This window comes from Prionailurus bengalensis, chromosome E2, assembly GCF_016509475.1.
Source record: "Prionailurus bengalensis isolate Pbe53 chromosome E2, Fcat_Pben_1.1_paternal_pri, whole genome shotgun sequence".
In the NCBI taxonomy this organism is placed as follows: domain Eukaryota; kingdom Metazoa; phylum Chordata; class Mammalia; order Carnivora; family Felidae; genus Prionailurus; species Prionailurus bengalensis.
This window is the reverse complement of record NC_057352.1, coordinates 34,802,500-34,871,096: the sequence shown is the minus strand read 5'-3', so window position 1 is coordinate 34,871,096 and position 68,597 is coordinate 34,802,500. Positions and strand designations below refer to the sequence as shown.

At 50.2% G+C, this 68,597-nt stretch overlaps 4 protein-coding genes across 9 annotated transcripts; 2 read left to right on the top strand and 2 right to left on the bottom strand.

Moving 5' to 3' along the window:
- Positions 1 to 8,613: 8,613 nt before the first annotated feature.
- DOK4 (docking protein 4) lies at positions 8,614 to 23,253 on the top strand. 6 transcript variants are annotated; one of them, XM_043599285.1, is made up of 10 exons: positions 10,366 to 10,512; positions 15,091 to 15,191; positions 15,746 to 15,995; positions 19,491 to 19,598; positions 19,766 to 19,880; positions 20,184 to 20,303; positions 20,394 to 20,583; positions 21,304 to 21,442; positions 21,598 to 21,721; positions 21,839 to 23,253. In XM_043599285.1, the coding sequence occupies exons 3-10, from the start codon at positions 15,930 to 15,932 to the stop codon at positions 21,955 to 21,957; spliced, it is 981 nt and encodes a 326-aa protein (XP_043455220.1). In that variant the 5' UTR covers positions 10,366 to 10,512; positions 15,091 to 15,191; positions 15,746 to 15,929; the 3' UTR covers positions 21,958 to 23,253. The 6 variants fall into 6 exon arrangements, with proteins under 6 accessions (XP_043455219.1, XP_043455221.1, XP_043455220.1 ...); XM_043599286.1 differs by lacking the exon at positions 15,091 to 15,191 and having other exon boundaries at positions 10,331 to 10,512; XM_043599282.1 differs by having other exon boundaries at positions 10,426 to 10,512; positions 21,598 to 23,253.
- POLR2C (RNA polymerase II subunit C) lies at positions 23,202 to 32,114 on the bottom strand. The gene is made up of 9 exons (XM_043599289.1): positions 31,927 to 32,114; positions 31,695 to 31,744; positions 29,321 to 29,389; positions 29,122 to 29,174; positions 25,833 to 25,961; positions 25,359 to 25,410; positions 24,972 to 25,140; positions 24,752 to 24,826; positions 23,202 to 24,226 (listed from the first exon to the last, which is right to left on the bottom strand). Exons 1-9 carry the CDS (start codon positions 32,010 to 32,012, stop codon positions 24,082 to 24,084), a joined length of 828 nt encoding a protein of 275 aa, XP_043455224.1. The 5' UTR covers positions 32,013 to 32,114; the 3' UTR covers positions 23,202 to 24,081.
- A 1,711-nt stretch (positions 32,115 to 33,825) lies between these two features.
- Positions 33,826 to 48,233, bottom strand: COQ9 (coenzyme Q9). Its single transcript, XM_043599280.1, has 9 exons — positions 48,059 to 48,233; positions 44,831 to 44,999; positions 43,319 to 43,454; positions 38,766 to 38,908; positions 38,398 to 38,482; positions 36,809 to 36,913; positions 35,152 to 35,307; positions 34,840 to 34,893; positions 33,826 to 34,514 (listed from the first exon to the last, which is right to left on the bottom strand). Exons 1-9 carry the CDS (start codon positions 48,231 to 48,233, stop codon positions 34,479 to 34,481), a joined length of 1,059 nt encoding a protein of 352 aa, XP_043455215.1. The 3' UTR covers positions 33,826 to 34,478.
- On the top strand, positions 48,190 to 65,161 carry CIAPIN1 (cytokine induced apoptosis inhibitor 1). The gene is made up of 9 exons (XM_043599281.1): positions 48,190 to 48,300; positions 53,917 to 54,092; positions 54,548 to 54,700; positions 56,156 to 56,232; positions 57,924 to 58,092; positions 59,545 to 59,618; positions 60,504 to 60,619; positions 63,846 to 63,927; positions 64,450 to 65,161. The coding sequence occupies exons 2-9, from the start codon at positions 53,936 to 53,938 to the stop codon at positions 64,558 to 64,560; spliced, it is 939 nt and encodes a 312-aa protein (XP_043455216.1). The 5' UTR covers positions 48,190 to 48,300; positions 53,917 to 53,935; the 3' UTR covers positions 64,561 to 65,161.
- Positions 65,162 to 68,597: the final 3,436 nt, after the last annotated feature.

The window sequence follows — 68,597 nt, the reverse complement described above, 5'->3', positions numbered from 1 at the left end:
TGTGAGGTTCAAAGGCTAGTACGGTGTTTTCCCCAGTGTCGACGCACATCACCACAGCGAACAGGATGATGTGGGTCACACTCCGCTAAACAGCCCGAACCAACATGGGTCGTGCAATGAGAAAGCCATTCTCTGCTCATTTTTCTTTTCATCCTTTGCCGACTTGCCAAGGAAAGTCTCCGACAAGCGGTAGGTAGTGTGGGTTCAGTACCAACTTGCTCAGCTCCTTTTTAACAGGAGCCTGTCAGGCAGGCAATGCGAGCCAGCGCACATTTAATGCGTTTGTTTTATTTTTGAGGTATTTTGTCGAAACTGATTGTTCTCAAAGCAAAAGAAAAATGTGAGTGGATTTCAAATATTGAGCAAATAACAGTGCAGGAGATGCTTGAATTGGGCCCCAAATCACGTGGTTGGAGTGGCTGGGGCTGGGGAAATAGCTGCCGTAGTGTGGATGGAAATACTCTGTAAGCTGTCAAGTGATGTGCAAACACGGAGCAGGGGCGAGGGACCCGGAAGGGTCAACGCCGGAGAAGGGCTTTGCAGTTCCTGGGAGAAAATCTCAGGGCACTGTTTATGATTTAAAAATAGTAACACGTGATAACATTCTGGGCACCAGGTGCTGGGCAGATACTTCCACAGATAGTATTTTATGTAACCTTCCATTCGGGGGGGGGGGGTGCGGAAATTGAGTTTCCAGATGGTGAAGGGTCTTGCAACAGAGCCGGGATCGTCCCCCAGGTGCTTCCCTGCCTCTGTCCTCAGGATTTCCAAGTGTCTTGGAATGCTCCCTCCTTCCTGCCCGCTCTCCACCAGCGGGCACCTGGGTCTGGCCCCGAAGCCTGGGTTGTCCCCGGCACCCAGATGGGTAATCAGAGTCCAGTGGATAAGTCTCCCAGAGCACTGTGCCCACACCCCGCCCCCAAACAACCCACTCGAAGCGGGGGCGGGGGGAGGGAGTGGCAGAGGGAATAATCACATCCCTTAATTCCAACTAATGGCTTTTGTACTTAAATAATTAAAAAAAATTTTTTTTAATGTTTATTTACTTTTGAGAGACAGAGTGCATGCGAGCAGGAGAGAGGCAGAGAGAGTAGGAGACACAGAATCCGAAGCAGGCTCCAGGCTCTGAGCTGTCAGCACGGAGCCCGATGTGGGGCTCGAATTCACAGACCACGAGATCATGACCTGAGCCAAAGTCAGATGCTTAACCAACTGAGCCACTCAGGTGCCCCTGAATTTTTCAATTAAAAAATTACTGGGGTGCCTGAGTGGCTCAGTCGGTTAAGCATCCAACTCTTGATATTGGCTCAGGTCACGATCTCACACTTTGTGAGTTCTGGCCCCACGATGGGCTCTGTGTCAGCACAGAGCCTGCTTAGAATTTTCTCTTCCTCTGTCTCTGCCCCTACCCCAGTCATGCTCTCTCTCTCTCTCTCAAAATCAATAAACTTAAAAAAACAATTTTTTTTAAAAAAAGAAAGAAAAATTCACATGTGGCCACTGTAGGAAACTTCAAAAACTAACAGGCAAAAATAAATACTCTGGACGAGGACTATAACCTGTTTGGGGAACACCCCACGGGCAGGATCCTGTTCCAAGGGCTTTGTATGTATTTCCTCATAATTTATCACCCCCACTGTACAGACAGCAAAACTGAGGCACAGAGAAGCTAGGGAAGTTACCCAAGTAGTGAAAGCAAAGCTTGAACGAGTTGGTCGGTTCCAGAGCCTACATGCTTAAGCCACGGCCCTTCTCTGCCTGGGGCCCTCCTGTGCAGAGAACAGTCTCTCAAGCAGGCCATGTGGGGTTTGCAACCCCTCCCCCCATCAGTCTCCACTGTAGCGGCTCAAGTTCATTCCCTCCCAGACACACTGGGCCACGAGCAACTGAAAACCCTGATGATGCTCAGGCAAAAAGCAATGCTCGTCTCCCAACCTAGAAAGAGTGTTGGCTGCAGAATAAAAAAAGTCAGAAAACAAAATCAGTCTGCCTGGTGGGGCCAGAGTGGCTGGTGAGCTCAGCAGGCTTTGGGCTAAAGGAGCTAATAAAGCCAACACAGCCGGAGACCAGGATGCTGCCCAACCCTGCCCCGGCCCCAGGCCCAGCATCGGAGCCCACTGAACGGGGCTGGAGCCGCTGGCCGTGAGCTGGAGAGCTGTGCCCACTTGTGTGCCACCCTCACTAAACCTCCCCTGGCCGACACTGGAGGACAGAGCAGGGCATTCACTCATAAATTTGATTTTAAGCGTGAGGGCCATCAGGTTCCGGGAGGGGAAAGGATTTGCCAATGGCCTCACAGCCAGAGGTCTGCAGGCTCCATTTAAAAAAAAAAAAAAAAATCTTTTTTTAACGTTTATTCATTTTTAAGAGACAGTGAGCAGGGGAGGGGCAGAGAGAGACACACACACACACACACAGAATCCGAAGCAGGCTCCAGGCTCTGAGCTGTCAGCACAGAGCCAAATGCAGGGCTTGAACCCACAAACCATGAGATCGTGACCTGAGCCTGAGCCAACGTCGGAAGCCCAACCGACTGAGCCACCCAGCCACCCCTGTAGGCAATATTTAAAAAGGCTTTTCCCCGAGATTCACAGCAGCCCAGCCTCCCCTACCTGCACCTACCCCCAAGGGTTGAACGAACACCTCCTTCGGACAACGTCTGAGTTCAGATTTGGAAACTTGATCTTAAAAAGATTGTTCAGAGTAGTATTTTGCAAATATGTAATTTTAGGTAGCATGTGGATGAAACAGTTGCATATTTTGGGATGTGATATATATATGTGTATGTGTGTACAATCTGTTGTGAAATGTTCTATTGCGATATGGGTATGTGTGTGTTTTTTTTAATTTATTTTTTATTTTTTTTTAATTTTGGAGAGGGAGAGAACAGGGGAGAATGGCAGAGGGGGAGAGAGAGAGAGAGAAAGAAAGGAAGGAAGAAAGAAAGAAAGAATCTCAAGCAGGCTCTGTGCTTAGCATGGAGTCCAGTGTGTGGCTTGATCCCACGACCCCGGGATCATGGCCTACCTGAGCTGAAATCAAGAATCAGATGCTTGGGGCACCTGAGTGGCTCAGTCAGTTAGGCATCTGACTTCAGCTCAGGTCATGATCTCCAGCTTGTGGGTTTGAGCCCCATGTCGGGCTCTGTGCTGACAGCCCAGAGCCTGGAGCCTGCTTCAGATTCTGTGTCTCCCTCTCTCTCTCTGCCCCTCCCTCACTCACACTCTGTCTCTCTCTCTCTCTCTCAAAAAATAAACATTAAGAAAAAAATTTTAGAATCACATGCTCAACCGACTGAGCCACCCGGGTGCCCCTGTATGTGTGTGTTTTTGTAATCATACGATATATATCCTTTTTTTTTTTTTGTCTGCCTTCTTTCATTTTCTCTTAGCATAGTTATTTTGAGATTCGTCCGTATCCTTGCCTCTATCAGTAGTTTGTTCCTTTTATTGCTGTCGTATTTCACCCTATGTATATATCTATAAAGTTAGTAAAAACTGCAAACTAATATAGAGTGACAGGAAGCAAACTGGGGACTGACAGGGGTGAAGGAGGGGCAGAGGAGGGATGAGAGGAAGGGAAGAAACTGTGGAATGACGGACATGTTCACTGTCGTGGCTGTACTGCTGAGTATACCTATGTCAAAACGCATCACACCATGCGTTTTAAATATGTGCACTTTGCTGTGTGTCAGTTACACTTCCATAAAGCTTTAGCGTATGCAAAACACACAATACCTACATATATAGTATTATATATGAACTGGCACTCATCCAACCTGTGATTTGATGAACAGTATTACGTAGTTCAAGGGCAAAGCAGGGATGGTATTTATGGTTTTTTACCTTTAGTGACTTGGCACTTTTGCTTCTGGAAAGATAAAGTAGTTCCACTTTTCTCTATTCCTCCCACTAAGTATAAGGAAAAACCCTGGAACTTATATGTAAAACAAATACAAGAAGACCCTGAAAAGCAGCAAGAAGAAGGCAGACAGGCTAGGGAAGGTGGGATCCAAGCAAGAACACAGTGGTGAGTTCCCTGGATTTTCATTTGGCCTCATACATTGCACACTTGGAGCTGAAGAAGTCAGCAACCCGGAAATGCCAATGGGCACAAACAAACAACCAAAAACTCCAACAAAAGCCTACTCTGTCTAGCCAAAGGACCAAGAAAGGGGCATCCTGCCAAGACAGAAAACTTTGAGACAATAACCATCTACTCCAGCCAAAGACAAAAAACAAAACAAAAATCCTGTGGCCCCACCCTCACCCATACCAGTAAAGGCTCAACTGGGGAGCCTAGTCTTCAACCCTCAGCAGTCTCCCCCAGCCAACAATGGGGCTCCCGGCTGCCATGCCAGTAGATACCACATGGGGAGCCTCGGCTTCCACTTGACCTGGCAATATTGAGGCACCCCTCTCCCTTTTCTCTGGGGCGGTATCAGGAAGTCTAGTGCAAAGTCACGACTTTCACCACCACCCAGTGGCAATGAGGCCACCTCCTAACTGCGGTGTCAGTAGAGGACAGCCCTGCCCAAGAAGAATGAGGACTCCTGCACCCCCACTTGCCAACAGAAGCAGAGCAGACAACCTAAACTTCTATCTTCACCTGGCTGTAACCAGGTGGTGGCCGCCCCCTACCACCTCCCCACCCCTCTGTGGGAGCAGAATCAGACAATGCCAGCTAAGACAGAAAGCTTAAATAAAATCTAGAGTCTCATACTATGAATGTGTCCAGATTTCAAAACGTCACTCATACCAAGAATCAGAAAGGTCACAGATGAATAAGAAAAGACAACCAATGAATTTCAACACCGAAATGACAGAGATGTTAGAATTGTCTGACAAAGCTTTTGAAGCATCCATGATTTAGAAAAAATGGTTGAACGAACAATCACAAATACACTTGAAACAAATGAAAAAACAAAAAATCTCAGCAAACAAACAGAAGGTGTAAAGAAAGCTAAATGGAAATTTTAGCTGAAATAAAATCACTGAAATAAAAAACTGAAATAAAAAGTTTTTTATTTCAATCACTGAAATAAAAAACTCAGTGGGTGGGCTCAACAGCAGAATAAAGGAGACAGCGGAAAGAACCAGTGAACTGGAAGATGGAACAATAGAAATTGCTCAATTTGAACGACAGAGAGAAAATAGACTGGGAAAAAAAAAAAGGCAACAGAGCCTCGGGACTTGTAGGACTGTAACAAAAGATTTAATATTTGCTTCATCAGAGTCCCGAAAGGAGAGGAGAAAGAGGACAGGTCTGAAAAAGTCATTGAAGAAATGATGACTGGAAACATCTCAACTTTGGTAAAGGATGTAAACCTACAGATTCAAGAAGCTGAATGAATGCCAAAGAAGACAATCCAAACACAGCCACTCCAAAATTAAACTTCTGAAAACTAAAGACGAAGGGAAAAAATCTTGAAAGCAGCCAGAGGAAAACAACAGCCTAGGTATAGGAGGGAAACAATTGGAATGACAATAGATTTCTCAACAGAAACCATGGAGGTCAGAAGAAGAGGCAAAATATTTTTCAAGTGCTGAAAGAAGAAACTGGTAACCCAGAATCCCATACCCAGTGGCAATGTTCTTCAGGAATAAGGGAAAACCTAGACATTTTCAGATGAAGGAAAACTAAGAGAATTTATACTTACCCTGAAAAAAAAAATGACTAAAGGGAATTCTCTAAACTGAAAGAAAACAATAAAGGAAGGAGCTTTAGAACATCAAGAGGGATGAGGGGCGCCTGGGTGGTTCAGTCGGTGGAGCGTCTGACTTTGGCTCAGGTCGTGATCTCACAGTTTATGAATTCGAGCCCCACGTTGGGCTCTGCACTGGCAGCTCAGAGCCTGGAGCCTGCTTTGGATTCTGTGTCTCCCTCTCCCTGCCTCTTCCCCAGCTCACACTCTCTCTGTCTCTCAAAAATAAATAAACATTTTTTAAAAATTGAAAAAAAAAAAAAGAACATCAAGAGGGATGAAAGAACACGGTAAGTAAAAACATGGGCAAATACAATCGTCTTTCTCTTCTTGAGTTTGAGTTTTCTAAACTATGTTTGACAGTTAAAGCAAAAATTATTACACTTCCTGATGCAGTTCTAAAATAAAAGGAAGAGAAAAATTGAAAGGCAATTAAATTATAAATGGAGGAGGGTAGAGGGATCTAGAGGGAGGTAAGCAGCAAGCAAAATCATCAAACTCAAACTCAAACTCAAACTGGCAAACTCATCTGTGCCAGTAGACCGTGATAAGTTACAGACATGATGTAATACCTAGAGCATTCACTAAAAAGCTATACAAAAAGACATGCTCAAAAACATAATAGGCAAATCAAAGTGGAATTGAAAAATGTTCAAATAATTCATGAGAAGCAGGAAAAAGAAAACATAGACATGAAAAAAGGAACAGACAAAACAAAAATTGAAATGGCAGATTGAAGCTCTACCATATTAATAATTACACTAAATGCAAATGGTCTAAATACATCAGTTAAAAGGTAGATATTGCCAGACTGGATTAAAAACCACGAACCAAGGGGCACCTGGGTGGCTCAGTCAATTAAGTGTCTGAGTTTGGCACAGGTCATGATCTCACAGTTCAGGGGTTCAAGCCCCTCATCGGGCTCTCTGCTATCTGTCAGCTCAGAGCCCGTTTTGGATCCTCTGTCCCCCTCTTTTTCTGCCCTTCCTCTGCTCATTCCCTCTCTCAAAGTAAATAAATAAACTTAAAAAAATCACAAACCAAATATATGCCATCTTCACAAGATTCACTTCAAATACAATAATATAGACAGTTTGAATATTAAAAAATGAAAGAAGATATATCATGAAAACACTCATCAAAGGAAAGCAGGAGTGCTATATTAATATCAACTAAAGTAGACTTCAGAAGAAAGAAAATTATAGAGACAGAGAGGGACAGTATATACAATTAAAAAGACCCTATAAAGAAGATATAACAAATTCTAAATATGTATGAAGAAAAAACAGGACTACCAAATATATGAAACAAAAACTGATAGGTCTGATGAGAAATGGACAAATCCACAATAATAGTTGAGGACCTCAACAGCCCTCTCTCAACTATTGATAGACAACTAGATAATCAGCAAGGATATAGAAAAACTCAACAACACCATCAGCCAGCAGGATCCAAGTGATATTTATATGACAATCCACTCAAGAAATTGAAAGCTTTTCCCTTAAGACCATGAACAAGACAAAGATGTCAGCTCTCACTACTCTTACCCCATATAGTATTGAAAGTTCTAGCCAATGCAATAAGGCAAGAAAAGGAAGCAAAAGGCATACACATAGGAAAGGAAGAAATAAAACTGTCTCTGTGTGCAGATGCCATGATTATCTCTGTAGAAAATCTCACAATGGTGCTGGAACCATTGAACATCTACAGTCTAAAGGGAAAAAAACACAACATCAACCTACGTCTCATACCTCATACAAAATTTAACTCAAAATGGATCACAGACTTACATGTAACACATAAAAATTTTGAACTTTTAGAATAAAACATAGGAGAAAATCTTCAGGATCAAGGGCTAGGCAAAGAGTTCTTAGACTTAGTACCAAAAACACAATCATCAAAGGAAAAGTCAATAATTTGAACTTCATTGAAATTTTATAATTTCACTTTGTGAAAGATCTTGTTAAGTGGGTGAAAAGACAAGCTACAGACTGGGAGAAAATATTTGTAAAACACATATCCAAAAAAGGACTAGTATCTAGAATATATAAAGAGCTGTCAAAATTCAACAACAAAAAAAGCAGATAATCAAACTAGAACACGCACAAAAGACATGAAGAAACATTTCGCTGAAGGAGATACACAGATGGCAAATTAGCACATGAAAAGATGTTCAACAACATCAACCATTAGGAAAATGCAAATTTAAATTGCAGTGAGATATCACTACACATTTATCAGAATGGCTTTAAAAAAATAAAAAAGAAAAGTAGGGACGACCGTAATGCTGGCAAGGTTGTGCAGAAACTGGATTATTCATACATCACTGGTGGGAATATAAAATAGTATAGCCATTCTGGAAAACAGTTTGGCAGGTTTTTGTTTTTGTTTTTAACTAAATCCAATTATCATATGACCCAGTAGTTGCACGCCTAGGCATTTATCCCAGAGCAATAAAAACTTATGTTCACACAAAAACCTGTACATGAACGTTGATAGCAGCTTTCTTCATAATAGCCCCAAACTGGAAACAGTCCAGACGTCCTTCAATGGATGTATGGATAAGTAAACCGTGGCACATCCATCCATACGATGGAATACTACTTGGCAGTGGAAGGAATGAACTATTGATACATGAAGCAACTTGGATGAATCTCCAAAGAATCATGCTGAGTGGGGGAAAAAAAAAAAAAAAAGCCATTCCCCAAAGATTACATACTTATGATTCTAATCGTAGAACAGTCTGGAAATGACCAAAGTATAGGAATAGAGAACAGATTGGTGGTGGCAGGGACGGTGGGGGGAGGGGGAGCTGGTTAAGGAGGGGTGAGAGTGGGAGGGATGTGGGTGGGGCCATAAAAGGGCAACAGGAGAGAGAGAGAGAGAGACAGAGATCTTGGTGCTGATGGAAATGTTCCGTATCTTGTTTCGATGTCAGTGTCTGCATTGGGATGCTGTGGCACAAATGCCACCATCGAGGGAAACTGGCTACAGGTACGTGGATCTCTCTGTATTGTAGCTAATACCACGTGACTCTTCAAATATCTCAAAATAAAACATTTAATTGAAAAAAATTTAGGCAACAACAATGCAGACGGAGACTGCATTGGGGGATATGAGAGAAAGAAGCTCTTTATGAAACCCCGCTCTAGAGAAGATGCTTGCTTATTGTGAATACTCTTTTGTTGTTGTTGCTGGCCAAAAGTTCTCCAGAGGTTTCTGGTGGCAAACACAGTTTGCCGTGATGGATCAAGTGCCGGAGGGCTTTATGGGCTGTGGTTTGAAGCAAAGCAGGTGGGGTCAAGTTTGGGAGCTGCATGGGGAGGTCAGGAGGTCAAGACCCAGGCCAGCTTGGCCGGCAGGGACCGGTGCAGCTGCTTCCTCCCCTGGCAGTGAGGGGCTGCTTAGCTGAGGCCCAGGGTGGGAGGCTGCTGGGAGTCCTGGGGGCACCACAATGACTATCCAGGGAAACTTTCAGGGGAAGGGAAGCAGCCCCCTAAGAAGCTCTCAGGCAAGCCTGGGTAAGGTTGAGGCCCGGCGTCTTGGAGGCAGAGGCAGGGACTCCATGGGTGAGTGCTGTGATTCTTGGCCCCTCCAGGTGTTAGGCCTATCTCTCTGATGACACCTGGGCTTGGACGTGGAGGTGTTTTCATTTCTCAGGGTTTTGGTTGTTCAGGTGCGTACTTTTGTTTCATTTTGTATATTGGGTCGAAAGCAGGGGATAGTGTGCATCAGAATCACCTGGGAGCTTGATAAAACACAGATTTCCTTCCGGGGGCTACTCTGAGAGTTTCTGATTTCATAGGTCTGGAGTGGGGTGGGGAAGTCGCATTTCTAATACGTTTCAGAGTGATGCTGGTGGTGATTCCTCTGGCCCAGAAAGCACACCCAGAGAACCACGGGTGTAATGGGGTGCAGACATCACAACCAGAGGGGTGAGACAGTCCCTCCCTGGGAAGGCCCTAGGGAACTTCCCCATCCCTGCCTGGAACAGCTGAGGAGGCCTGTGGGTTGAGATTCCAGCAGGGCAGCGATGGGATGAGGGGCAGCGAGGTGAGTGTGTGTGCTGCAGGAAAGGGGGTGGTGACCGAGAGGAATGGGGTTTGGACTTAAGGCCGAAGTCTCAGGGGGGACATAGAATGAGAGTATTGGGTGTTTCCAGGGTGGAATGGAGGCCAGGGGAGGGAGAGGCTGGCAGACTGCTAGGGGAGCAGACCTCTGGAGTTGGAGGCGCTGTAGCGGGTACCCGAGTGTGTGAGGAGGGTGCGGGGTACCGCTGAGGTCTCGGGGAGGCTGGGCTTGGAGGGACCAGGGAGTCGTATAGGGATAGGGGAACAACGTGTGTGTGTGCGCGCGCGCGCGCGCGTGTCATTCCCGAAGGAGTTAAGGGTTGAGATTTGGGGGCTGAGGGCTGTCGTTGGGTTCAGCTTCCAGGAGCTGAGAGGCGGTAGGAGGCTGGGACAGGGGTCCAGGGAGGGACGGCGGGGCTGGGCCGGTTACCGAGGGCGAACTGAAGGGGCGGTGGAGGCGAGCTGGGGGCGCCGGGGCGGAAGTGCGTGTCCCGCGGCTCGGAGGAATACGGCGGGGGCGGGCCTCGGGGCGGGGGGAGGCGGGACCCCGGCGGCGGGGCAAATGCAGCCGAGTCCCAGCCGGAGCCCAGCCCGGCGGCCGCGCCTCCCTCGCGCTCACCGCCCGGAGCCCGGCGCCGCCACCGCCCCGCTGCCCCCGCCGGCCGCGCCGTGACGCGGGTATGAGCCTGGCCCGCCGCCCGCCGAGCAAGCGCCCCGGGCCCGGGCCGTGGCGCCCAGGTAACTTGGGGGGCGCGAGGCGGGGAGGGGGCACCTAGGCCACGCCCGAGCCCGCGAGACCCTGGGCGACTCCAGCCCGAGAACTCTCCAAGCCTACGGGACCTACCAACCCTATCGGGGGAGGGGGCCTCGGGGACCCTCCCACAAAAGCCCTCCCCCCCCCCCCAGGCCCCTGAAACTCTCTCCGGGTCTCCGGGCTCCTCCTACACCAGCTCTCGCCTACAGGGGAGCCCTGGTCGGGGCCCTGACCTCACCTGTGCCCCACACCAACCGTCGGAGAAGCCCAGGCCCCTGTGGTCTCCACTCTGGGCCTGCCGCCCGACCGGGCATATCCCACCCCATCGCAGCCCCCAGCTTCCTCCCCACTTTCCTGCTCCCCATGGCCTGCTCTCTCTCAGCTCCCCCAGATTCCAAGAGACTTGTCTACCCCAGCTGCCCACTGCCCACCACACCTGCAAATGGTTCCTATCCTACAACTTAAACTCATGGTCAGCTCCCCTCCTCTCCTGGAACCTTCCTCCCCTGGCCATAGGGGACTGTCCACCTTCCCCTCCTGCCAGAGCCCCCAAGGCCCAGCTTCCAGTTAAATGCTTTCTGTCACTGCAAAGAAGCTTGAGCAGAGGCTGAGCACCTGGGTGATGTGGGCAGAGCAGGGCCTCTGTGCAGCCTGCCAGCCCCAAGCTGTGGGTGCCTGGCAGTTGCCAGGATACTTGGATGGAGCATTTGGGGTGTAGGGGTCTGCAAGTCAAGGGCAGTGAGGGGCCTAGCAGGATTCCTGGCCGTGGTGCGAGCCTGGTCTTGTTTAGTGCAGATTCTTTCCTTGCCCCTTTCGGAGAGATGTGGCTGGAGTGCAGGCCATTCCTGCCCCCCTTGCAGGATGGGTTTCAGGAGCTGTGACCCCTCCCACCCAGTTGCTTGCCTCTCTGTGCTTGGGTCCTGGCTACTTTTAGCTCTCCCTTCTCGGGCAGGGCAGCAGGGCTGGGCATGACCTCACCCTACAACCCTGACCAAGATGGGGAGGCCTGGCCACTATGTCAGCAGTACTCTCTCCCCTGAGGCAGCTTTGAACCCAGCTGGGGCCTGGCTGGTTGTTCAGGAACAACAGTTTGCTGACCATGACAGTCAGCCCTGGGAAGGCCCCAGGACCCGGACCCAGGGAGGTGGGAGCCCATCGCTACTTAACATGCGCGTGGAGGTTGAGCTGGGCCCTGCCAGGTGGCTAAGGGTGGTGGTGGGAGGATGGGTGAGGAGGACAAGTGGAGAGAATTATGCTTTCAGTCCCCAATTACTGAGCACTTACTCTGCACTAGACACGGTTCTGTGCACTGGGATGGAGCTATTAACTAGACAGACAAGGCACTGATGTTCTAGAGTGTTCTAGGAGACAGCGGCCAAGTAGCAAATGAAGAGCTGAAGGAACAAGACAGTCCTATAGTGATGTGTGTGATGAAGACAGTGAAGCTGGATAGAGGCTGACTGGCGGGGCTTCTTTGGCTCGGGTGGTCCGGGAAGTCCTCTCTGAGGAGGTGACCTCTGAGCTGTGACCTGAATGAAGCGTTGAACGAACCTTGGGACCGTCAGAGGGAACAGTGTTGTAGGCTTGGAACAGCAAGTGCAGTGGTCCTGCGTGGGAAGGATTTAGGCGTGTTGAGCAACAGATAGGAGGCCGTGCGTGCTGAGCCGGGCGGGTGTGGGGGAGATGGGCCCAGAGGGGTGGGTGAGGGGCCCCGAGACAGCAGAGTGGCAGTTGCGTGGAAGCATAACATCATTTGCCTGACTTAAGGGCCCAGGAGACTGTGGTTGTTCAGATGTTCCCTCATCCCACTCTGTCGGGTTGGGTACTTGATCCGTCTTGCCACCCGCCTTAGATGAGACCCGCAGTGTCTGAGCTGGTGGTTTCTTCAGGGGATTTGCATGGGTGGAGGCAGAGGGTGGGATGGGAAGACGCCCCTGATAACAATCACACTGGGGGAGAGAGGGCCTGAGTACAGGTGATGGGAAGTGTCCCTGGTGCCGGAGAGAATCCTGCCTCCTGCCGATAGGATCTTTGCCATGGGGCGAGACAGGGAGATGACAGTGAGGCGTGTCCAGGTAGGGCTGTCCCTGAAGCCCTGATAAGATCCTATCCCCCACGGGGGTGGGGAGGCCCGGCCAGGCAGGCAGCCGCTCCTGCTCAGTCATTGGTTGCCAACAGCAGCAAGTAGCGTTTGTTCTGGAGCCAAAGCCTCCAGGCAGAATCCAGGTGCAGGGAAGGAGTGCTCAGAGGGGCTACCCTATGGGGCTGGGAGGCCCTGCCCCGCCACTCTGCTGGGCATCAGGGAGTCTCTTGCCCTTTCTGGGGAGAGCTGGGGGAAGGGGGCCTTTGAGTCCAGCTCTCTCTGTACAGGCGCCCTTAGTGGCCTGGCTCAGGGTGGGTGCTGTCTCTGGTTGGACAGCCATGTTGATGCCAGGCTGGGAGGAGGAATGGGGGGCCCCCCGCTCTCCCCTGCAGTACTCAGGGGGCTGCTGAGCACTCTCTGGGTGTTCAGAGCTGAGCTCACAGGCCTGAGACATCAGGCCTTGAATTAGTGGGGCATTCTTTGCAGCTGTGGGCTCGAGAGAGGCAGAGCTGGCGGTGGCCCAGGAGTGATGGGGAAAGTGGCCCCAGGTGTGGCAAGGCAGGGACTGCCTCAGCCCCGTGCCTGGACTTCTGCGTTCCACCATGAGGCCCCAGTGGGCCCTCACAGGCTCAGCCCGGGGCCACCTGTCCAGCTTAATAATACAGTCCCTCAGGGGGATGAGTTAGTTCTGGGCACCCCCACACCGGATCCCGTTGCCTGTCCAATTTGGGGGTCCACCTGTTGACCTTCCCCCCCTACCTCCCTTACCCCCCTTTGCCATACCATTTTGGGTCCCAGGCTGGGTCTTGCTCTTGCAAACTTCATTAGGGTCTGAGTGTGGCCAGGAATCCCTGTGACTTAGGGCCAAAGAGGGAGCTGCCGAGCCTTTGCCCCCCGGGCTTCCTGCGGAAGATTGCTTGTTTGCTGGGTTATTTCTGTGGGGCTGGCTCTAGGGCTTACGGTGTGGGCCTGTGGACAGACAGGGCAGCGGTGCTCCTGAGAGCTTGGCATCACAGTCACTTGGGAAGGTAGCTGGTTGGCGGGGCCATGACAAGAGGCCTGAACTGGGCAGGTGGAAGGCTTGGTTATGATAGTGTCACAGCCCTTGAAATAAAAATAACCTTTGTTTTGGGGGCGGAAGCTCTGGGTCCAAAGTGGGCAAACAGGTACCCCCATGAGGCATTTCCTCAAAGTGGGACTTCTTTTCTGTCTCTCTCTTTTTTTACTGATGGGGAAACTGAGGCATGGAGCAGGCCGCTGGATTCACATTCTTGGCTGTGTCACACCCCAGGCTCCCTTGAATGAACCCAGAAGCCTTGTGGCCAATGGCCAGCCTTGGAGGGGAATTTAACGGTCCTTGCTGTGGGGGCGAGGCAGCCCCATGGGCAGGCAGTAGAGACAGAGCTGGGGAAATTTACCAGTCTCTGGCTGCCAGAGCTCAGGTGTGGTGGGGCTGTTTGGGGGTCAGTGTTGGGAAGGGGACCCTAGACCAGACTTTATAGGAGGAAAGCAAACCACTTGGATATCCCATCTGGGAGGGTCTTGGAACCCAGGGGGGCCGGGATAGAGGGACTGAATGGGCAGGGAGGCAGCTGAGGGTGTGCGGAAGAGGCTATCAGGGTGCAGGTAAGCTAGGGGAGCATCACCCTCTCTGCCCATCCCCTTGTTTGTGTGTGCCCCCGGGGGGGTAGGCCCATCTGTTCCTTGTTAGGTACTCAACAGACCGTCTTCCAGGAGAGTAATTAATGCCAAGTTGCTGGCGGATCCAGCAGCAAGCCTGTCCCAGGGCTTTATCCTGGCGGCCCAGATGCCCTGCTGACCCCAGAAATGCTGTTCCATTCCCAGCCAGCAATCCTGGAGACACGGGGGGCCGAGTTGCCGGCAAAGCCCCTGCTTCTGAGCCTGAATGGTAGAGAGGGCTTAGGTGGTGGTAGGCAGCCAGAGATGGCCACAGGACGTTCCACCTTGCCTTCCCGCCCCGGGCCTGCCTCCACCACCCACTCTGAAACTTCTCTTTCGTTGCTGGCTGTGCCCCAGACTTGCTGTGCGACATTAGCCGTGTTGCTTATCCTTTCTGGGCAGCTTTCTTTTCCCCCTCCGTCTGTAGAATGGGTGTCCGACTGCACCATTGCTGAGGACCCCCTCCCCTAGTCTTAGTCTTAGCTTTTATCTGCCTGATTCAGAGCGGCCCCTGCTGGCATCCCCATTTCCTGCTCCCTGTAGACTTCCCCTTGGTGCTCCTCACGGCTCTCTGGCTGTGTCCTCTAATCCGGGGCCAGGTGACTGCTGGCTCTGTCTGTAATTAACTCCTGCCCATGCTTGGGACATGGGGCACTCAGCGCCAGCACCCCCAGACCAGCGGGTTCCCCTAGGGCCAGGGAGAGGTGACTGTTTCCACAGTGGCCACCTCCAGTCGGCCCAGCACATTCCTCAGGCTTATCTGGGGGCCCGCCCCGCTGGACTCTGCCCTCCCACCCAGGAAGCAGCACCCAGAGGAGCTACTGAAGAGTTCCAGGGGCCGGGATGAGGGCCTGAGTGGGCTTGACTCTCAGCCTCCCTCCTGGGGCTGGAGAGAACCAGGTATAGACTGGCAGGGGGAGGGTGGGCAGAGGGATTTGGGGGTCTGCTGAGACTGACCAGGCAGACGGTCTTGAAGCTTGGGGAGTGTGGATTTCACTCACACCAGACTGTGGGCCACCTCCTGGGCACCCCACCTCCCCTCTCTCGGAAGGCTCTCCCCTGAGGCCCCTGTGCATGGGAGGGGGCCTGGCTCTGGGGAGGTCACCTTAAGTCTGCTCCAGAGTTGTAACAGGAGATGGGACAGGACAACGGCTCCTGGGCCACCTCCCTCTGTTCCCACCTCCACAGTGGGAGCCGGCGCCAGCCCTTCCAGGAAGGGGTTAACCGCCAGCCCCAGCCGTGAGGGAGGGGACTGGGCTGGACCATTTTCCTCGCTGCTGCCTCCACCTCGGTTTTCCTGAATGGTTCTGTCGTCCCAGGGTGGGGAGGGAAGGGAAGGAAGAAGGGCGGGCGGAGGGAGGGAGGAGTGTGGGAAGAGGAAGGAAAAAAGAGCGAGACAGCCAGGGGAAGAGAAAGATGTCACTGTCTAATCTCCCTGTCATTTTTATTTCCAGCAGGCGCCGGGCAGAGGAGCTGCTAGAACAATGCTGAGGCGGGCGAGGTGAGGAGCGGCCCTCGCGGCCCCCCCGACGACGGAGTGTCTCGAACAGGTGATAGGAGGATCCGGAAACCGAGGCCACCTGGGCATCCCTCCCCGCTCTCAGCCAGGCCCGGCACCCCAAAGGCAGTGGGGAAACCATGGCGACCAATTTCAACGACATCGTCAAGCAAGGCTACGTGAAGATGAAGAGCAGGAAGCTCGGGGTGAGCCACCCTCCGAGGGGCCTTGCCGAGGGACGGGCGTCCGAGGACCTGGTCTGGAGCCTGCCGCGTCCTGTGCGCGGGTGCCCGCCTGGGGCCGCATCGCGCAGTTGTGGTGTCGAGGCTTCTGGCCAGCCGGCTACCCGGCATGTGCCTGCTGCGGCCCCCGCCCCAGCAGGGCTGGCCGGCGTCCCAGCGGCCGGGCCAGCGGTGGCGGCCGACGACGGGCAGGCGGCTGCCCTGCCATTGTTGAAGTTGTGGCCAGGACAGCGGCTGGAAGTGCGGGGCTGTGTCTGAGCCTCTCACTCCCCCTTGCCTCCTCCTCGCCTCGCCTCTCTGTTTCTCTCCTCCCTCTCTTGGCCCCTTTTCTCTTAACTCCCTTGGTCTCCCCCAGCTTCCATTGCTTTCTGTGTATGGGTCCTTATGTATTTATTTTGGCTATTGCTTTTACTGTTAAAGGAGTGTGTGAAAAGGAGAGTGGTTGGCTGTGGGGCAGGGCAGTGATGTGAGGGTGCAGAGGCTGGTATTTATGTGGTTTAGGAATGAGAACTTAGAGCAGGATGGCCTGTGGCTCTGGGACAGACTGCTTTCCTCTAAGTTGTTGGCGGTGGCTCCTTGCGCACTGGGTGCTTGGCCCAGAGCTGGGGGCTTACTTACAGGGTCTGTGGGGATGAGGCCTCAGATACACCTCTGTGGGCATGCGCCCCCCTCACCCCCTCCTGGTGAGTACAGCCTCCCCTCAACCCCCCGAGAGCATGACCAGGGGCTCCTGGGACCAACTTAATGATCTCAGTGAGGTTGTCCAAGAGCTGCCTCTGTTCCCCTGCTGACCCTCTCCCACCTCCAGTGAGGGGTCCTTCCCCAGTAGGAGGGTATCCTTGGTGACCGAGGTGGCCCAAGTCTTGTGTTTTCACGGGGTCTCCCTTCTCTATCTTCCTCCCCTCCCCCCTTGCCCTGATGGGGGTGGGGTGAGATCAGACTTCTCAAGGCTTCCTGGCTCAGCCTGAGTGGGGTGGGGGAGGAACAGAGCTCTGATATGGTTTCCCTGCCTGGAAACCAGACCAAGCAGGGCTGGCCTTGGAGAGGGGTGGTTCTTGCCCCTCCCCCCCTTTTGTGGTCCTGCACGCCCCTGTGGACGTGTGTTCTGCCCAGAGTGTAGGAGCTGAGCTGTAGGCATGTCTGGAGTCTTTGCTAGGTTTGGATTTGTATCCCAACCTGGGTTTCAGTCCAGGAGACCGTGCCTGGGTGGGCACCACCTTGCTCGGGTCCTGAGAGAGGGATGGAACCCATGTGGAGCACAGAACTAGAGAAACTGAAAATGAGGTGGGGAGGCCAAGGGAGTAGGGGCCCAGCTTCTAGTATGGTTCCTCATTCCTATGGGCCTGGGTCTAGCAGGTCCCTGGGGCGGGGGGGGGGGACCACCTGGGCCAAGGCCCTGCCCAGTGCAGAGCTTACGGGGAAACGAGAGCCCCCTTGAGGCAGCCGCTTGCACTTAGTATCAGACCTATTCCAGGAGGAGACCTGAAACCAAGTGGCCTACAGGTGGACACAGCCAGTGGGAGAGATTGGGAGCTGGGGTGTGGCCAGATCCAGTTTGGGTCTCCCTCTACCCAGGGCATTCAGCCTGTCCCTGCAGGTCTGATATGAGGGCCTTTCAGCCATTCTTGTGCCAGGGTAGCCATTCTGGTCTCAGCTCACAAAGGTGAGCCAGGAGGGGCTGAAAGAGCTGGGGAACAGACCCTCCTACCCGCCAGGGCCTTCCTCTGGCAGAGCTGTGGCAGAGTGTTTCTGAAGTGCTGATCAAAGACCATGAGAAGTGGGGAAGGAGGGCTCTTGAGCACAGTGGCTCCCTGGGGCTGTGCATGCATGCGTGCGTGCGTGTGTGTGTATCTATCTGTATCTGTAACCAGGCAACCAGGGTGCTCAGGCCCCTGGGGCTTCTGCCCCTACACTGCAAGCTTCATGGAGCCCAAGTTGGCAGGGCATATTGGGGTCGACAGCCTTCATTCATTCATTCATTCATTCATCCAGCCATCCATTCACGGTCTCTTCATATGGGTCATTCACTTGTTCAGCAGAGCTGTGTTAACAAGGTTACCAGGATGTGAGTGAAGATTCTGAGAATAAAGTACAGTCTCTGTCCTAAAGGAGCTCCCCAGCTAAGAGCTGAGGCCTGCTGTGGTTTAGGTGGATAGGCCAGCGGCTGAGCCAGGGCCCTGGGTACAGGAGCAGAGATACCTCCTAGAGTTCCAGATGGTCCCAGAAATGGCCTGGTTCTGAGTGGCTTCTTGGCCTGGGGCCCTGCCTACCCGGGACCTGGGGACTGAGTGGCAGGGCCGTAGGCATGGGCCTCAGGCATGGGCCTCTTGCTTCCTCTGCTCTGGGCACCCCCCAGTCTCCCTACTGTTTGCCGGTGAGAGAGGGCACCTGTGATTTCTTGGAATAGGCTTTGCCGGGCTTTTGCAGTGCCCACTGACAGAGTAGGCTGAGAGAGAGCCTGGGGTGGAGGAGGGGGCCAGGGAAGGAAGAGTCTGCAGCCTGGGCTGGTGGCTAGGCCACCACTGGGGTTGGGGGGGGGGGGTCTGACAAGCCAGTTTGCCCTGGAGCATAGTTGGCTCCCTGCACCCTGGCTCCTTGGCAGTCAGGATGAGCCCATGAAGCTCTAGAGAATCAAGGAAGTTTTAGGCACGGGGTCATTGGCAGTAGTCGGACAGGAGGGAACCTCACCTGGGGAGGCACTATGCTGTGGGGTAACCCCAGGTTCTTGGCTCTGCCCCTCTGGGGAACCGCTGAGAGCCTCCGGTTCCCCAACTGGAACAGGGAACGAATCCTGACCTCCTATACTCCAGAATGTCAGAGGATGACAAGAGAGGGTGGCCAGAGATGAGAGGGGGTATTACCCCCATCAAGAGCCCTCCCCTGCCCCTGAGAACAAGGGCTGTGGTGATGTGCAGGCTCAGAATGGTCAAGGGTCTGATCCCTGTCCCTAGGACACTCCCTCTGTTGTGGCTGGCACTTCCAGAGCCCTGGGCAGACTGTTAGGGGTGGCCTCCAAATATCCATTCTGGATCTAGCCAGCGCTTTAAAAATATCAGCACTACCATTTATCAACTGTTACTTATTGGTGCCTCAGTTTCCTGTCTGTAAAGTGGCAACGATCATCAAACCAACCTCAAGAGTGAGCCTGAGATTGACTGAAGAACACTAGGAAGTACAGAAGGGAAACAAACGTTGGCTATTTATATTAAGCTTCGAGCTGAGCAGTAAACAGTGATTCAGAGCACTCTTTGTGCAACCGTCTCGCAGAGCCAGGGACGAAATGCCTGCTTCCTCAATTTGGGGAGGGGGCTTCGCTGCTGGTCCCAGGTTTTCTCCTGGGCTGGGTCTCCAGGGAAGGCTGTGTAGCACTGCCCCCTGTGGCAGGCAGGGGTTAGTCAGGGCCATGTTGGGTGGGAGTGGTCCCAGGAGGCCTGATCCCACTGCCCTCTTGCCCCACAGATTTACCGGAGGTGCTGGCTGGTGTTCCGGAAATCCTCCAGCAAAGGGCCCCAGCGGCTGGAGAAGTACCCAGATGAGAAGTCAGTGTGCCTCCGAGGCTGCCCCAAGGTTAGGGGGCCTGGGTCCTAGCTACCCTAGTCTGTAAGCAGTGACGATTTGCCGAGCCCTGAGGTCCAAGAGCACCCTCCTGGGGGTGGCACCACTGCGGGGGGGGGGGGGGGGGTGCAGAGGGAGGCATTCCAGCCTGGCTCAGTCTCTCCTGGGTGCTGTCCCAGGTAACTGAGATCAGCAATGTCAAATGTGTCACGCGGCTCCCCAAGGAGACCAAGAGGCAGGCGGTGGCCATCATATTCACCGACGACTCAGCACGTACCTTCACCTGCGACTCAGGTGAGGAGCGGGGGCTGCAGGTTTCCAGCCAGACTCCCCTGGGCCAGTCATGGTCCAGTGGTGCAGTCGGGAGGAGGCAGAGCAGGACGAGCCCTGGCTGGGGGTGATGTGTGCGGGTGAAGGTGTGTGTGTGTGTGTGGGGGGGGGGTTGGAGGGAGCAGGCCCCCAGGACAAGGGGAGACAGGCAGGTAGCATCCACTGGCCTCACTCTCTCTGCCTTGCATGGTGGGACACTCTGGGCTGAGGGCAGATGGATGGGCTGCTGGGGGACCCTGGGCTGGCACGAGGTACCATTTTCTCTAGAGCTGGAGGCGGAGGAGTGGTACAAGACACTGTCTGTGGAGTGTCTGGGGTCACGACTCAATGACATCAGTCTGGGAGAGCCGGACCTCCTGGCCCCAGGAGTGCAGTGTGAGCAGACAGGTGAGGCCTGCCGCTGCCGAGGGGGTGGGAGGAGGGAGGAGAGTCCTCCCCTGTGGAGGCTCCAGCCCCACTCTTCCTCTCCCGCCGCAGACCGCTTCAATGTCTTCCTGTTGCCCTGCCCCAACCTGGATGTGTATGGCGAGTGCAAGCTGCAGATCACCCACGAGAACATCTACCTCTGGGACATACACAACCCCCGCGTGAAGCTCGTCTCGTGGCCCCTCTGCTCGCTGCGTCGCTATGGCCGGGATGCCACACGCTTTACCTTCGAGGCTGGCCGGTAGGACCCTCCTGCCCCCCTACCCTGTCCCACCCTGTCCCACCACGATTATGCTGTCGGCCGTCGTTCACTCTATCAGGCACTGTGCTGGGAGCTTATTTATCAGCATAGAAAACCAAAAGGGAACGTAAGATTTCCGGTTTATAGATAAAGAAATTGAGGCTCACGCCAGGAAGGTCCAGTGCGCCTGTTTCAAACTCCTGGGGCTCAAATCAAATGCTGGCCCTGGCACCTACAGCTCTGTGGCTGTGGACCACGTCTGTTTTCTTCATCTGTCAAATAGAGGATAAAAAAAAGTACTCCACCTCCTAGAATTGTGGTGAGGATTGAGCTTGAACTCTGGAGCCAGCCTGCCTAGACTTAAATTCTGTGTAATCCCCTGTATAATCCTGGCTAAGCTACTTACCATCAGTAGGCCTCAGGTTCCTCATCTGCAAAATGGTTTGAGAAAATTCAGAACAGGAAACTAAAAGTGAGCAGACCAAAGGGATGGGAGAAAAACCTGAATGGGTTCATGCCTGTAAGGCGTTGAGATCACTGGTACACAGAAAATGCCCAGCACGTTTGGGCTGTGCGGCCAGCACCCCCGAAGACAGAGGGGGTGGGGTGCAGAGGGCCTGGGGCGCGGCCAGTCTGCGGTGCCGGAAAGCCGGCCCAAGCACGTGTGTGTGCGTGGTGCAGTCCCCTCTACCTCGCCCTCGGTGCCTCTCGTGTCCCTAGGATGTGTGATGCCGGGGAAGGGCTCTACACCTTCCAGACACAGGAAGGGGAACAGATCTACCAGCGGGTCCACAGTGCCACCTTGGCCATCGCTGAGCAACACAAGCGCGTCCTGCTGGAGATGGAGAAGAACGTGAGGGTGAGGCAGCGGGCACTGGTCCAGGCTACCGGGGAGGCTAAGAGCACGCCAGTTGTCTCCAGCTGGCGCGTACGCGAGGCCGGCAGGGTGCTGGGCTGGAGGCAGGCCGCCGCCCCTGGAGCTAACGGGAGGGCCCCCCCTTCTCTGCCCCATAGCTGCTGAACAAGGGCACGGAACATTACTCATACCCCTGCACGCCCACCACTATGCTGCCCCGCAGTGCCTACTGGCACCACATCACAGGTTCCCAGAATATTGCCGAGGCGTCCAGCTGTGCCGGTGAGTCCCAGCGGCGCCCCACACTCACCTGCCACAAGGTTCTGTGGAGGACCGGGCCTTCTGGACGGGGGTCCTTTGACCTGCGTCCAAGTCCTGAGCCCGCCTCCATGTCCACAGGTGAGGGGTACGGGGCAGCCCAGGCCAGCTCAGAAACAGACCTCCTCAACCGATTCATCCTGCTAAAGCCAAAGCCCGGCCAGGGGGACGGCAGCGAGGCCAAGACCCCAGCCCAGTGACGGCAGGGCCGGCGCGCGCCAAGGACCGCCGGGGCTGCCTCTTGCTGGGCCGACTGCAGCGTGTCATGGACGCCCTCGAGGGGCTGCTGGCCAAGAGCCTGGAGAAGCGGAGCAAGCTATCCCTTCCTTGCCCCCAGGGTGAGGCTGGACCAAGGCAAAGGGCTGGCCACACCGCCAGAGCATGTGCGGGGCTGGAGCTACTGTGGGACTATATACTGTTAATGATTTTAATATATATGGCTTATGACATATTCTATACTCCTGAGATTTCCCCCATCCCTCCCCAGTACCACATACAGTTTTTAATCCCATGACCGGGTCACAGTCAAGGCTGTTTTTGAACGTGAGGGCAGCTGTTCCCTGTCCTCCGTGGCACAGCCCTCCTGCTGCCAGGACTTGGTTGAGTGGCCAGGGCCAGAGGAGGGAGACAGAGCTCCAGGCTGGCGCTGGGACCGCTGGCTTTCCCCAAGCAGCCCAGGGGCTGAGACAGCAGGTGGCTTCTCAGTTCCTCTGGGCCTAGAGGGGCACAGGAAGGAGTTGAGCTTCCACTGTGCCTCTTGGCAGCCTTGCACTTGGGGAGTTTTAAGCAGAGGTGACATCTGGTTGACACCTCAAGTGAAAATCTGGTTTTAAAATGTAATTTTTGCCCAGGCTCCTTCCTGCTTAGTAGGCTGAGAAGATCCCCCAGGGGTGGGGGTGCAGGTCACCTCAGCGAGGAGGAGGAGGGCCGGTCTGAGCTCCTCCCCGCCCCGGGGCCAGGCTGCGGGGAGCACCCCTCCCACACCCTCACTGACCTGGGGGTAGGTGATGTCCCAGCAGAGGGAGCCCCTCTGCCCTGTTTGGCCACCCTATGGCCGGGCCAAAAGCACTCAGAAACCGAGCCCTTCCCATCTCCTCTTCCCCACATGGTGCTGAGGCTCCCTGCTGAAATGCAATTAAAGCAATTGATTTTCTAGTGCTGGTATTTATTGACTACCTTGCAGAAGGGCTATCTTTCTATTCCCATCAAACCCTCGGTTGCGTGTGTGGGTTTTTGTTTTTTTTTTAAATACTTTAGGGTTCTGATTTGTGGAACAGACCCTGTTGTAAATAACCACTATTCAAGCTGTGGCAGAATGATACAGCAAGAGGCCCCTCCAGGAGCGCCTGGAGCCAGAAGGGGCCACAGCCAGCTCGGCACCAAAGGCCTTGGAGAGGGAGGTAGGGCCGGCTGGCTCAAGTTAGTGGCACGATGACGCATGAAGGAGATTATGTTGTGCTCTTTATTGCCAAGAATAAAAACTTTTAAAAAGACAACTCCTGAATCAATAAATATCCCTTCCTTTCTGTACTGAATCTCTGGTTTTCTCCAGGCTTCTCCTGCCAGGCTGCCTAATTAACTACTTTGGGCATGATTCTACCCTACAGGGGTAAGGGGTCAAGGCCAGACCTTCCCTTCATTAAGGCCCTTGCCCCCCAGCACCCAAACTTAAATAATCAGGCTACTGGCAGTGAAGTTCATAACTAATGGGTACAGAATGAAATACAGGGTTTACCTGGGGCAGGGAGGCAGCCAGGCTCTAACACTCTTCTCTAAGGGTTCTCAAATTAGGGACACTTGGAGATTTGAGCGAAGTGCCAGCAGCCTGGCTCTGGGCAGGGACTGGAAGGGGTTGTAGGCAACTTGAATGAGGGTTCTAACACTCAATCCTAACACCGGAAGTCCAAGGTACAACTGTGAAACCTCCAACTGTTGGACAGAAAGGGTTTGAAGACCTGAAATGACCAACAGAAGAAAGTCCAGCTCCGTGGTTCTCAACAGACTCCCCCAAAGGCACATAAGAAAACGCGTTGGAAGGGATGTCCTGGGGAATGCCACTGGCAATGAGGGGGCAGAGCCAGGGATGTGAGATGTCTAGTAAAAAACTGTCCTGCCTCAAATGCCAGTGGCATGCCTGGCAATCTAAGCAAAGCTGGGATAGACCGCCTCTTCCATACGGCTCCCTGTCTAGTGGGTACTGACGGTTTGCCAAGAAGCCCGAGCCAACAGCTGTCCACATCCCAGTAGCTAGAAGAGGCTCTGGAGAGACAAATCCAGCTGCTGGCCCAGATCCCCCCCTTTTTTGTTCAAACAGGTGAGCTGTGCTAGTTTATGGTTAGGACATCACTCTGGATCTCGTGGCTTAACTGGGTCTGTAAATCACTCAGCTTCTTCTTCAATCCAGAGAGGGCTGACAGGACAATGGTCTCAGGGCGCAGAGAGCCACAGGACTCGACGTTGTAGTAAAACCTAAGAGGAAGAGTCTGGTGAGAGCCCTCCGCGAGGCAGGCTGGCTCAGCCGAGCGTCGGCCTTGGATCATGCGCTCTCTCCTGGGTGGCTTCAACCTCTTACTAACGGGGGTCCTGCTGCACATTACGGGACTCCAAGGAGGCCACAGCTAGCTCAAAAAGCTACTGGGGAAACCTTAAAACACTTCGGAGTGGATGTGTTCCACATGGAGACAGTGGAAAGTCAAGTTAGCAGTGGCTCACGTTCACTGTCAGAAGACTGGTCACTTCTGGCTCTGGGCAGACCTCTTCTTTGGGGATTGCTCATCAGAGGAGGAGCAGAGTGAACAACCGCAGGGCCCCTCATCCCACAGTGACTGAGGGAGATGATCACCTGCCCCGGGACCTGCACCCGCCACGGATTCTGCAGCTACCCTTCCTCCCTCAGCTCACGGGCACTGGGACGTGAGGGAAGGGTCTCCCGACTCAGACCTTGCACCAAAACCATACATTCTTACACACTTCATGTGCCGGCCTGGATCTTACCTCTCTGGCTTGCCGTTGGGGTCGTAGGGAGCCTGTGACTCATCTTCGTCCAGCTCTGAGTACTCGCTCTTTGGCCTGAGGTCAAATACAGGTCAGCACAGGGCTGCTACAGCTGCTTTTAGGGCACTATGTCCACAGTGAGCCTGCCCCGACCCCAGTGACTGGGAGCCATTTCCACACCAACCCACCCTGAATGCCTTTACTCCCAACGAGAACATACCATTCCTCAGGCTTGGGGTACACTGTGTGCCTCAGGGCATTGTCAGGATCATATTCAAAAGCCACCCCTGCGGTAGGGTTCCACTTGGCATGCTCCTTGCCGAAGCCCTTTTTGGCATAGGCTCGAAGTCTCAGCTCCTGGCCCTTCCTCAGCTTGACGATGAGGATGTCTGTGGGGAGAGGTGCGAGTCGGTCAAGGGCCGATAGACACCGTCCCCTGAATTTTGACCCGGAATACCACCAGAAGACCACACAATCAGGAAAAACAGCCCAAAGGTCAGCTGACAGAGACCAGGGAGCACGAGAAGCTGTGTCTGGTCTTGCCTCTGTGCTGGCCTGCAGAGCGACGAGGCGGGCAGAGATCCGCATACTCCCCCCAGCCCCTTACCGTCCTGCTCCACGTAGTCATTGGGGTCATTGTCTCGGTTCCGGGAGGTCACCTGGAGGGAGCCCAAACAGAGGCATTTATTAGCTGCTCGTCTCCCCAGTCACCTCTTCTGGCAACCATGTTCCCGCACCTGCCGACCAGGGACAGGATGCCTGGGAATGAGGGGTACTAGGATTAAATCTGTGCTGGAGCTGGACTCCAGCCTCTGCCTCACGGCCTGGTGACAGCCTTTTCAGTCAAAACAGTACCCTCTCAAAGGGTCCTCGGGTGACAGAGGGTGGGCACACAGCACAACAATGCTCCTGTCCACCCTGGCTACTGTCCAGAATTGTTAGCACTTTTAGGCACCAGGCTCAGTTGAAGGCAGAGGGTAACACAAGGGAAATCAGCATCTTGTAAGAAACCACCGAGTCTGGCTCACTTCGAGCCAGGAGGAGAACAAAGGTCCTGGGTAGGACACTGTGAGACACTGACTGGAATGACCCGGGGGCTGTTGGAGATGAGGTCTCGAGACGTGACGTGACGAGTCTGATCTTCGTTGCACCGCACGTCAAGAGTGAACTCCACTGAGCACTCGGGGCAGAACTCTTCGCACGTGCAGTCCTGAGGCGGGAAGACAAGCGGGAATGAGCCTGTGGAGAGGTGGTGAGCCCTGAGCTCCCTGCTTCTGACACCCAGTTCCTTAGATTTCTTAATGTAAAAGGGCTGCTCTCAGGCTCCAGGCTCTTGTGGGCCACGCCAATCTGGTACACCATTCTCCCGGGCCGCCCAAGTGCAGGCCCTTCCCAGTTTAGAGACCACCCGTACCTGTTGACGCCTGGGTTTACTTTCCACCTCCAGCAGCTGCCAGGCCACCACCGGGAGACACATTGCTAAACTCTCACCCTGGCCCTCGGAGCGCCCTTCTTCAGGGATACAAGGCGTTAATAAGCAAGAGAATGATGCTTTCACGCTTTAGAGTGCAGCTTCCCATGAACTATGTGGACTAGCTCGGGAATGCAATCATCATTTAAAATAAAATGATCCAGGCAACAACAGTAAAGTTCTTTCAAGTTCTAGACTACTTTTTCTTTTAAAAACAAAGCAAAAAAACCTTTCCATAATGGAAAATTTCATGCATTCACAAGAGCAGAGCAGAAGAGACTACCACCGTGTAACCATCACTCAGCTTCAATAACTAGCAACAGTTCTTTAAGCAACGACTCTTGAAACAATCCATTCCTACGTTAGGGACCATCTGCTGCAGTTTAACTTCAGGCGAGTTACTGGAACGTAACCAAGCAAACTGTTCACCCCCTCAGGCCAATGAGGAACATCTAACTTGCTTCTGAGGTTTTTCAGACAAGGAGGAAGAGCTAGAGGCCACACCTGGACAGTGTGTAGTCACACACAGGTGAGGCAGGCAGGCAAACGAGACCCTAATTAGAAATATGAAATGCCTGGGGTGCCTGGGTGGCTGTCGGTTAAGCATCCGATTCTTGATCTCAGTTCAGGTCATGACCTCAGTTCACAAGATCGAGCCCCGTGTCTGGCTCTGTGCTCACAGGGCAGAGCCTCCTTGAGATTCTCGCTCCCTTTCTCTCTGCCTTCCACTACCCCCCTTCAAAAATGAATGAATAATTAAGTGAATATATAGTGAATATATATATATATATATATATATATATATATATATATATATATATGAAAGAAATGGAAGGGGAGCACCTGGCTGGCCCGGTCAGTAGAGCATGTGACTCTTGTTCTCGGAGTTGTAAGTTCGAGCCCCGCATTAGGAGATAACAAAAAGAAACAAAAACCTACTAAAAAAACACTAAATTAAAGAAACTGGCATGAAAGAGATGAAAAGGTACACAACCTCAAAAAAATATATATCATAAAGGAGAGGAATCTGAGATTAAGAGCCTAAAGAAGTGGAACAACCAAATGCATGCATGGATCTTTGCTGGATGACAAAAAGCAAGAAAGGACATGTGAGGGACAACTAGGAAAATCTGAATATTTGAAATACGACAAAATAATGCTAATAGTCTTAAGCATGATGGCATAGTTATGTAGGAACATATCCTTATTTTTAGCACAAGCATGCTGAAGTAGTTAGGGGAAAAGTGTTATGGTATCTGCAACTTTCAAATGGTTCAACAAAAATAACACGGATAGGAAAAACAAAGCAGATGTAGCGAAATATTAGCAATTGGTAACTAAAGCTGAAAGTAAGTGGCTGTTTATTATTTGATTCTTCTAACTTTTCTGTAGATTTTCAGGAAAAAAAAAAAAAAAACAGAAAAAAGGGGAGGAGACCATAACATCTTTGTTCAGCAAATACTAGAAAAACACTTAATGGATGGAATTGCTAGGTCATGGGGCATGCATATCTTTACCCACGACATTGCCAAACTGCTCTTCAACTGGTTGTACAACTGTCCCCACCAATATCTGTGATGTTTCATTTCTTACAAACAAAAATCTGGAAACGTGAAGCAAATATTGCAGAATGTTGGACTATGATAAGCTGTTTGGTGGGAGCAAGAGTACTGGTCATATTATCTCCACACTTTCCTGTGGTCTTCAATCTCACTTTAAAAAACACAGATTTAGGGGTGCCTGGGTGGCTCAGTTGGTTAAGCATCCAACTTTGGCTCAGGTCATGATCTCACAGTTCGTAAGTTTGAGCCCCACGTCGGGCTCTGTGCTGACAGCTCAGAGCCTGGAGCCTGCTTCAGATTCTGTGTCTCCCTCTCTTTCTGCCCCTCCCCCGCTCACACTCTTATCTCTCTCCCTCTCCTCTCAAAAATAAATATACATGGGGCGCCTGGGTGGCGCAGTCGGTTAAGCGTCCGACTTCAGCCAGGTCACGATCTCGCGGTCCGGGAGTTCGAGCCCCGCGTCGGGCTCTGGGCTGATGGCTCAGAGCCTGGAGCCTGTTTCCGATTCTGTGTCTCCCTCTTTCTCTTGCCCCTCCCCTGTTCATGCTCTGTCTCTCTCTGTCCCAAAAATAAATAAACGTTGAAAAAAAAAATTTTTTTTTTTAAATTAAAAAAATATATACATTTTTTAAAAATTCAAAAAAAAATAGATTTATAACACATATCAAATTAGCCACACAAAAATGGCATGACCTTGGGAATATTAGAGGATGGGCTGATTAAGGATCACCCAAAGCCACCAAGGGGGAAGAGTCTCAAGCTGTTATTTAATGGAGCCCTGGGGAAAGGATGCAGGGAACCTAGTCCTGTCCCACTCCTCCCAAGTCCAAGGCCTGTTAACGTATCACAGGAAGGAAACACGGCCCTAGAGGAAGGGCCATGTTTAACGAGGACCACCTACAAGGAGAGGCACATATCTGGCAGACAACAGCCCTCAGGTGCTGCTGTGGGGGACAGTCCCACTCTCTTTCCTTGATCTCACCCCTACCTCTCCCTAACTCCCTAACCTTCTGTTGACTCCCTTCAGCCTCCTAGGCTCCCGTTACTGGGAAAAGACACCCTGGAGAGCAGAGTCTGAACAGATCAGACTCTGAAAAGGCAGAGCCCCCACTGCTTGGTATAAATGGGTATTCTGGTGTGGCTGGCAGGAGAAACTCCCTGATGCCCCTGGAGCTTGATCACCTGAAGCCTGGCAGGACCAAGGACCAGTGCCTGCTTGGGCTCTAAGGCAACATTTCCATGCTGTCTTTCTAAAAGCTAGAAGGAAAACGTCAGGAAAATCCCTGAGAACTGAGCCCCCTACCCCCACGCACATCCCACCCAATCACACAGCATACCCGGGAGTACTGCAGCTTGTCCACAATGTCGTCACTTGTGAGGGGGATTAGTCCTGGAAGAAACAGAAAGACATTTTAAAGCAGTCCAAATAGTCAAGTCAAAAGGAGAACCTAGAAGCCCCCTTGGGAGTGAGGAGGCTCCCTCCTCTGACACCAGGCACAGCCCCCTCCCTTCCACCTTTCACAACCCGGCACTCACCGAGCCTGTGAGCGATGAACTCATCATGAAGGACTGAAGAATTGGCATCAATTTGAACCCAGTCAATGGCTAAAAACAAAACAAAACAAAACAAGAAAGCAGACATGCAGTTTGGCCATCAAATTAAAGACCTCGAACAGTGGTTCTCAAGATTTAAGAAGCACCTGATGCTTACTAAATTGCAGGGGCCTGGGCCAGACTGCCAGAAACTGATTCCACAGCTCCAGTGGGGGCTAGGAATTTGTATTTTAACAAGAACCACATGCAACACAGCCTCCATCCCTACTCAGGCAGATTTAATGCAGGGGGTTCCCTGTCCCACACAAAAAATACTGACTTAGGGAACAGCATGGCAGTGGGAACACGTTTCTTTAAGCTGAATATTTCTGTGAGAAGCATTTACGTCTGCTATCCGTGTCAACACCAAATCCATAAACACAAACTACTTGGGCACTTAAAAGTTAGGGAAAATTGGGGCACCTGGGTGGCTCAGTCAGTTGAGCGTGTCTGACTCGGCTCAGGTTATGATCTCACGGTTTGTGAGCTTAAGCCCCGTGTTGGGTGCTGTGTTGACAGCTCACAGCCTGGAACCTGCTTCAGATTCTGTGCCTCCCTCTCTCTCTCTCTACCCCTCCCCAGCTTGCATTCTCACTCTCTCTCTCTTAAAAAAAAAGGTCAATCTCACAGAAGTAACACAGGCCTATATCTCATTTTATGATACAATAACCAAATTACTCAATTTAACTCTTTATTATCAATCAACTAACAGGTAAAGAATTCCTTTAATGTGCACAGCATACTAAGTATCAAACCCAATTCCTACCAGCAATGAGCTAGTAGAAAGGTAAGGACTGTATTCCCACACACACTTGACTTAAACACATTCATTAACACCTGTATGCAAACAAATTCATAAATTAAATGGCATTGGAGCCCAACTACCAAAAAGGGTGTGGACACTAGGAATGCAAGTCAGAAGAGGACCAGTTAGGACCCAACCCGCTTTGTCCTATGCTTTCTATTGTTTCCCCAAGCCAAGTAAGGACCATAAGCCAGGCTTTTCTGACTCCGCCTCCTTACTCCCAATAACCCCCTACTCCCACGTGCCCTTACCCTCTCCTGCGCAGGTGTAAATCCTCTGAGCCTCCTACAAACCAAGCCTCGCCTGCCCTCTGTGATACAGATACCAACACTTCCTCCCTGCAAGCTTTCCCCTCACAAAACTCTGTCCAGACTAAAGACACTTGTCCCATTTTGCACCGTGTTACATTTGTGTATGTCTTGTCTCTACCTCAAGCTTCGGAGAATCCTGGAGCTGGGGTCTTCAGATGTCTTAACTTTTGTATTCCCCCTGTGGCCTGGAATGTAGCAGGTGATCAGAATCATCCGCAGAACTGAACGTGTGGGGCAAGTGGCATTCAGCCTCTAATGCCAGGGCCGCCTCACAAAGTACAACTCCCTCATTTTACTCATGATGAAACTGAGGCCCAGAGACATGGAGTGGTCAGGCAGGAGGAGGAGGATCAGCACTCCAAGCTCTGAGCTGAAGAAGTGCCTGGGGATTGCAGTGGTGGAAACTCCATGCTCTCCTTCACCAATCCCTTGGCCTGCTTATTTCCTTAGGAGTCTGCACACTTGTTGTAGCAGCCCAGTTACATTCCCTTCTCCAACCCAAACTTTGAGTTGACACTCCGAAAATACCCGTAGTATATTTATAAGGGTGAAAAATACCTGGAGCGACGTGGCTGGCTGGAACCAGAGCCGATCCTCCTCCCTCTAAGCGCCAACAGCACTGTAGCTCTACTTCTCGACTACTGACCCAAGGCTACCCCGCAGCAGCGTCGGCTGCGGATTCGCCTTTCCCCGGCAACCCCACTGTGTGCTCCACGAGGGCACCGTGCAGCCTTGCAGTCCCAGTTCCTAGCACCCTGCCTGGCACTTACGTGTTCCCTAAGTGCGGCTGAAGGACCGGATTCATAAAAAGACACCTACCGGTACTCAACACGAGGCATTTAAGAGAGATTCCGTTACTCAATCCCTGCCATCGCTCTGCAAGCACTGTTAACGTCCGAATGCCACAGAGAAAAACACGGCACGCAGCTGAACTCTTGCCCAAGTTGCACAGGAGCAGTAAGTGAAAACGGTGTTCAAACCCGAACACGCAGACTCCCGAACCCATGCTCTTCGCCAACCCGTAGGTTAAGAGTGGACCCAAGTGGCCCTGGGCCGAGGGTACAGGGTCTGATCAAATCTCCAGCACTGCTGTCCTTTCAGAGCCCCCGCTACCGGCCCCACCAGGCTCTGGGTGTGGGCGGGCAGCGGCCCCGAGGTGCGTGGGGGCGTGTGTGGGCAACGAGAGGTGGGGTTCGCTTACCTATTATGGGCACCTCGGCGATGAAGACCCTCCGAATGGAGTTGGCCACCCTGAGGGATGAAAACCAATCGGCGTGAGGGCGCCGCAGCATCGACGCCGGCGCCCCGCGCCCACGGTTCCCAAAGCAAAAACCCCGCCACCCGAACGCAGCTCTAGGACACGACCCCCACCCGGCCCGCGCTCCAGCCCCCCGCGCTCCACAGCCGCCGGCCTCTTCCCTCAGCGGCCTTACGCCAGGTCCGTGTTCTCGATGATGAACTTGACATTCTCGTCGGTGAGCTCCGTGATCCGGACGGTGGGCTGATTGGCATACGGCATCGTGCCCAACCACCCGCCGGACCCTAGGACTTAGCACCCGTACGCCGCCGCCGCCGCCGCCGCCGGAAGTGGGTCAGCGCGGCCCGCGCCGCTTCGGCACAGACACGCTCACAGCGCCGCCTGCTGCTCGGAGGCCGCCGCCGCTCCGAGCCTGGCGTTTCACACCCCCACCTGCTTTAAGGGCACCAGGTGCAACCACCTTGAGGGGCGGATTTGACAAAACGTGCTCACGCCCTCGATTCCACAACAACACTTCCAGGAATTCATACTGCCAAAATGCCTGCAGTTGTCAGCAAAGATACACGTACAGGGGCGTTCACTACAGCACTGCTTGTAATGGCAGAAGATAACAAAACTAATTGTCCATTGACGGTTAAATACACGAACATAGGAGTACTATGATGTCTTTAAGAGAACGAAGTAAATCTGCCCATTTACGGAAAAACAGAAGCACACTTTAGCAAAGTATAGTAGAATGGTAACTATATACCCGTACCCTTTCCCTCCACCCCCAAGTCTGGATCGTGCTCTTTGGAAAATGCAGTAAGATACAACGCCCATTCAATGCATCATCTGCAGCCTGTGTAGTCGTGGCGGGTGGGTAGGGGCCCTTCATCTCTGCACCCGCATCTCTGCATGCCTGGCAGCGTGCCCCTCACAGGGTGGATGCTCAATAAAGATTACCAAAGTCCTCTCAACAGCCTGGAGAAACGTTTGAATGGGCCTCAAAAGGTGACAGCTGCTCATACAGAGAAGAGGCTCTAAAGTAGAACTTAGCAAGAGCTACATTTAGGGGGCAGAATTAGAGAGGAGATAAAGAGTTTGATTTAGCTAGACACGACACCTCTTCCTGAGGCAGAGGGAAAGGGCATGGAGGGGGCCTTTGCTTCATAGCCTGTGTCATCTCAGTAAATTAAGAATTATGGTTGTCTGCGGAGTGCAAGAGGGATGTTACGAAGGATAAAAGAGAGCATGGGATGAAATTTGCAAGAGCTACCGTAGGGGACCTGCCAGGGTGTCACAATACAAAGATTTAAAGAGGTGCGGAAGGGGGCCAGTGAAAGGCCAAAGGACTGGAAACACTGATCAGCTTGTGACTTCCCCCATCAATACCCAGTGGACCTAGAAAAGACATGGCAAAGCAGGAGACAGACGCCCCGGGCCGAACCGTGTCCCTCTAAAATGCTGAAGCCTAACGCCCGACACAATGGCATTTGGAGTTGGGAGTCTTTGGAAGGTTATGAGAGGTCTTGAGGGTAGGAATAGGGCCCTTATAATAACAGGAGGAGACACTAGAGCTCTCTCTGTCCTGTTGGAACATGGGGAGAAGGTGGCAAGTCAGAAAGACCACTAGGAACTGAATTGGCTGGCACCTTGATCTTGGATTTCCTAGCCTCCAGAACCTGAGAAACAAGTATCTGTCGTTAAGTCCCAGTCTGTGGTATTTTGTTACTGTAACCTGAGAAGACCAAAACAACCGTTAACCAGACTTGCAAAGGGAGCTCAGCCAGTGTATAAACAGAAAATTATTAATGCTAAAGAACGGATCACTGAAATAGTTAGTGACAGAAAATAGCAGCCCAGGGAGTAACGGTCAGGGGCAAGGCCACTGTCACCCACACTTACTGAAGTGAAGCATGGGCCCAGAGAGGCAGAGCTGCCGTAATTACCCATTAGCACTAGGCCACACCAGGACCAGAACCCAGGTCTCCTGGACGCCAGCCTCAAGCCTTTTCCACAACCCTTCTGTCTCCCTCTGAGGTCTCGGATACCCACTGTGGCCTAGATGGAAACCAACTGCACAACAAGAAACTGCTTCAAACATATTTATTACTATTTGTACAGACTCTTAACCCTACAAACACATGCTGGTGTAATGCGACAACGGCCTGGGTTCACGCCTCCGGCCAGGCTGGGCACCACTGTCCAGCAGGCACCAGTCTCAAGTGAGGCAGCTTTCTGAGGGGTTCCCAGGTGCAGCATCTCAGGACACCAGAAAGGAGAGGGGTGCAAGGAACGCCTGTGTGCACAAGTCTGTGCTGTGCTGGGGATGGGCTGCCACTTTATAAAGGTTTCACAGCCTGACTCTGATTTGGGAGCCCCAGAGATTACTCTAGGAAGATTAAGACATGATCAAGTATCTGTGAGACCATAGATAGGGACATGCCGGGTTTCTGTGGCTTGAACGCTTGGATGAGAGCCTCATTTTTTCAGTCACACAGTGGTAATGCAGAAAGGCATCAGGAGGCCTGGCCTGGTATTTAGAACTGAAGAAGTAGCCTGATCGCAGGCTACAGCTGTATCAAGTGCTCTGTGGTTTCCAGGTGGCTGTCGTAGTGACTCAGGAGTCCTTCAGTGTTTTCTCATTAACACCCTGTTCCATGGGTGGCGCTTCATATCTTTCAAAGCCCTTTCAATGTATCTGCAGATTTTCTTCTGGGCACTCTAGCTCACACCCCATCCCGCTCACCGGCGCTGGTTTAGACCGGTCAGGTTCTTGAGCTGATACAGGGAAGGAAACAGAATGATGAGGCCTTGCCCTGCCATTAGGACTCCAGTGGGAGAGACTGGGGTTTTCAAGGCGGCAGGCATGGCTAAGATCCACAGATCTGACATGCTAGGAGCCTGGGAATCAGCAATGTTTTTTAATGGCAGCAAAAAAAAAAAAAAAGAGATGGGGTACTGAGGATCAGAGACCGGGGCTGAATCACTGTCCGTATTAGGAGTTTTCTAGTTTAAAAGATTTGGGAACACTGACACATGTTTTAAGGGTCACAGGGCAGGACGGGGACGGGAGGAGGGCAGGGATGAGTGAGACAGTACTTACCGTCACTGCTGCACCCATGAGTCCTTGAACCAGTGCCTCTCCAGTGGACTTTACCTAGAAGGAGTCAGGGTCAGGCTCTCTTAAGCCCCCAGTACAAGCTCAAAGGTGAAACAGGTAAGACAAAAGCAGGGGTCGGGGGTGGAGGGGGGACTCATGAGGACCCTGTGGACTGGAGGAAGAGCCTATGATCACCACCACAAATGGCCCAAGTATGGCTCTTAGGGAAATGGCTGGCACACTCCCTGGGCAAGCCTTCAGGAGGAGGGGGGTGTGCCTAGTGAGGAGGCTTCCCAAATGGCTAGCCCCAACTACCTGCTTGGCAGTGTGGCCCATGTTCATTGCGTCGTTAATCCGGTTTTCCAGGAAGCGCCAAGTGTCCTCGAAGTCTGGGGACGAGTCCTGCATCATCACCAGCTCTGTCGTGTTGTAGATGCCAGCCAGCACAGCTCGGCGGGTATACCAGTTAAACTGCAAAGAAACCCACCCAGGAAGGTGGGTCACCACTACTGCTGTGGGCTGGGGAAGTCTGGGGGTTCCTACCCAAAGCCACGGGCACTAAGGGGTCCCTCCTGATCTCTTTTCCCCACAGATGCATTTGTTTCCCTGCAAGACATTGGTGTTCTCAAATTTGGCTGGGCAACAAAATTACTGGGAGATTAAAATGCAAGCTCCTGGGCCCAACTTCTCAGAGTTTAGAGTCAAGGGGTCTGAAGTAAGTGCAAGGAATCTGGACGTCTGATTAGCATCCCAGGCGATTTTGCTACAGGCATCCATTTTGAAGCCTGTGAAAAGACTGCGTCTTAGGCCGCCTAAATTCTGGGAGGTTGTCTGGTCAGCCAGTTATGACCAAACCGTGGTATGCTCCCCAGTAAAGTGAGGGCTGAGACAGGCCCACGGACAGATTCAGAACACCCAGGAGGAGCGAGGGGCTCCAGTCCCTCAGCCACTTCAGGCTGGCCCAGCAAATGGCTCTCTGGAGCACTAACTCAGCTGCTTTGTGTTTTATTCCTTTAATTTCTTTGCTAATTTCATTTTCCCACCAGCTCTGTTGGTGGTGTCCTCCGACATGGGGGAAGCTTATTAAGTCCTTTGTTAGAACTGTGGCAGGAGTAGCTCTTCGCCTCCCCAGCCTGGACTCCACAGAGCACCATTACATATTAACTTCTTTTATGAAGGTATACTTTTTATTTTTTAATTTCCTACCAGAAATATGACAGCATTAACAAGTCAGAAGCTATCCTGGTGCCTGTTTAAAGGCTAACTGATCTCTTGGCAAAGCAGGCCAGGAGGGGCTCAGGGGAGGGCGTTCCTTTTTAAGGCAACAGCGGCTCCATGGCGTTCTGTTCACTTTTTTAAAATCAGTCTCATGAGGGGCGCCTGGGTGGCTCGGGTGGCTCAGTCGGCTCAGTCGGTTGAGCATCCGACTTCAGCTCAGGTCATGATCTCACAGTCTGTGAGTTCGAGCCCTGCATCAGGCTCTGGGCTGACCGCTCAGAGCCTGGAGCCTGCCTCGGATTCTGTGTCTCCCTCTCTCTCTGCCCATTCCCTGCTCATGCTCTGTCTCTCTCTCAAAAATAAACATTAAAAAATTAAAAAAAAATAAAATCAGTCTCATGAAAGACACACACTGAGAAATCACATCGCAGAATGGGAGTCTTAGGAGACTGAGGGGAAATGATTATAAAACGGCAGCCTTGTCACCAGGCCCTCTGATGCTTGTGTCACCAGGAGGGGACAGAGGGAATAATCACTGGTTTGTGGCTCAAGCGTGCATCCTTGAATGAGGACGTAGATCCCACTATGGCTTGTTGAGGGAGCTTCCTCGTCCCTAGTCTCTCCTTTCCAAGACAGGAGTGGCACTGCAGGCCCACTGAAAGGCTCTGTGATCAAAGACCTTTCACAAACTTCCCGAAGAAATGCTTAACCCAAGCCTCTCCTGGTGTCCTGTGGGTTTGCAGAAAGCACTCACATCAGTGGACTGGTCCCCAGCGTAATGCCACATGTCATCCACCATACTGGTGATCAGGCTTAGGCTGGATGGGATGTTGTGCGGGAGCATGAGGATGCTGAGGGCCTGAGGAAAGAATGACAGAAACAGGTACTGCACACAGGGAACACAGAGCACAGGTGGATGGTGCGGCGCCTCGCCTCTCCACAGAGGTATGTGAGAGGGCCTGCCCACTCCCCTGCTGAGACCCACCATCTCCGCCCGGTTGGCGTGAGCTCCTGGCAGCTGACAACCCTGGCTACAGCTGATGGGAGCCAGGGGCGGCCCCTACCCTCAGCTGGCCCACTCAGGTTCTCCATCCCCGGCACGTGGACTTGGGAATGCAGGCAGCCGGAGGGTCTAGACTGGTCTAAGAGTACTGAGAGCAAGGATGGTGGAGGGCACCCCATTCTGTAACACGGAGGTAGAAGCAGAGCTAGGAGGAGGGTCTGGGGGTAGTTTCTAGGTCCAAATCCCTGGGCCCAGCAGCATTCCTGCCCTTGATGCCCCATGGCAACCTCACAATAAATTCCTCCCTGGGGTTTTGCTTAACTCAAGTTGGTTTCTGGTATCTGAAACCAAAAATCCTTCAACTAATACAAGCAATAGCACGACCCAGAGACGCTTCCTTAGCAGACATCGACTCTTGAGAGTACAAGGTCTTGTCGCTCTACCAACTCAAAACTCCACTGGCTGTGGCCTGCGGGAGCTGGGTCAGAGGCCCTGGCTCGGCTGGAAAAGTTTTTTCTTATCGAAGTAGCCCAGAAGAAAACGTGCTGAGTCAGAAGGCAGTCAGAGCCCAATACACACACTTCCACTGCTTTGACTGCAAGGTGGAATGAATCAGGCCAGAGGTCTGAAAATCCAGCGTGGCAAGCACAGGCAGGGGACAGGACTCCACTCTCGAGATACTCCCTCCGCAGGCGGCCTGGGGTTAGGTGCACCGCTGCTGTTCCAAGGTCTGTCAACTGACTGATGGGCGCTATTGCTCAGTAGTGGGCGGAGGACACTAGATGATCCCTGCTGCCCTCTCATTCCTGATGTGCTTGGACTCCATTTTCTTAACTAAGAGAACGGCCCACACTGTGATATGCTTTGAAACAGGAAAAAGGAAGCTTCAGGAAAGGGGACAAAAAAGCCTTGGAACGAATACTCCAATTTTCAAGCATCACATCGCCAACTGGAAAAGACATCCCAGTCCTCTGAGATCCAGGACACGACAGGCCTGTTAATGACGATGGCCAATAAAATCTCATTTTCTAATCTCCTCCATGGATTCCTCCTCACTGAAGACCTGGTAGCACACTCAGGCCACCAGGAGCCAACACGATGTGACCCAGTACGCAAGCCACTCACACTTCTAGGAACTGAGACCCAGATGGCTCAGTTACTCCCTCTGGCACGCCCAAGACCGCACTCCCTAGCTCTACCAAGTGCACGGAGAATCCCCAGGTCTGTGCGGATTAATGAGCCAGCTTCTGAAGACTGTGCAGGGTCCTCCGAGTGCCAGGTGCTGAGAACTAAGAACACGAATGCATTGGTGCCCTGTAGCCTAGATATGGACTCTGTACCCGGGGCCAGTGCTCAATGTACGGAATCAGCATTCTCAGTCTGGTTTCCACTGCGTCCCTCAGGAACTGGTCTGTCTTCCTCTTCCTGGAAGAGGGAAAAGAAAAGAGTGGGTCTCTGGGTCAAAGGCATGGGCTCGGGGCTATCCTGCTTACTCGGCGCTAGGGAGGAGGGTCCCACCAGCTCCTGATGCTGGCCTGACTACAGCTGTCACAGAGAGGCAGCTGTGTTCCAGTCCCCTCAAAGCAGCGGGGCTGCTCAATGCTCCTCTCTTTCGGCTCTGCCTGGATTGGCCTCCCGAGACTGTTAGTGGGGCCTGAGCCCCCTGATCCTTAACTGCCACCCTGAGCAAAAATGCCACAGGACTTACTCGGCCTGGCCCAGCTGTACCAGCTTCTGCTCCTCTTCCAGCACATGAGTGAGCCGAGCATTGCACTGGGTCACAAAATGCAGTACCAGCTCACTGCCGTCATTCCCAAACATGCTGGCTGCTGCAGTGGAGAGACCCAGAGACTACAAAAGGAGACAGAGAAAACAGAAAAGTGGCAGACAAATGTAGTGGACATGTGTTGTCTGTTCCTCACCAGCACCTCTTTTTCCAGTAACAGCAGCTTGATTTTTTAATGGGATAACCCTATTCTTCACCCCTGGTCCGTGTGATTTGGGTAAAGCTGACCAGCAATCCTCCATCCTCCATCAACCCTTTGGTGTATTTTTTTTTTTTTTTTCTTTTTTGAGAGAGAGGGCGTGAGTGAGGGGCAGAAAGAAAGAGAATCTCATGAGGGGCGGAGAGAGAAGGTGGGGGGGAGAGAGAGAGAGAATATCCCACACAGGTTCTACACTGTCAGCACTCACCTGAAGCAGGGCTCATGAGCCAGCTCATGACCTGAGCCGAAGTCAGATGCTTAACCAACTGAGCCACCCAGGCACCCCCTTTGGTGTGCTGTAAAGCCTGAGATCCAGACTTGGATAACTGGAGCTCACAGTGACTAGCTCAGGCACATGCACATGACCAAATCCAGGCCCTAAGAGGCCAACTCTGGACTTTTGCTAGTGCTCATGGAAAAGAAGTGCTCTCTTTCCACTGGGGCTGCTGAACCATTTTTAGTCCTGTGTGGGAAGCCCCTGCTGGGAATGAAGCTCACAGAGAGGAAAGCAAAGCAGACAGGATGGAGAGACAATTCCCAGCAGCACAAAGGAGCTACTTCCAGACTTTTGTTATTAAATGAGTCTGAACACACCCTTGCCTGCTCCAGCCAATCAGAATTGAGCTCTGACACTTGTAACCCAGAGTCCTAATATAAAAAAGGGGGCTGGGAAGAGCACTCAGCTCTTCCTCACCAATTCACTTAACCTAAACCTCTTGGAAATTAGGCCTCTATGTTGTAAAAAAAAAAAACAAACAAAAAAACAAAAAACAAAACAAAAAGCAAAAAAACCCCAAAAACCAAAAAACATTTTTCTTTTTTTTTAAATAAATATTTATTAATTTTTAAAATATATTCTTTTTTTAATGTTTATTTATTTTTTTGAGAGAGAGAGACAGAGCATGAGTGGGGGGGAGGGGCTGAGAGAAGGAGACACAGAATCCAAAGCAGGGGCTCAAACTCACGAACCATAAGATCATGACCTGAGCTGAAGTCAGACGCTTAACCGACTGAGCCACCCAGGCGCCCCACATGTTTATTCATTTTTGAGAGAGACAGAGAGAGAAGGGGAGGGGCAGAGAGAGGGGACAGAGGATCTGAAGCAGACTCTGCACTGACAGCAGAGAGCCTGACGCAGGACTTTAACTCACAAACCATGAGATCATGACCTGAGCTGAAGTTGATGCTTAACTGACTGAGCCACCCAGGCGCCCCAAATGCTTATTCATTTTCGAGAGAGCAAGTGAGCAAGGGGGGCAGGGGCAGAGAGAGAGGGGGGCAGAGGATCTGAAGCGGGCTCTGCACTGACAGCAGAAAGCCTGATGCAGGACTTGAACTCACAAACCATGAGATTGTGACCTGAGCTGAAGTCGGACGCTCAACTGAGCCACCCAGGGGCCCCAAAACATTTTCTTTTATGAGTTGTTAAGGAGTTAACAATGCCATGATGGTCCTTTGCTCTTCCTGATACGTGGCAATCATCGAGCATCTACTGGAGGCAGAACTATGACAGCACCAGGGAGAGAGGGAAGGGAAGGAACAAAAAAAGTACTAACTATAAATCCCTCCAATTGGGAGTGGAGAAAGTGCCTCTGTTTTGGTGGAAGTTATAGAGGGCAATTTGGCAGTATTCACAACAGACTTGCACCCACATCAATACTAATGGCAACTGATGTTTACTGTGTCAGGCACCCTGCTAAGCACATGACACACACGATCTCACTGTGGCCTCGGCCACGTAGCAACTCCAGCTGGTGGGGGTTATCCTCACTCATTTTACAGATGAGGAAACTGAGGCTCAGAGCTCATCACCACCAGGCTATACTGGCTCTACTATGTATGTTAACAACACCCTCAAAAATATACACACTCAGGGCTCCTGGCTGGCTCAGACACAGCATGTGACTTTTGATCGTGAGTTCAAGCCCCACATTGAGTGTAGAGATGACTTAAATATTTGGAAAAAAAACATATTTTCTCTCTCTGGACCAGATGGGGAGTTATTGTCTCAGCCTCCACTTTGTGATGCAGGGGCCGTAGTCCACAAGCCACACTTCCAGCTCCATGTTAGGCTCTGCCCATCCCATCGCTGGAGGGAGACCGTGAGGCTAGAGGAGGAGGAAGGGTCCCTCTCCTTCCTGTGGACGTCCTGTCTGCTGGCGGCTCCGTGAGCATCTCCCCAGAAGCCGCCTTCACCCAGGGCAGCACTTCCCTCTGGTGGCCTGGCCCTGGCTGAGCCGGTCTGTACCCTTCCCAGAACCCAAAGAACTGGTTCCACTGAACCACCATCACGTTGGGTGCCAGCCCCAGGGGACCCTCTCTCTAAACTTAGAGACAGCATCACTGGCCAAGTAGCTCCTCCTCCTCACCTCCACAGGGACTCTCCTTCAAGCCTCCCATTTTAACAAGTCCAATTTTCCCCTTTGTCTCCTTAGCCCTGGAGATGGGAGATGGGAGCTAAACCCTGTGGCAACCTCCGTAATACCCTAAGGGCTTCTTTTTATCCTGCCACTTACCTGGTTACCAACTTTACACCCCATTCCCCCTTCACTGTATTAAGTTCTATTTGAATAACCGGTGTAGTTTCTGTTTGGTCTGATATACCACAAAATAGCAACTCCATTTCTCAAAATGCACTTAAATGTTGTACAAATAGGTTTAGAATACTAAAAAATTGGAAACAACCCAAATGTTTATCAATTGAAGTCAAGTAAATACAATGGGTATTATGCAGCCACTATGAATGAAGATATACACAGGACACAGTGAAGAAGACCAGTTACTGTAGACTAATGCAGTATAAGATTTTTCCAAACAGGGGCACCTGGGTGGCTCAGTCAGTTAAGCATCTGACTTTGGCTCAGGTCATGATCTCATGGTTTGTGGGTTCGAGCCCTGTATCGGCTCCGTGCTGACAGCTCAGAGCCTGGAGTCTGCTTTGGATTCTGTGTCTCCCTCTCTGCCCCTTCCCTGCTTGTGTTCTATCTCTCTCTCTCTCTCTCTCTCAAAAATTAATAGACATAAAAAAAAAAGTTCTAGGACTGTGAATATAGGTAGCTTTGATATATAGTGATTCCCTCCCTTTAAAAAAAAAAAAAAAAAGATTTTTCCAAACCATCCTGTTACATTTCTGTTCCACCACTTCCTGTAATAATTCTTTCTAACATTCTCTGCCACCCTCAAACCTTTGTCTCCTCTTACCCTTAACTTCAGGTTCATGAGACAACCACACCTACTTCACAGGGAACAGAAGCTGTCCCTTGGGAACTCCCTTAATATTCTAAAAACTAAACGTGTAGCTGTCTTCTCCAACCTCACCCCTATTACATCAAAGGCCAGTCCTCACACTCATTTCCCAGATCTCCTAATTCTTGCCTTGAAGGGGCTCTGGACTTCGGATCTTGCTTTCTCTCGTACCTGTACTTCACACTTGTTTCTGTCTGTGCTCTCGCCAGCATTCAAACACGCTCACCCTTCCATCCAATTTCCCCGCAAGCTTGGGGTGGGAGACGTGAATCTGGAACTCCTTTGCTTTCTGTTCTCGCTGTGCTCTCACAGGGCGGCATCTGGCTATGCTTGACAATTCTGTGCACCATGGCCTCCAGGTGAGCCAACGGCTTAATCTAAAGCAGCCATCTGTGCCAATGCAGGAGCAAACACCGTCAGTCTTACTGACAAAGCAAGGCGTGTTGGTCTCCTAGATGGTGCCCTCTTGCATTTTCAAACACCAGATTTCATCAATTTTAAGATGCACCTATTTTTTCATTTCATTTTATTTTTATGATTTTATTTTGAAGTAATTTCTATACCCAACGTGGGGCTGGAACTCACAACCCCAAGATCAAGAGTCACACATTCTACCAACTGAGCCAGCCAGATGCCCCCCTACTTTTTCATTTAAACATGCAGTGTGAATCATGCAATTGACAACATGTCCCAGTTTAATAGGTAGCATTTTTTCTTTTTTAGTGATGCATAAAATAATGGCACTTCTCACCCCACTGCTTAGAGTCAATGAAACATGGTAACTGTGATCATAGGCAACACCTATGCCTAAGGGGCTGCCTTTATAACCTAGCTCGCAAGAACCAACTCCATGGTATAATCTTTCTGTATTAAAAAAATAAAGCTATTTTTACCCTATTGGGAAAACACACCCTGCCCCAATCCTGTAGCAGTGAGGGGCTCTAAGCTGGGCCATAAGAAAGCATGACACCCTCTGCTTTGGCCGGTGTGACTCCCTCCCGGTCCCCATCCCCCCTCCTCCTATACACACCTGGGCTCCTTCCGCGATGGCCTCTGCTGTCCACCCGTGGGCAGGCACGAACTCCAGGGCTGCGGTCAGGATGCGGTGCTGCAGCTGCTCCTCGCTCTCATGGTCCTCCTCCTCCTCACCACCCTGATCTGTGTACCTGAGACCCAAACCCAACAGACACGTGGGGACGGAACCCAGCACACCTCATCTCACTGACGGCTGCCTGACATGCAAAATGAGCCTGACCGGAAACCGGAGGCTCTGGGCCTCCTCTAAGCGCACGTTGGGAAGACACTTACTTTTCACCAGTACTGATGTTTCAATGCCAACAGAACAAAAATTCTATCACCTTTCTCCTCTCATACAGTCACTGAGACAAGGGATCCCGTGAGTGAGGAGGTCATGTCATAGGAAGGCAAATGCTCCCATAGCCCCCTGGATTTCTCTGTTTACAGCCCTTAGCACACTGTTTCTTCATCTGTATTTGTACCAAATGATAACTCCATGAGGACAGGGACAACAGTTGTAGTATTCACAGGGCCTGGCACAAAGGAGATCCTCAGAACATATTTGCTGAATGGAAATGAGAAGCACTTTAATCAGGAGACCATAAAAATGATGGGAACACCCTAATTTCAGAGCTAGCAGAACATCTCAGTGGCAGAATTAAGAAGAAAAAATATCTAATGGAAACGTAAACTATTTTCACCTCCCTAGAGGCCAATTTGGTCCCACACATGTAACAAAATTTTAGATGTGCACCTGCTTTGATTCAATGCTCCCCCTGCTGAGAGAATCACACACTTGATCACATTTTTTATAGCAGTGAAGGAAATCTATTCATCAATAAAAGGTAGGTTAAATAAATTTAAATTGTTTTTAATGTTTATCCTTGAGAGAGTGAGAGCATGAATGGGGAAGGGTCAGAGAGAGAGGGAGACAGAGAATCCGAAGCAGGCTCCAGGCTACGAGCTGTCAGCACAGAGCCTGATATGGGGCTCAGACCTACCAACGGTGAGATCATGACCTGAGATGAAGTCGGACGCTTAACTGACAGAGCCATCCAGATGCCCCAAGATAGGTTAAATAAATTTTAATACTGCCATTTGCTGGCATAGTATGCAACCATGAAAATCATACAGACTGAGAAAACATTAAAAATGTACTATTGAGTGAAAAAACAGGTTCTGGAATGGTGTACAGTGTAATTAATCACTTACAGTATATAGATTTACGTATGGAGTATACTTAAAAAACATCAAAAAAGGACATTTGCAAAAACATTAGAGTTTTTTCAGGGTTTGTGATTTCTGGTAATTTTTGCTTTACTTTTATGAGCTTCTTTACTTTGATTAGATATTTTAGAGTGTACAGGCACAATTAAAATATAATAAAAAAGCAACAGTTTCCTTTCAAAGATAGCCTAGAAAATGATGGAAGGTGAAAAGGAGGATAAAGAGGAGAGAGGAAGGACAGACACACCCAAGCATGCAAAATGGCCAGAAATGGATGGACTGCGGTCCTGATACATACCTGGGGGGTGGACGAGAGGACTCTGGCTTCGGTTCTTCTGCTCTATGTGTCTCAGGATGTTGCTGAGAAAAAGACGGGGGAGGTTGTTGCTTCTGCTCATCTGAAGACTTTAGTTGCACAGCTGAAGCATGGAAGGCACGTGACACCAGGGCTGACTGGCAACGGGACACTGAAACAAGAACGGGGCTGGTCAGGCAGGAACACTTACCAGAGAAGACTCTTTGATGCCCCGAATGGCGTGAGGGATGGGGAGAGGAAAAGCAGGGCTGAGTCTACTCCAGAACCACTTATCCGAGTATTGAGTCCCAGACAAAAATCTTCGGTAAACTGGCAACCTTGACACATGATGTGGTGGCAAAAGCATGAGCCAGGGAACCGAAGACCTGGCCTCTGGCCTTTTGCTATCGTTTGTTCACTGTATGGTAATGGGCTTCGTCCCAATGAGCATGATTTTTAAATACACAAATTAAGGGGCGCCTGGGTGGCGCAGTCGGTTAAGCGTCCGACTTCAGCCAGGTCACGATCTTGCGGTCCGCGAGTTCGAGCCCCGCGTCGGGCTCTGGGCTGATGGCTCGGAGCCTGGAGCCTGTTTCCGATTCTGTGTCTCCCTCTCTCTCTGCCCCTCCCTCGTTCATGCTCTGTCTCTCTCTGTCCCAAAAATAAATAAATGTTGAAAAAAAAATAAATTAAAAAAAAAATTAAGAAAAAAAAATATGCAAATTAAGAGTAAGAATCTGTTTGCTCACTGGGAGTGTTGTGAAGCCCAATCAAAAAGTGAAAATGACCTGAAATTGCTACATATTTATATTATACCAAGAGCACTGGACTAGAAATGAGGCCTGAGTACTGATTCCTACAGTATTTATATGGTGTCTTCACACAGGTCACCAATCTCTATTTACTTACTCATTTAATTCATTTGAGCGAGAGAGACAGAGACAGAGTGAGTGGGGGAGAGTGGCAGGAGAGAGAGAGAATCTCAAGCAGGCTCCATGCTCAGGGCGGAGACCAACATGTGGCTCAATCCCATGACTGTAAGATCGTGACCTGAGCTGAAACCAAGAGTTGGATGGGATGGTCAATGGTCAACTGACTGAGCCACCCAGGCACCCCACAGGTGTGGGGTTTTTCTCATGCTGATGTTTTCTCATTGGCAACACCTGCAACACCTCATTTACTATGGGAAGGGCTTTGGAAAGTCCAGGCCCATACTCCTTTTTTTCTTTCCCAACATTTTATTATAGAAAATTTCATACAAGTTGAAAGAACTATGACATGAACACCTGTGTACCCACCACCTAGGTTCTACATATCTATCACACTCTCCCGTCATCAATCCATCTTATGTTTGATGCATGTTGTAGACCTCAGTATTCTTCAGCTCCACACATTCTGCGTGCATATCATTAACCAGAGTTCAATATTTACTGGTCTTTTACTGAGGTGGTAGTTATATACAATGAAATGCACAAATCTTAAATGTGCCAAATCTGAGTCCTGACAAAAGTGTACACTTGCATAACCTGAACCCCTAACGTGAAGAATATTATCATCACCCCAGAAAGCTTATGCTCCTCCCCAGTCATTCCCCCCCAACCTACACTGTTCTGAAATTTCCACCCTGTCCTGTCCTAGAATTTCATCTAAAGGGAATCATACAGGGGCGCCTGGGTGGCGCAGTCGGTTCAGCGTCCGACTTCAGCCAGGTCACAATCTCGCGGTCCGTGAGTTCGAGCCCCGCGTCAGGCTCTGGGCTGATGGCTCAGAGCCTGGAGCCTGTTTCCGATTCTGTGTCTCCCTCTCTCTCTGCCCCTCCCCCATTCATGCTCTGTCTCTCTGTCCCAAAAATAAAAAAATAAACGTTGAAAAAAAAATTTAAAAAAAAATAATAAAGGGATTCATACAGTATATCCTTTTTGTGCAAAACTTCTTTTGCATAATATATTGTTAACTGATTAGTGTTTTTGTGGAAATCAATTGCTACTTTTTATTGCTGAGTGGAATTGCATTAAGAAACACTAGTCTGTTGATGAACACCTGGGTTGTTTCAGCCTAGTCTATCATGAATAAAGTTGCTGTAAATATACTTGTACACACCTTGTGGTGGACATATGCTTTCATTTCTCCACCTAGGAGTGGATATGCTGGGGCACAGGCATTTCTTTAAACACGTGGATTGGAGTTTTGTATAACAACAAAAGGACACTCGTGTTTTAAAAAGAAATCTATGGACTAACTCAGGGAACGATGATGTTAAAAGAAACACAGAATAGGGGCACCTGGGTGGCTCAGTTAGTTGAGGCTCAGGTCACCATCCCAGGGTCATGAGATGGAGCCCTAACATCGGGCTCTGCACTAAGCTTGGAGCCTGCTTAAGATTCTCTCCCTTTCTCTCTCTCTCTCTCTTTCTCAAAAAACAAAACAAAACACAACACAGAATAGTAGGTGTAAAAATATCGGTATTTTAGTATTTGTACACACACAAAAAATGGAACAAATACTCATAAAACTTTGAATAGGATGGGAGAGGTCCCAAAGCATGACTGTGGAAACCACCGCGGGGCACAAGATTTGATGAAATCCAGGAGAATATAATTTTATTAATTGTATGTTTATGTTAATACATCAATGTATACATTCTATTTATGGAGGTGACACTGGTTGTCCATTTACAGTAGCAATATAAAGCTACCTCTTTTAAGTAAACGTCTAGTATTAAGAACTCGGGTGTATAAACAAAAATACTGACTATATTGTGGAAAAGGTGGGACAATATCATAGAATCAATGAAGTGAGGAGATGACCGACTTAGGAAACAACGGACTAGGGGCTCTCTGCGGCCGTTTCCAACTCTGACCCTGAAGTGGCCCTTCCCGGGGACTTGGCGGTGGACTTGCCGACAGACTGGGTCTGGGTCTGCCAGGCTGCAACTGCCGAACTGTGAGACCCTGGGCACCCACAGCCCTCTCTCTGGGGCTCCGTTAACTTCGTTAAATGGGAGAGACAGGCCCCGCCCCGCCACTCCTGCCCTTCACAGCTCAAGAATGGGAGCAGAAACCAGCCAGGCGGCCCCTTCGAGCCCTGGACGCCGGCGGCTCCGCGCCGATGCCCTTCACCTCACCTTGCTCGTGGGCCGCCACGGCGGCCTCTTCCTCCCCGCACCCAGGCCAGGTCGGCTTCGTGCCCCTCCCTGCTCCTCCCCGCTCCCCGGCTCGGCCGCCCCCTCACCGGGCAGGCACCGCAGCTGCAGGAGCCTCCAGCCCGCCCGGCCGAGCGCGCCTGACACCGCCGCCGCTGCCGCCGCCATCTTGGAAGCGGGCACGCCTCCGCCAGTGACGCGGCGGACACCCGGGAGCTCGCCAAGGCCACTTCCGCCCTGCCCGCGCTCCCGCAGAGTCCTCATATCGCGAGAGGCGCGAGGTGCGAAGCCGGCTGCCGCGAAGAAGCCGGGAGCGAGCCCCGAGAGGCAGGTGAGCGTCGTAGAGTTGCGGCCCAGGAACCCGATCTCCCCAGCTGTCCCCTTCCGGCCCATCCTCGCCCCTGGAGCCTCTTGTTTCCTATTCCCAGCCCCGTCCCTCGGTGAACACGGAGCCATGACCACCTCCCAGGGGAGCTCGGCGGGCTTTTGCCCGGGGAGCCCGTATGGGCGGGGGGGGGGGGGGGGGGGTGGCCGGCCCTGCCTGTCTCGGGCTCCTGCGCTGTGGTGGCTTCTGACCTTCCCGGGCTGCCTCCTCTCATGCGCTGCCGGCCCGAGGTCTGAGGCTCCGAAGTCAGCGCGCTGAGGAGGAGCCTTGACCTTGCGTCCCCAAGACCTGGGTCCTTCAAGACCTGCTTCTGCTAATAGCCAGCCGTTGTGACCTTGGACCTCAGGCCCTCGTCTCAAACACTGGGGGAGCTGAAGCCTCGGTCTTTGGGGGAGGGGGGGGTACTTAACCCCCAGGTTGTAATTTTGAGCCAGTGACTTGCCAGAATCTCCAAAGTGTGGAGTTGGTGTTATTAAATAACAAAAAAGTAACCGAGTAACTTTTAAAGATCTAATTGGCTTTATTGAACAATTCATGAATTGGGCATCCCATCCCAAGTAAAGGTTTTTTTTAAAGGCAGAGGGGGTGAGACAGGGAAGTCATAATGGGGGGAGGGGATTATTTCAGGCAAGGGGACAGAAGGGGTCTGTTAGGCAGATTACCTTACTAATGCTGACTAAAATTCCAAACTGACCCCTGAATTGAGATTACATCCCTGGAGAAGGTAGAAACCACAATTAAGTTAGCTGTTAGTTTCAGTTTGTAGATGATGTGTGCTTAGCACAAGTGGCTCCATTTGGGGCCTGTGGTCATCTTTTCAGCAGTATAATTTAATATTTCCCAAACTTGCCAGATCAAAAGAACCATCCAGGATGCTTGCTAATAAATTGGGTACCCAGGTCTTTCTCCTGGAGTGTTGATTCAGTACATCTGGGTGCAGTCCAGGAATCTTATTTTAACAAAGCCCCCAGGTGACTTGTAGACTCTGCAAGTTTAGGAAAGGTTGGTGGTGTCCATTCTGACATTAAGTGCCGCTCTCTGAATGACTCAGGGAGGTCATGGACCAGGCACTAAACTGAAGTGTAAATGCAGAGTGCCTCCCTGTGATATCTGTCATCAGGGAAGGCTTCATATTAACAGGGAAAAGTACATGGTTTCCATGTTAGGAATAACTGATGACAGGAACAAAGCATGTCATTCTGTAAATTTTGTGTTTGCAGTTAGACCCTTGTCTTTGTATCTCTTTTGCACAATGCTTATCAGCTAGTCTTTTCAAAACATCTTGCCCTCCCCTGCCTGCATGTGGAGAAAGCCCTTCTGAGCCAGAACTACTCCCCAGATGTTAAAATTTCAGATCCACAGCTCTGGATTTCATTAAAACACTACTGATCTGTGAGGTTTTGTTTTCTGAGTTCTGTCCACCGATCCTCAAATGAGCCTTTCCTGTGGAAATTCTAGCTCTGGGGTATCCTTCCTGAAATTCTTAATTCTTGACACATACCTAATTGTCCGGAGACAGTCTTCCATTTTCCTTTGAGTTTCTTGTTTTCTTGCCCTCTGTGTGTGTGTGTGTGTGTGTGTGTGTGTGTGTGCGCGCGCGCGCGCACACACACACGCTCATTACATTTAAATGTTTCCTTTTTGAGAACTTTCAGTATTCTTAGAAGTTTTTAGCCACCTGACTTAAAAGGATTGATCTTTGGTAAGAACTGGTATGCAAACTTCAATCTTATTTTTTTTTCTTATTTTTTAAAAATGTTTTTATGGTGGGGGGGCAGGGGCAGAGAGAGAGGGGTGGGGCGACAGAAAATCTGAAGCAGGCTCTGTGCTGATAGCCCAAGCCCGATGAGGGGCTTGAACTCATGAACTGTGAGATCATGACCTGACCCAAAGTCGGTTGCTCAACTGGCTGAGCCACCCAGGTGCCCCAATCTTCTTTTTTTCCTTTTGGCTCCCTTCATCCTTCAGAGGAGCCAAATGCCTCAAGATTTGATGTTTATTGGGTACCTGAGAAATAAACAAGTGCATCTCCAGAAGTTGTTTTCAGACATCTGCTTTCCCTGCCTGCCAGTAGCACTTGAGAAGAGCCACGGGCACTTGTGTATAGCAGGCAGTGCTGGAGCAGTGCTTAACAAGGCCAGTTACGTGACAGTGCCTTCTTCAACTCCACCTCTTTTTAGATATGAAACTGAGTCACACTTGTAAGTATGTTGACTTAGGTGCTGGACATTTTTTCCTTCGAGTTGCTTTAAAAAGGCAGATTGACAGCCACACAGAACTCTGACGATGACAGGTATCACACTTTGGCTTTTAGATACTTTAAAGAACATTGTGTCCCATTTTATTCGGAAAATGCTGGCCGAGAGTGGTGGCTCTGTCTGCGTTTTGAGGGTTAATGTTTAGTAAATGTATTTTATGAGCTCCCTCTTGCCAGAGAAGATTAGTTTGGGGGGATATGGAATGCAAAGCATTTTACATCCTTCTAATGTGCTGACACAGTCCCACTGGAGTAGTGCCTAAGATGTCATAAAGTGCAGCTCTTCTGTGTAATTCTAACAGTGAGAAAGAAGCCTCACATCTCTCCCTGGGGAGTCCTCAGTGGGCATAGCTGAGGAGAAAGAATAGGCTTTATAGGGACTCTTTGAAGCAAAGGCAAATAAACTGGCCACCAAAAACTAAGAGTTCTCTTAGAATATTATTTTGTTGAGCTCTGTGCAGCAGACCCTGCTGAGGATCTGCATAAAATATGTTTTGCATATTCTTATCTTCGCATTTACTTCGTACAGCAGCCTTGCAAAATAGGAAATTATTATTCTTTATTGATGGGAAAAGAGGCTAATAACTAACCCATGGTCATGTACTAAGTAGACAGTCCAGTGGTCGATAGAAGCCCAGTTCATCTGTATTCCTGTGCTCTGTAGAAACTGCCTCCATTTAAGGTTGCTGAAAAGGTCTAGACACCTGGCTTGTTTTGCTCTAACAAACTTTTGCACCTTCTTTCTTTCTTGATGCTTTTTCTGTGAGTACAGTGTAAGGTTTGTAGTTGTTGCTGGTGGGCAGGGAGCTGGTCACTTTCTATTGTCCCAGCAGAGAACCTGGTGCCAACATCATTCTAGAAACAAGTTCTTTATTTCTTATAATCTGATGCCCAGCAATCCATGGTCCTATTTTCCCTGGCTGGTTCTTCTGTGCTGACAGCATGGAGCCTGCTTGGGATCCCCCACCCCCACCCCTTCCCTCCCTCCTCCCTCCCTCCCCTGTTTACATGCATTCACTCTCTCTCTCTCTCTCTCACAATAAATAAATAAACTTAAAAAAATATATGTTTGCGGGAGTTCTTCCTCAACATCCTGTGCCTGTTAAAAGCTTAAAAGTTTCATTTCTTTATTGTGTACTTTTTAAGGATTTAAAAACGATTCAGTGACTAAGGAATGTTGCTTGTCTGATAATACTTGGCATCCTTTTTACTGGGGCTTGCAGTCAGGTCAGGATAATAAGAAGTGGACATTTTACATGGAAGCAATTGGATAAAAGGTATGATGAAAGCAAAAAGGCAAAGGTTTTTCATAGAACAAGGAGGGATTCACTTTGGAGAAGTGGGAGATCCAGGTGGAGCCAGGTTATTTATGGAGGACCTGATTCCAGAAGAATGACTTGATTTCACCTAGAAAATAAACTTCTTTAGGAAGTGAGTGACAAAACCAAAGTACTATAGTATTTAAGGATGACTGGCTAATTTGGCTAAGATTTGTAGGTGGGGGAGCAGGTCGTTTGAAGTGAATATTTTTAAGTTTTTATTTTATTTTTGAGAGAGAGAGAGTATGAGCAGGGGAGGTGCAGAAGGAGAGGGAGACCCAGAATCCGAAGCAGGCTCCGGGCTCCAAGCTGTCAGCACAGAACCTGACGCGGGGCTCAAACCCATGAACCACGAGATCATGACCTGAGCTGAAGTCTGGCTCTCAACGGACTGAGCCACCCAGGCGCCCCTGAAGTGAATATTTTTGAGGACGGAAGAATGTAGTGGACGTGGCTTAAATTCAGTCCGAGTGCCTGTGGTGGCATAATTGTGACTGAGTTAGCCACTTCTGCAGAAGACAGGAGTGTTCAGCACAACACTGATCCATGCTTGACCTGGCTACCACGGCTTCTGCCTTTATGCCATTTATTAGAGCTATTTTAGGTTGGAAACTTGGTGGCATTAATGTTTAAGAAAGAAAGGAGGAGCCAAGTAGAATGCTATCGCCTGACCTGATTTCATTGTGAGCACATTCTAGACTCATCTCAGTATCCAGTGGAAGAGAAAGTTGCCTCAAGGTGGTGGGGGGAGGGGATTTCCATAGGTTAAAAGCATGGGCTTTACAGTCCTATGGATTTGGATTCAAATTCCAGGTCTTTATCTCACAACATTTATTAGTTGTGTGACCTGGCAAGTCCATGGCTTCAGTTTTATAGCTGTAAAATGGGAATATTTAGTTTAAGGTTGTGCTGAGGTTCATTTGAGATAATGTATTTTAAGTGTTTTGAACAGTCTGGGTAACTAACATTAAACGTTAAAGACAGTAGGTAGTATTGATCATTGCAGATTCAATGGAATTGAATTTTCATATTTTGATGAAAGGGAAAATATCATTATTCAATTTGCTAAATTTAAATATGTTGTCTTCTGGGGCGCCTGGGTGGCTCAGTCCGTTAAGCATCTGACTTCAGCTCAGGTCATGATCTCACAGTTTGTGGGTTCAAGTCCCGCGTCAGGCTCCGTGCTGACAGCTCGGAGCCTGGAGCCTGCTTTGGATTCTGTGTCTCCCTCTCTCTCTGCCCCTCCCTGGCTTGCACTGTATCCCTCTGTCTCTCAAAAATAAATAAACATTAAAAAAAAATAAAAAAAATAAATATGTTGTCTTTTTTCTAAAGAAACATTAAGCTTGTGGTTGGGTTATATCTGCCCATTTATTGGCCTTCTTTACTGAGTCCTACTTTTGCCTAATGAGCGTCTTGTGTGTTTTATATTCTGTTCAAGCTGAGTTGTCTCAAATCAAAGCAGAAATAATCTTTCTACCTTCAACTTCCTAACTTGACTGCCAAGACAGGCCTCTCATCAGGGAAGCAACCTGCCTTGTTTGGGAAAGTTGGGGTTATGATCCGTTGAGATGGGTTCATTTCTTCACCTCTCTAGCATCTACAGGAAGATATTCTTTTTTTTTTTTTTTTTCAACGTTTATTTATTTTTGGGACAGCGAGAGACAGAGCATGAACGGGGGAGGGGCAGAGAGAGAGGGAGACACAGAATCCGAAACAGGCTCCAGACTCTGAGCCATCAGCCCAGAGCCTGACGCAGGGCTCGAACTCACGGACCGCGAGATCGTGACCTGGCTGAAGTCGGACGCTTAACCGACTGCGCCACCCAGGCGCCCCTACAGGAAGATATTCTAATGTGGTCAGCATTCCCTGGAGAGAGGTCCGAATTAAGGTGGTGATTCTAATCACATTTGATGGTTCCTCATGGATTAAATGATGCTTTTGTCTCTGCTCCGTCTTGACTTTCCTTTGTCTCGTCATCTGTAGGTCCTTCGGCACTGCAGGAATGGCAGATTACGGGGTCTCGGCTGGCCAGTTTGTGGCAGTGATCTGGGATCAGTCATCCCCGGCGAAGGCTCTAAAAGATCTGGTGGAGAAGCTTCGAACGTTAACCGGCGACGAGGGCCAGGTGTCTGTGGAAAACATCAGCCAGCTGTTGCAGTGTGAGTGCCTGCACACATCGTCTTTGCAGGGCGGCAGGGGTTGGTGGGATGCTGCATTTGTGTGGTTCCTCAATGTCCGAGTTGTTTTGGGTGGCAGACAATAGCAGTGGGTGGCCACGCTGCTGTTTTTCAGTTGAGATACAGTGGACTTCAGAGTGTAGTTGATTTGTAGAAGTCTGTTGTTTCTTATTAAATATTCCGCATTTTTTAAGCCACCTTTCTTTTTTACTCCTTTCCCTAAACATAGGAAAGGATACAAAATTAGTAAGACTGAGGGAGAACAGCAGCTTCATTGCCCCTCTTGCTAGTGATGGTGGCCTCGTAACATTTGCTTGAGGGGGTGGTGTTTATTCTTCCAGGGCCAGGCCTACAGCCCTCGAGGGGGGCTTGGCAGGGGTTGGCAGATTGCCTCCGGGGCCCAGGTGCTTGCTGAGTAGAGTCTTCCTTCTTTTCAGCTGCCCACAAAGAATCTAGCTTTGACGTTATTTTGTCGGGTGTAATTCCTGGGAGCACCACTCTGCACAGCGCTGAGATTTTGGCCGAGATGGCCCGGATCCTTCGGCCCGGTGGATGTCTCTTTCTGAAAGAGCCAGTAGAGACAGCTGTAGGTAAGTAAATCTTCCTTTGAAAGACTAGAATTTAACAGCGTTCCATCTTTAGGTATGTTTACTGCATCTCTCTGAGTAGGAGGTATCATTTGGAGATCCTTCTCCTTGGTGGTAAATGATTGTACAAATCTGAAGCAGGGCACCTGAAGGAATTGTGACCTTTGATCCGTTCGGTAGTAAAATAGAAGGAAACTGCCCATCTGACAATGGCTGGGTCCTTCAACAGGCTGGCTGGTTAAACTGTGGTACGTCCGTACCATGGAAAACTCTGGAGCAACAAAAAGGAATAAGCTCCTCATACGTGCAGCAACTTGGATGACCCTCCAGGGAATCGTGCCGAGTGAGAAAAAACCAGGCTCAGAAGGTTGCATGCTGTGTGCTTCTGTTCATGCAACATTCTTGAAATAGCAAAGTTATAGCAATGGGGACCACATTGAGGGTTGCCACGGGTTAGGAGCGGGAGGCAGAGGATGTGTGAGGCGGTAAAGGGGTCGTCAGAGGGCTCCTTGTGATGGAGCATCCTGGATCCTCACTGTGGTAGTGCTCCCACAAAGCTGCAAGCGTGGTAAGGTTGCACAGGGCTGCACACACGCAAGCAAGCTCACGTAAAACTGGTGACATCTGGGTAGCGCCGTGGACTCCCGGTGACAATTTCCTGGTCTTCACCGGTGTGCTGTAGTTGTGAGATGTTAGCATGGCGGGGGCCTCTATGGCCATACCACCCTGAATGCACCCGATCTTGTCAGATGTTACCTTGGGGGTGGGGGGAACGAGGCGAACAGCCCTTTTTAAAACAAAGCAAAACAAAACTTATGCACCTATAGTTACTTCAGAATAACAAGTTAGAAAATAATGACTGGAAGTCTGGGAGTGATGAGTGGTCTTGTTGACTCGTGTGAAACTAATGATGGAATCCAGGAGGTAAAAGCCTCTCGTTTTTGCTCCGTGGTGAAGCTGTCAAAACACCGTCCAATTCTGAATTTTTTAACTTTTTCCATCAATATGTGATGACTTAACTTAAAACACAATAAGAGAACGAATGTATTTTGAAATGCGTAGAGGTGTTTGTGCGGACGTATAAATTTGAGACGCAGACCGCAGACGACCAGCATTCTTTGCTGGGAACGTAGAGTTCGGGTGGCTGCACACAGTGTCTGCCAGAAGTGTACAGAGAGAATGTCAGTGCCTTACGTTTCCTCAGCCTCTTTCTCACTCGTTATCCAACATCCCCTGGAAGGTATTTCCAAGAAGCCAAGAGTGAGAAGAAACAGTAACAATGGAAGTACTATATGACACTTAAGAGCACAGGTAAGAGCACTTTGACCAACCAAAAGCATGTGTCAGAATGCCTTCACCATTTCTGTTTTATTGGCTGCTGACCCAAATCGGATGGAGCCTTTATTATTTTCCCTGCTTTGTCCCATGAAGTACTAATTGGGGTTTTCCTCTCGGCAGTTAACAATAGCAAAGTGAGAACGACATCTAAGCTGTGCTCGGCCCTGACTCTTTCTGGTCTCGTGGAAGTGAAAGAGGTATGTTGGTAGACAACGTTCTTTGCTGGGAATTGAAGCCTTGGGCGACCACACCCAGGATCTCTGTGAGTCAGTACAGAGAAACTCAGGGGAGTAACAGCCCTGAAGGTGAGGTGCACAGTGTCGCGTACGCTAGGAAGCAAGCCGGGAAGTGCTTTGTGTCTAAGATACGTGATGCCGCAAAAGACAGAACTTTCTGGAACACCTGTCCTTTGAAGAGACTCAGCTTGCGCCCATGTGGGTTGGGGCGTGTTCCAGTCTCAGTACTGGTGTGGGGGTGGTGGCCACGGTGGCAGGGAGAGCGCAACACAGGTCCCTTAATGGACACAAATCCTAGGCCCAAGAGCGACACAGGCACCGGGACCGTCCTCAGGTATTTGGTGGGAGGCTGGAGCAGGTTGGGGGGTGGGAATGGGAATGCCGTCTCTGATAGTTCAGTAGAAATACTGAGGTTAAATGGAGGTGTTCATATTTTCTACATTCTTTGATGTTGAAGTTTTCTTATATGAGAGGTGAGTGCTATACCATGATCGCTGATATACCACCTGTTTGCCACATGACCTAGGGCCTTAGTTTCTTTACACCCACTCTTTCTTATTTTTTTCTTAGTTTAGGGTTTCTGTTTTATATTCTAAATAAGATGCTCATCAAAATTCAATTAATACTAAAGCATATAAACATAAAGTGACGTGCAGGCCTTCCTCACGCTTCCCTTCCCAGGGGAAGCCACCAACACATTTTTTGTGTGTGGCTGCTAAGACCTTTTTTATATATTTACGCGTGTGTGTAAGAGAGACTTTTTTAAGTGTAAATAAGGTTGTATATATACATTATTCAGTCACTAGCTTTTCCCCCCACCTTTAAATGTCTTTTTTTTTTAATGTTTATTTATTTATTTTGAGAGAGAGAGAGAGAGAGAGAGAGAGAGCGAGCACGAGCAGGGGAGGGGCAGAGAGAGAATCCCAAGCAAGTTCCACACTGTCAGTGCAGAGTCCCATATGGGACTCGATCCCATGAACCCATGAAATCATGACCTGAGCTGAAACCAAGAGTCAGACACTTAACTGACTGAGCCCCCCAGGCACCCCTAAATATCTTTGACATTTGCCCACCTTCAGTGCATTGCCCCTCATCCTTAATGATGATGTGACAATATTGAGTGCTATGGATGGGCTAAGATTTATTTAACCATTCTGTAGTTGTTGGGCAGAGAGGTGGCATTTCCACATTTTTTTCTACCTTTATCAATCGTCTGCTACTTCTTCCCAAGAAAACATTTCCCTCCTGCATGGTCCTTTTTCTCTAATTCATTTCCACTCTCTTTGTTGTGGGCATGCTTTCCTGCTGTAGGCTGTGATCCTTTTCAACATGTCTGTTCAACATGTCTGATTCATCTTCATAATCATAATCATTACAACCCGCAGAATGACTCGCATAGTGCCTTGTACCTAATAGACAGGTGTCTGGTAAATAATTTAGGGTTGGCTCAAAGTAAGCACACAGACGGAATGACACTCTAGGGGCAGGTCACTGAGAAACCGAATGTGAGGCATGAGGTGACATCTGTCATCTGGTACTACTATATGTTTAGTACACAGAAATGAGTATTTGACGCCTGTATAGGTAGACATAGTACAACGTTATTTTGTGGAAAGAGTGTGGCCTAATGCTTTTGGTGTCTTGAATTCCAGCTGCTGCGGGAACCCTTGAGCCCCGAAGAGGTACAGTCTGTCCAGGAACATCTGGGTTACCAAAGTGACAGCTTGCTCTCTGTGCGCATCACAGGCAAAAAACCCAACTTTGAAGTGGGTTCTTCTAGTCAACTGAAGCTTTCTATTGCCAAGAAGTCTTCTCCTCCAGGTAAGACTGGCCTGAGGACCTTGTTCTGTCCAGGTGGACCTAGAAGGACATGTGAGACATCGAGCCAGAGATCTGAATAGAGGCAGTGATGTCTCTAGAGGACCACTCCTTCCTTAATTTCAGTCATTTCCTAATGGAAGAATGTTTAATGTACTATTGTCCTGGGCAGATTCAGATCCACATCTGACATAATGCATAGGTATTACTTAATTCAACCCCTTCTGTACCAGAACACACTGAGGCCTCCAGATTCTAGAGGTCTGAGCATGTGGTTTAGCTCACAAAGTCTTTCCACACCCCAGAACCATGACATTTATTCTCAGAAGATCTCCCACTGGTGGTCATGGCCACTAAGAGTGCCCTGCTCCTCTTCCTGTGTGTCTTTTCCATGCTAGTAAAGTCAGCTTCTCTTACTTTGAGGATCTTAAGCCACTTGTGAACATATTTCTTCTCAGAAAGTTGCACTTGCCCTTTGCCACCCCTTCACCCTTCTGATCACTATTACATGAGGCCCGAATTGAGAGAAATTGTCCCAGCTGTGAAATATGCGAAAATTTACAGGTACGTTCACACTGCTCTGCTTTGACTGGCCAGCCAAAATCTTTTAAGAAATCCTCTGGAATCCCAGCCTTCGGGGTCATGGTTCCAGAATGGGTAGGGACGGCTTCGATGAGCGGTTTGCCTTGCGGAAGGCCTGAGCATTCAGCTGCACAGTGATCTGTGGAGATGCACTTAGCCCCAAGGCCCATCTGAGGACCTGCCCACAGACTCGGGGCTCCGCTCTTTCAGGGCCTTCCTTGCACCCCACCCCTGACCCAGATAGAGCCGGGAGGTGTGAGGCTTGTGTCTGCAGCTGGTTTGTGTTACACCACCGCCACCGGCTCTGGAGCCGATTTTCTTGTACGTGACAGGTTCACGTGAGTCAGAAGCTTTGCTATTTATGATGGTTTTTGGCAACTTTCTCTCTGATCTTCAGATCTCCCTGCAGTAGGTGTAGGGAGTACGATTAGCCCCAGGTTCTAGGGGTGGAAATGAAGATAAGGACACAGCAACATGGAGTGAAGTCAGAAGCATTGGACAGACTCCTGTTTGTGGCTCTTTACTGTAAAAGTGGCCTAAATGTGGGAACCAGCTTCCTCACCTATAAAATTAGGACACCACATACTTAGCTTGTAAGATTCTTACCAGGATTTAATTAGGTAGCATATATGAAATACTTACCATAGTATCTGACACAAAGCAAGTGCTTAGCAAATGATGGCTTCTGTCACTGCAAAGCAATCGGCCCCAGGCCGTGCCTTCTCTAAGTGGTAGAGCTGGGCCTCGGACCCAAGTCTTTTGACTCCCAGTCCAGCGTCCCCTCCCAGAGTCTCAGTAGAAGGCTCACGTATGCCTGTGGTTTGTCTCTGGCTGCTTTTATGGAGCTCTTTTTCTTTTGTGGGTTGGACTCAGTGAAGCCTGCCGTGGACCCTGCAGCGGCCAAGCTCTGGACCCTCTCAGCCAACGACATGGAGGACGAGAGCGTGGTGAGCGGGCACTGTGGGCACTGCGGGCTCTGCGCTGCTTTCTTGTAGGCCTTGCTGCGGGTATGAGTGGTTGTCATTGGGAGTGGCCTCTCCGGACTTGCAGCCGTAAAGCCCAGCACTGCGGCTGTGCCTGTCACTGCCATTTTTGATTCAGGAGGGAACTCCGCATTGGTGGCATTTTACATTTCTTTTTCGGCATCTCTTTTCCTCACAGGTTTTCTTGTTCTCACTTCATGTGATATGTTAAAGATTCTTGTGGGCATGCGTGAACCTGAAAAAAGTTTGTCAGCTTTATTTTATTGGCTCCTTTGTCTGGGCAAGTCACTGAACGCTCACTGTCTTAAGAGCAACACTTTCCCATCTTTGATCAGTACTGTCTATAGTAAAGTTCTTTATTTCTGCCACCGTTGAAATTCTGGAGATAGCAGGATGGGCTACGGTTCATGCCCCTGTAGAGCTTACAGATGAATTGTCCACACATTTTATCAAAGAATTGCACACATGTATGTATCGTTATTTGTCTTTTTCTCGGGAATGATATAAAACATATTTCATTCCCTTTTTCACATGACAGCCCTTCATATATTTGAATAAATATAACACTTTTCTTTTTGTTCTTCCTGCTCCCTCCCTACATACACACGCACTCACATTCTCTGCACATTGTAAATTACTTCCCAGTCCCCTCACAACCGAATGCATCTTCTGTGGACATAGTTTAGATCCCTCCAGTGGTCAGCTGGAGTGTGATGATCAGCCCAGAATAGGGCAGTGGAGACCCTCTTTACGTGGACCCTATAAACCCACTGCCACCACAACCCTTTTTTCAGCCTTCTGTTAGCAGAGATCGTGACCGTGTCACTAACTTCTTCGAACACTCTCCAGGATCTCATCGACTCCGATGAGCTGCTGGATCCAGAAGATTTTAAGAAGCCGGATCCAGCTTCCCTGCGGGCTCCTTCATGTGGAGAAGGGAAAAAGAGGAAGGCCTGCAAAAATTGGTGAGTGCTGGCAGAAGCAGGGTCTGCCGGGCTGCTTCTAGTGGCTTCTTGAGTCTCAAGGAATCGGAATACTTGACTGTTGTTAAAATATATATTTTATAGTGAAATTTATCCTATATACAGAGGACTTTTTTAATCAGGTACACTTTAAACAGTAATGAAACGAACACCTGTGTACTGATTACCCAGGTGAAGAATCGGAAACATGACTAGTATCTCAGAAGTCCACTCGACAGGCTCCCTCAGCTGCGTCTTGCTCCCTCTTGTCACAAATTACCATTCTCCCAAGTTTATGTTAATCATTCTTGGCTTATTTGATAGTTTACCACCTAGTGCGAAGCTCCAAATAATACATTCTTCAGTCGTGAAGACCTGAGTAGTAAGCCCACCCCCGATGAGGCAAGGACAGGTCAATATTCCACATCTGTGAAGTCTCCCGGTGAAAGATAAGATCTGCAGTCTGGACTGGGTCCCTTCCACGGGAGTCAGTAGAAAGAGTCACGAGGGAGTTCTTGGAAACCAAGGGCCTGGCACAGGGAGAGCGCTGGCAGGGCCGCAGAGTGACGCAGTGACTGGCGACCAGCAGAAGTGTGGTCAGAGGGAGGGACTGCTCTACGTGTTCTGATCCAAACCCGCCGGGACCAGAGCTCTCCTGTGCGGAGCAACCACGGCAGAACACACGTGTCCTCGGCAAAGCCTCCGGGTGTGGGGGGAGGGCACGCTGAGTGTCGCCCGCACACGGTCAACATAAGCCAAGGCCCTGGGCTGGCTTGCCCACCCTCGGGTAAAAGAGTGGCCTGTTGGCAGCTTGGTTGGTGACAGTGGCAGCCTTCAGCGTGTCTGTCTCTCGTGCCCCTGCCCCATGCACACGTGTGACCTTGTCCCCAGCAGTGCGGAAATCTTGGGAGTCCCCTTCACTGTTCCCCTGAGGGTTCCCTTCCGTCTGCCTTACGTTAGCTTTTCCGTGTTTTGTATCCCTTGCTTCTTTCTTGGTTTTCTCTTTTCTCTTGGTAGAGTCCATTCTCTAATAGTTTTTTTTAGAAAAGCTACTTGAGGGGCGCCTGGGTGGCGCAGTCGGTTAAGCGTCCAACTTCAGCCAGGTCACGATCTCGCGGTCCGTGAGTTCGAGCCCCGCGTCAGGCTCTGGGCGGATGGCTCAGAGCCTGGAGCCTGTTTCCGATTCTGTGTCTCCCTCTCTCTCTGCCCCTCCCCCATTCATGCTCTGGCTCTCTCTGTCCCAAAAATAAATAAACGTTGAAAAAAAAAATTTAAAAAAAAAAAAAGAAAAGCTACTTGAGAGGTAAATTTTGTTTTGCACACTTTGTGTGGCTAAAAATGCCTTTTTTCTGTTCTCATACATGATTGCTAATTTAGGTATGGAAATCTAGATTGGAAATAATTTTCTTACATCATTTTGAGGACATTTCTGTGAAGAGGTATCTGGGGCCATTCAGTTTCTTGATCTTTCTGTAAGACCTCTTTTTCCATTTTGGAAGTTTGTAGAATTGTCTTTATCCCCAGTATCATTTTGCAATATGTCTTGAAGAGGGGTCTGTTCACATCTCTTGCACTAGCCACTCGATACACCTTTTCAGTCTAGAAGCCACGTCCATAGCTTGGGAAATGTTCTTTAATTTTGTATACCATTTTTGTCTTCTCCCTTTGTTTTCTCTGTGACCTGTTACTCAAGATGTTGGATCCCTTTAATAGTCCTGTAAATTTTTTTCTTTCACATTTTCTTTATGCTTTACTTTCTGGGAAATTCTGCAGGTTTATCCTCTACACCTTTTGTTAAGTTATTTTATTTCTATCATGGTTACGTTTTTTTAATATTTATTTTTGAGAGAGCATGAGCACACATGTGTGCACGTGGGGGGGGGGCAGGGGGAGAGAGGATCCCAAGCAGGCTCCTCACTGTTAGCGGAGAGCCTGACACAGGGCTCGATCCCACAAACCATGAGGTCATGACCTGAGCCAAAACCGAGAGTCAGAAGCTTTACTGACTGACCCACCCAGGGTGCCCCTCTACCACCATGTTTTTAATTTCTAAGATTCCATTTTTGTTTTGACTTCTTTCTTTTTTTTTTTTTTTTTTTTTTAGCACAGTGTCCTATTTTTATTTTGTGGGTGTGATCTCTTCTCTTTTTTCCCGAGGTTAGTGATAGTTCTTTGTAGGTTTTTTCCTCCCTGCATAGTCTCTGTTTCTTCCAAGTTGCCTTTTTTTTTTTTTTTTTTTAGCTTGGTCTCTCACTTCGAGGTAGAGGCCTTCTACCTCCCACGAATCTTGGTTGTCTCCAAGATAAGAGTGGAGGACAGAAAGCTCCCTGGGAGCCCTGAGCTCAGCGGGGAGTTTGTTGGCTGTGCTTTAGTGACAGGAGCCAGGGTGGGCTTGTGGGGGACTCGGCCAAGTCAGTATCTCTGGGTCTTTCCCTTTGGGGTATTAGAATTCGCAGAGAAGGAAGGGCCTTTCTGGTGCAGGCAGTTCCTTTGGAGGGTTTGGGGTGTGATGTGGGTTGGGGGTCGGCCACCTACATGGTGTTGGCTTCCTCACTGCCTGCTCAGAGTTCAGCTCCCCTCAGTCAGAGTCACTTCTTCCCCTCCTGCTTTGCAGCACCTGGCACCGCATTGCTGCTGTCCCCTTTCCCGTAGCCCCTGTCATTGGGGGGTTATGTGTTCACTCCAGTTTTGGTGGGACCTTGAGGGAAAGTAAAGTAGAGGCATGAGTTCAATCTGTCCTCTTAACCTGGAAAACGCTGGTCTTAGTATTTTTGCATTTGTTTCATGGACGGAAAGGGTGGTAAAAAGTTAAATGGTGGCGTGTGGGCTTGCTGAGTCATCGGTGTTTTTTTTTTTTAAGTGTGAAAGTTGCCAGCATTCACAAATCAGGAGATTTCAAGTAAAAATCCAGTTTTTTCTTTTTTCTGTTTGTCCTTAGCTTTGGAAAATGTGCCAACACTGTCTGCTTCTCCCCAGTGTGTTAATCGGCCGAAGCTGAGTAGTGGCCGGCCTGTGTAGACAGGGCTTTTCCCTCGGGGCCACCCGCTCCCCACCACTCTGTCTCCCTAAACGGCCTCACACTTACATCATCAGCCTGGCCCTGTGGGCGTGTGCGTTAAGACATCCTGGTGTAAAGAGAAAAGTGTGAGGGCGGGCTTGGGCTCTGCCAAGGATTTGGAGCCCCTGGGTGGTGGCTCGTCTCACTCACAAGCTACTGATGTCCCCCCAGCACCTGTGGCCTCGCAGAAGAACTGGAAAGAGAGAAGTCAAAGGAACAGGCGAGCTCCCAGCCCAAGTCGGCTTGTGGAAACGTAAATATCTGGATCTTTACTCAGTATTCACAAAACCCCCAGTGGTATTGGGCATCATCCTAAACCCAGCACAGACTAGCTCCCGCTCTCACTTCCTGCCCAGATATCTAATTAGGCAAATACGTGAGAACGTGTGTGCAGGAGAGAGGTCATCGTCTGAGACTGGGCCGGCATGCCCGCACCCTGGGGGGAGCTCTTGTCATTTCTCGGTTTGGGCCCCGTTCTTCCCACTTCGTCGTGGCCAGATGCTCTTCAGCCATGTGGCTGAGCTTGGCTATGATTTGAACTGCTGAGAATATAGAAATACGGCCTCTAAGGAACTTCTCCAGACCGCTGATTTTCGTAAAACCGGAGATCTTAAATAGTCTTGGTATCTGGATCTCAGTCGGACCTACATATGCACCGGCCGTTCCCATCGGGCCTCTATGGCCATGTCAGGAAACGAGGGATCCCTTTCTTGCCCATGAATCTGGGACACGCTGACCCTCCACTTCCCCGTATGACTGTCTCTTCCCTCAACAGTGCTACCTGGGCGATGCCTTCCGCTGTGCCAGCTGCCCCTACCTTGGGATGCCGGCCTTCAAACCTGGGGAGCAGGTACTCCTGAGCGCCAGCAATCTCAGTGACGCCTAGGAGGGGCTGCCGTGGCGCACCTCTGCTCCTCGGCCAGCTCCTGCCCCTCGAGTCCCACCGCCGTGGTTCCTCCCACCTCCTCTGGATGTGCTCACTCTCTGCGCGAACTCCGATTGCAGGGGGTGCTGGGTAAACAGTGCAAAGCTGGCTGTGGGGTGCAGTGGGGTGCAGCGCTGCTATGTATCCAAAGACCAAGGTTAATGGGGCCTGGTTACTCTGAGTCAGAGGACCTCTTTCTCCACCTAGTGTGAGGGAACGGGAGTGCGTCCTGAGGAGGCCCCTCTCCTGATGTCACAGTGCTGACCTCACACTCAGAGTATTAACACTCTGTGACGGAGGCCCTGCCCCGATTCTAAGCTCAGCAATAGTGCCACTGCCTGTCTTCCAGAGCTGGTGGTTTACTCAACCTGCAGTTGTTGGTGACAGGAGTCAAGTGTCTCATGACCTCAGGGCACCAAAGGAATCACCCATTGGTTGCTGTGATCATATTCAGTGTCCCTCTGTCCTTTTATCCCCACCCCACCCCATCCCTGTTTTACTGTATCGTACCTGTCCTGTGGTTTCTGTTACTCTACAGTCATTAAAGTTGTGTACTTCTGCATATTGGTTGTGGAGAGGGGTATGTTTGTGTGTGTGAGGTCTGACACAGCCATCTGAGCTCAACTTGGACCACAAAACTTTCTTTTTTGGAGAGACTTAGTATCACACAGTGGGGCCAGTCCTACATTTAAGGATCAGGCCTCTCTGCGTCTACTTTGGAAGAGGCCAGGGTGGTAAGAATTTAGAAGAAAGGAGGACAGAAATCTGAATCAACAATAAATCTCTCTGACCAGGAGATCTTTCATTCTCTTTGTTACACAGACTTGGAATTAATCTTGGCAAAAAGTTGGAGACTATGGACTTAAGAGAACAGGATTTGGAGGGTCCTTGGCAGGCTCAGTTGGTAGAACATGTGACTCTTGATCTCAGGGTTGCGAGTTTGAGCCCCATGATGGGCATAGAGATTACTTAAAAAAAAAAAAAAAGAAAAAAAAGAGAGAGAGAGAGAGACCAGGACTTATATATTTTATCAGTAAATGCAAATGTTCATTGGTGTTTGTCCTTGAAACTGCACTGCATTCTCTGAGTCTGCTTTTGTTTATCCTGGTCCCTGCTGGTGGATTTTATGGGTGTGGCTAAGTTCTAGTTTGACTCCACTCCAAAGCCCCTGTGGTAGGTAGGCTCCTAAGATGACCCCAGCCCCCTCGTATGATCCCCTGTCCCTGAGTTTAAGGAGGCCCTGTGAGTATGATGGGACATCACTGCTGTGATTAGGCTACGTCACGTGGTGAAAGCGAAAGGATTTGGCAGATGTCATTCAAGTGCCTAATGGACCTTCAGTTAAAAGGGAGCTTACCCTGAGTGGGCTGCCTTAATCAGGTGGTCCTTTAAAAGAACTAGAGAACCAAGAGTTTCTCGTGCTGGCCTTCTAAAGCTGCCATGTGGAGAGAAGGCCCTTGCAGGGCCTCTGGGAGCCAAGAGCAGACCCTGCTGGCTGGCAAGGAGAAGGGGGCCTTCACCCCTACGGCCGGTGAGACTCCGGGCAGGGGCCTGGCCTCACTGTGCCTGCAGTCTCCTGACCCACAAAATCTGCAGCGGTAAATGTGTATGGTCTTGAGCCCCTAGATTCGTGGTAGTTTGTTATGCCACAACAGTAAACTAATTCAGCCCCAGACAAGATTTCATGTTAATATTTATTGAGAATGGCTGGGATGCTGTTAGTTGCTTCAGTTGCAGTTGTCAAGATGAAGGACAAAAAAACTCTAACCTTCAGGTCGAGGACATGAGATTCTGAACCAAATAGAGTCTCGGGACGGATCTAGCAGAGCTCTGGGCAAATGCCACTGGCGCTTGCTGACGTGACGCTTGTTTTGCGTTTCCGTCGCTGCTGGCAAGAAGGATGACCCTGTCTCCTGTCTGCTACACTTGGCGTAGTGAAGGGTCCCATGTGGGCAGCTGTGGGAGGGCTCAGGGTTGGGGCCAGCGGGCTGGAGAGAGGCCTTGCCGGTCCACAGCACACATCTGGCCGTTGGGGCTCGGGCGGATTCAACACAGTGAGCAGACACGGGGGACACTGCTGGTCCTCACGCCTTGTGACCCGGGAAGACCGCAGGTCTCAGGGTAGGTTTTATTTTATTTATTTAATTTTTGAAGTTTATTTATTTATTTTGAGAGAGACAGACACAGTGTGAGTGGGGGAGGGGCAGAGAGCGAGGGGGAGAGAGAATTCCAAGCAGGCTCTGCACTGCCAGGGCAGAGCCCGACTTGGGGCTCAAACCCATGAAGCCATGAGATCATGACCTGAGCCGAAACCAAGTTGGGTCGCTCAACTGACTGAGCCACCCAGACGCCCCTCAGGAGAGGTTTTAGAGCCCTAAACAGTCTCAGATGTCACTAACTATAACCTCCATTTACATTTGAGAACACTGGGTGTGACAGAAAATGGCCTGCCTCCGGCTGAGGACCTTTACCAGTAGAGGCACCCGATGCCCTTGACCATTCTGAGTCAGTCATGAGTCTGAGATAGGGCTGAGAAATCTTAATCTTTTTTGTGTGTAAACTCTATCAGGTCTTTTAGTTAGAATTTCACCCTCTCCCTGAAGTCACTTTAAAGCACTAAGTGGGATGGACAGCAGAGCAAACCACACCTTCCTTGATTATAACGGGGTTCAAGCACGCAGGCAGGCAGTGGGGCTGAGGGAAGAAGCGTACAGGGAACCTTGTGAGCAGGAGGCACCAGTTGTTGGGCAGGAGAAGAGAGGCTTTGCTCTGTGACCGTCTTACAGCCTCCTGTCTGCTGGGCAGGGAGAAGTGGGCTACACATGGAACCATTACCAAGGATTGGTGAAGTTGCGGCCAGGTGGGATTCTTACACGCTGCCGATGGGATTGGTTTGGACAATTACACCCTACGGTGTCGATTTCAACTCTGGCTGTGTGTTAGAATCACTTGGGTAGCTTCAAAAAACCAAGAAAAACACCTATGCTGGAAGCCCTCCTTGCCAAGGACCAATTAAGTCCATCTTTTAGGATAGGACTTAGGGTGTGCGCATACATGCAGAACTTTCCGAGGCAGTCAATTCTGAAATGCACCCAGGATTGAGAACCACTGCCCTGGAGCAACTCTTTACACGTGCACCAGAAGACAAGCTAACCAATGCAGCACTATTTGTAATAGCTGGAACCTGGAAGTAGCCCAAATGGCCTTTAACAAGAGGATAGATGAATGAGTCGTGGTGAGAAAGGAGGAGGGGTAGTTGTGCACACCAGCGTGGAAGAGTCTCACACCACACAGAGCCATAAGAGCAAGTCACAGGAGAGTGTGCGGATGAAAAACCTCGCCTCTCCTATAAAGCGTGGAGTTTGAAAACATACAGCATGCATCAGCGTTAGAGATACATATCATATGTATATTGTGTATACACACATCTATGTGACAAACTAAAGAAAATCAAGGAGAGGGGCGCCTGAGCGGCTCAGTCCGTTAAATATCCGACGTCAGCTCAGGTCATGATCTCTCAGTGCATGAGTTCCAGCCTCGTGTCAGGCTCTATGCTGACGGTGCAGAGCCTGCTTGGGATTCTCTCTCTCTCTCTCTCTCTCTCTCTCTCCCTCCCTCTCTCTCTCTGCCCCTCCCCCACTGGCACTTTCTCAAAATAAATAAATTTTTTTAAAAATGGAGGATGATAAACACAAAATTCAAAAACATAATTGTCTCTGGAGGTCGATGGGAAGATGGTAAGAGGAAATGGGTCTTCTAAGCAGAAGGAAGATTCTATTTAGCTGGAGGGTGGGTGTACAGGTGCTCATTCTATTATTGGTTTGTATACCTTACATATACATTAACTATTTTGTATTTATAAGAAATTTCATTTAAAAAAAAAAACCTAGGAAAATCCATCCATAAAACCCTTGGTCTTCAGGAAAATGCCCGCCAGCCCAGAACACAGTCCCGCACTTCTCTGACATGAACCTCCGGGAAATCTTTTGGCCCAGTTA

Excerpts from the sequence above, each read along its gene's own strand:
- DOK4 (XM_043599284.1), top strand. The coding sequence starts at position 15,930 with ATGGCGACCAATTTCAACGACATCGTCAAGCAAGGCTACGTGAAGATG. Across the intron at positions 15,996-19,490 it reads TGAAGAGCAGGAAGCTCGGG|ATTTACCGGAGGTGCTGGCT; the intron begins GTGAGCCACCCT and ends CTTGCCCCACAG. Across the intron at positions 19,881-20,183 it reads TACCTTCACCTGCGACTCAG|AGCTGGAGGCGGAGGAGTGG; the intron begins GTGAGGAGCGGG and ends CATTTTCTCTAG.
- POLR2C (XM_043599289.1), bottom strand. The coding sequence starts at position 32,012 with ATGCCGTATGCCAATCAGCCCACCGTCCGGATCACGGAGCTCACCGAC. Across the intron at positions 29,175-29,320 it reads GTTCATCGCTCACAGGCTCG|GACTAATCCCCCTCACAAGT; the intron begins GTGAGTGCCGGG and ends TGTTTCTTCCAG. Across the intron at positions 25,411-25,832 it reads ACAGCCCCCGGGTCATTCCA|GTGACCTCCCGGAACCGAGA; the intron begins GTCAGTGTCTCA and ends GGCTCCCTCCAG.
- COQ9 (XM_043599280.1), bottom strand. The coding sequence starts at position 48,233 with ATGAGGACTCTGCGGGAGCGCGGGCAGGGCGGAAGTGGCCTTGGCGAG. Across the intron at positions 38,483-38,765 it reads GTACAGCTGGGCCAGGCCGA|GAAGAGGAAGACAGACCAGT; the intron begins GTAAGTCCTGTG and ends TCCCTCTTCCAG. Across the intron at positions 34,515-34,839 it reads TCATGGGTGCAGCAGTGACG|CTCAAGAACCTGACCGGTCT; the intron begins GTAAGTACTGTC and ends TCCCTGTATCAG.
- CIAPIN1 (XM_043599281.1), top strand. The coding sequence starts at position 53,936 with ATGGCAGATTACGGGGTCTCGGCTGGCCAGTTTGTGGCAGTGATCTGG. Across the intron at positions 58,093-59,544 it reads CAAGAAGTCTTCTCCTCCAG|TGAAGCCTGCCGTGGACCCT; the intron begins GTAAGACTGGCC and ends GGTTGGACTCAG. Across the intron at positions 63,928-64,449 it reads CCAAGTCGGCTTGTGGAAAC|TGCTACCTGGGCGATGCCTT; the intron begins GTAAATATCTGG and ends TTCCCTCAACAG.